The sequence below is a fragment of the Quercus lobata genome, chromosome 1 (assembly GCF_001633185.2).
Source record: "Quercus lobata isolate SW786 chromosome 1, ValleyOak3.0 Primary Assembly, whole genome shotgun sequence".
NCBI classification, from domain to species: Eukaryota; Viridiplantae; Streptophyta; class Magnoliopsida; order Fagales; family Fagaceae; genus Quercus; species Quercus lobata.
This window is the reverse complement of record NC_044904.1, coordinates 7,567,539-7,639,184: the sequence shown is the minus strand read 5'-3', so window position 1 is coordinate 7,639,184 and position 71,646 is coordinate 7,567,539. Positions and strand designations below refer to the sequence as shown.

The window sequence follows — 71,646 nt, the reverse complement described above, 5'->3', positions numbered from 1 at the left end:
AGTGTGATCACCACCATTAAAGAAGAAATGACTTGTTGAAGGAGAAGTCACAATTTTTTACTACTCCTTTTAAACCTATTTTTGGGCAAATTTAAGAAGTCATTTTTTATTGATAAAAGATCCAAATTCCTTGCTTTAGATGCCAAAAAAATTTTGATTTTTTTTCTTTTAAGACAAAAGTTAAAAAGCTACTTAAAAAAATCTTGACATCAAGCCAGTTTTAAATTTAGAAATTGGGAATTGAACTTATGATTTCATAACTACTAGAATGCCACATTGTTTGGAAAGGATGACCGTTCTAGGAATAATAATTTTTATTTATCCACAGCCCTGGTTACAGTGGTTGTGCAAAAGTATTACATGGCATTTTTATATATCTCATTCTTGATTCTTATATGAGCATCAATTTAGTCCGTGTATTTTCAATATGAATAATTGACTCCTTGGAAATTATGATGTGAGTCAAATTAGTCCCTGCAATAACGATTTGAACACTTGACCCCTTAGACACCATTTTTGCATCGGTTTAGCTCCAACATCTTACCATGACTAATGTTATTTTTTAGATTATTTCTGTAGGTGAGATCAGATCATTTTTTGAATCCTGTTTTTTGTAAATGATTTATGGAAATAAGTCCTACTTACTAACTGAGACAAAGTCACTACCTAACTATGAATTTTTTTGAGAAGTCACTACCTAACTATGAATTCTATTGGAAACATAAATTTTTTTCTTTTATGCATGTATCTGTATCTAAATCATGCAAGTGCATTCTGTAGCTAGATTGAAGTACTTTCTCCCCAGTGGAAAACAAGATGGAGAGATCTCTAATACACACCACTCATTTGTGTTAATTATAAAGCCAACCAAGAAGAAAGAAATGAATGCATTGGAAGATCATCAATTGAGTAGAAAAAAAATAAAATTCATGCTTACAGGTTTATAACATAAAGTGCATATCTTGCACTTGGATGCATTGCAAGGAACTCCCAGCCATTTATTTCTTCTTTCAATTTATTGGACACAAAATCCATGGCAGCAGCTCCAGCAACTTTCACTGTAATTTCTTAAATAAAGCTAAAATTACCTACAATAATAAGAGATTCCTGTATTATAGTTAAGATTTTTAACCGAAGACCAAAGCTCAAGTTGATCTCAACCTGGAGGACATTAGAGCATGAGAAGGAAAACTGGCCATGAAATAAGAACATATGATAATGAACAAATTCAGAGACATGAATCTAAAGAGACATAACAGCCCAAAGCATCGGAACATATTTAACAAATTCTTACAACATAATGTCTATAGAGACATAACAGACCACAACATAAGAACATGTTTGAACAAATACAGAGACAAAAGTGAAGGACCATTATTCAGGAATCTAGACGCACAACTACCACAAATGAGACTTCAAATAGCCTCACTTACTGTGATTCTTCTTCTTCTTCTCTCTCCCCTCTCTCTCTCTTTCTCTCTCTCTCTCACAAACACACTGATACATACATGCATACATGTGTGTGTGTGTGTGTGTGTGTGTGTGTGTGCGCACCTTTGCTCAGCAGAACTTCAGCCAGAACTTCAGCCAGAACCAGCTACTACACAAGCCTAATCTCAAATTTAAAATCCTTAACACTTCTAATTATTATGGTAGTACAACACCAGATGCCATTTAAGATCAACTCACACACTTTTCTTCTAAAACTATATTCACTATTATGAGATCCAAAATTCATTGGGAAAGGCCTGTAAATCTTTAACGCAACACAAAACTAAGAAGATCTTTTAAGTTTTAGAACTCTAAGGATCATAGAAAAGGAGCCAACTTTGGACGGAGTCTAAAAGGCACTAAAACCTTGATTTTGTCCTGTATATACTCCATTGTTCATTACTTCTATAATTTCAACTCTTTGAACCAAGCTATGATTGTAAGCCATAAACCTTAATTTCCCCATGCTTCAACAGCTGGCTTGTTGCACAATTACAGAGCCCTAAAGTTTTGAATATGCACCAACTATGACGGAGAGGTTCATTCCCTCCAAACTTTAGGTGAGCAATTTTTACTAATCGTCCCCTGTTTCCTACTGGCACCCTTTCAAAGTTTGCTTTGTGCTTCGAAATATTTCTGCATATTTTAATTTGAAAATAAATTGTCCAAAACATCAGCAGAAAAATAAATACCATGCAGATGTAATTGCCATTTATGTAAGCAAGACATGGATAACTAAGAATTTTTTGTGGTTGCACTCAACTGACAATAAGATTCTTGTAATTATTTTGTAGTTGAAACTCCAAAAAGGCATTCTTGTAATTCCAATAAGTGAGAATGTATTATTTAAATAAAAGAGGGTGTAGAATAGACAAACTGATGTGGTTGTTTTGTAAAAGTGGGTGTGTAAAATAGAAAAAGTAAGATTTTTTTGCAAAATAGATAAAAATTTTACATCCATTGATGCGGATGCTCTTATTATCCTTTTTGCATTTGCTCTACAGAGTTTCTAAGTGCATTTAGTTATTCCTTAAGCCTAATCTCAACCTTTAAATACTTAAACCTAATCATTAGTGCAGTAAGATTCCTGATGTCATTAATGACCAACTCGCAATCTCTTCTTTAAACAGTACAATCAGGTTAATGATACCACAAAAATCATAGGAAAAGGTCTATGGACTTATAGTATGACACCTAAGCAAGAAGAAATAAGCAAGTTTAGAACACTAAATAGTGGTTCTAGCACACTGAAGGTGTCAAATGCAATGGTGTGATCCTAATGATGCTAAAGCTAATCAAGATAATACACTGCCAACTAGTGCAAAATTATGCCATTGAACTCAAGTGGAAAATAAGAAAGAATAACACAGGAAAGGAGAAGGTTTGTATGTGAGCTAATTCTCCACCCCTCTTCGAATTAGTAAGTAAAGTTTTATTACAATAATCAAAAACTTCATGTCTTCATAAAATATACTGTAAACCAGAATAACTTTGGGAAACATAGAATATGTGAGCTAATTCTCCACACTTCTATGAATTAATAAGTAAAGCTTTATTACAATAATCAAAAACGTCACGTCTTCATTAAATATACTGTAAACCAGAATAATTTTGGGAAACACAAAAGTACTCGAATCATGAACATATGCTTAGCCAAAGAAAAGGAGAAAAAGAAAAAGAACCAAAAAGATCAAGAAATTTTTGAAGAGAAAAACCACACCAGTGCTATTCTTTTTTTCTTCATCATCATCCATGTATGAATTGTCTGGAAGAATCTTACGTAACAACTTGTCAAACATAAAAAATAGCTGCAAACATACCACAGACAAATCTAATATTAACTAAAAATGGAACACAAGAAGTAAAATAACACCAAGATCACTCAATGACAAACAACTAATGAGTTGATTGGTTGTTCCGCATCAACCATCAATTTCCCTCTTCTCTGTCCTTCTGTGTGGAAGAGAGTGCCTCAATCTTGGCTTAAATCTCTGTGATTCTCTCAAGCATTTGTTGCTGACTTAGTCATGAGAGAATAGACATTTTGTTAAACTGCACTCTTTTGTCCATCCTCATGCTCTGATACCACTTTTGTACACATAGGACCATGTTCTTGCCAATGATGGCTAGTTTTGGATAGATTACAAAGAACAAAATAAGATGAGATAAGATTAATTTATGACAATCCTGATCTCCAACTACTAAAAAACTAACTATTTATCTACCTAACAATTATTAAAGAGTAATACTACTGGTTTCTATATTAGATGCTACAATGTTCAAATTCAAAAAATATGCTCATAAGTCAGAACAACCACATTACATTTTAAGATGTTTAGGATTGGATGTATGGTGTATGATGGATGGATCAGAAATTGTTAGAAAAAGCTAGAACTGTTTAAAATAAGTTAAAAAAATTTCCTGGTAAATTTATAACTGAACTGCAATGGGTTTGCTATTTTGATTCCTTAAATTTTGCTATTTCGCTGGCCATGGGTTCATATCACCAAATCTTAATGTCCATGATACATAGGATTTCATGTGTTCTTTTATCAATCCATCAGTTATTAAACTAACGAATGTAAAAAATAAATCTCTCTCTAACCCCACCTCTTTTTGCTGCAGCTTCTCTCTCAAACTCCCTGCAATCTCTCTCCATTATGCATCTCTCTCTCTCTCTCTCTCTCTCTCGCCCACACACACACACATATATATTTTGCTTCGCTCTGCAGAATTTCAACCACAACCAGCTATTCCTTAAGTCTAATTTCAAACTTAAAATTCCCACCACTTATGATTATTACTACAGTACAATGCCTGAAGCCATTCTAGACAAACTCACATACCTTTCTTCTAAAAGTGTAATCACTATTACGAGACCCAAATTCATTGGAAAAGACTGCTTATAAATCTTTAACACAACATCAAACCAAAAAGAAATCCCGAAAGTTTAGAACTAAGGATGATGGAAAAGGTCAACCTTTTGATGGAGCCTAAAAGACTTTATAAATGTACTTTTGTCCTGTGTAAACTTCATTGCTCATTACTTCTATAATTTTAACTCTTTTTCTTTTACACCTTATGAACCAAGCTATGATTGTAAGCGATAAAACCTTGATTTCCCTATGCTTCATTAGCTGACAGGTTGCACATCTACAGTGCCCTAAATTTTGAATAGGCACCAATTCTGACCCCTAGGTTTTCCTATGCATCAATTGGTTTCGCATATGAGATCAACTGAGATGTTTCTCATCATAAAAAAAAAACCTGCATAGAATAAACAATAAGCACATACCTAGAATGTGAGAAGTTTTTACCAATCGTCCCCTGTTTCCTTCTGGCACCCTTTCAAAAGTTTGCTTTGCCCTTCAAAATATCTCTGCATATAGAAATAGTAAATAAATTTTCCAAAGCATCAGCAGCAAAAATAAAACTATGCAGATTCCATCTCCAATTAAGCAATACATGGATAAACAACTAAAAACATCAATAACTAAAAGAATTTTAAGTGGTTGCACCCAACTGACAATAAAGATTCTAGTTTATTGCTGAAAACTCCAAAAAGGCCCTCTTCTGATTCTGAGGCAATCTTGTCTCATCTCTCTCTCCCTTTTTTTTTCTTTTCCTTTCCTCTTCTTCATTACTATCCTTTTTGCATTTGTTCTGCAGAGTTTACGACCTTAAACCTAATTATTAGTGCAGTAAGATGCCTGACGTCAGTAATGACCAACTCAGCAATCTCTTCTTCAAACAGTACAATCAAGTTATGATACCCAGAAGTCATTGGAAACAGAATGTGGATTTATAGTGCAATACAAAAGCAAGAAGAAACAAGCAAGTTTAAAACAATAGAAAAGACACTGTAACATTAATCTTGCCTTAGATGGTATGCCCCTCCTTAATCCATTAGTTCAATAATTCAACATATTTTCTTATACCCATATGAACCAAGCTAATATTGTAAACTATAAAGTTTTAGTTTTGCCAATAGACACAATAGCTCAATATTTTTCTTCACATGCCAACTCTTGTTTACCAAGAGAAGGTTGAAACAGGGGTTTCAACATGGGTTCTAGTACACTCAAGGAATCAAAAGACATAGTTGTAATCCCAATAATGCTACAGCTAATCACAATCAAAGACATTTATACTACCGTACCAACCAGTTCAAAAACTTTGGGAAACACATAGAAGTACTCGGATCATAAAAATATTCTTAGCCAAAAAAAAAAAAAAAAAAAACCATGAACATATTTTAGAGAAGAAAAACCGCACCGGCGCTACTATATTTTATTTAAAAAGTATATTTTAAAAGAAAACCAGAAAAGATTTATATAAAATTTCAAAATTTTACATAAAAACAACTAAAATAGAAAAAAAAAATTAAATCAAATCCCAATTTCAAAGAAAATTAAACATATATATTGAAAATACTTACGCTTTCATCATCCCCTTTGAAATTCTCTTGTTTTTTCTGCAATTTCAGCATCAATCACGCATTCAGAAACCCAGATAATGAGCCAAACAAACTGGGAAAAAGAACTTAAAGTTCTGTTTTTTTAATTTGGGGGTTTTAGCTCTGTCTCAATCTATTTTGGGCCTAAAGGCAACAACTTTGGAGTTCCCCCCCACCCCCCACCCAAATTTAAATAATAATAATTTTTTTTTTTTTTTTTTTTTTTTGTTCCTCTCTTCTTCTGAGACTCGAACATTATTTATAAAATGTATTTATTTGCATTATCCGGTACATTTTATACTTAAACGCTAGAACTAGCAGATTGATTTTTTTTTCACAAAAATTTTTTTTTTTTTTAAATCACAAAAATAGTTTTATTTGTTAACAACGAGTGTTAATGTGTCCGATAAAATTGTTTAAAAAAAATAGTGTTAATATGGACCCATACAAAAGTATTCAGTAAATTTTTTTCTTATAAAGAATTAAAGAAATTACCAGGAAGAGAAGGTTTATTTCTGGTAAATCCAAAAAGAAAAGGTGAAATTTATTTAAAAAATTAGAACCATAACAGATAAGTATAAATGTAATCCAAATATTTTGGCCATAAAAAAAAAAGTATAAATATATTCTCCTGATTACTAAAAATAATAAAATAAATCTATGGTCCTATGCTACTCCACGTTCCCACCCAATTTGTTAAATGAATGAATGAAAATGAGTTTGGTCCGAATGTAAAATAATTACCAAAATTAAATATAAGAAGTGTTACGTCTATAACATTTTCCATAAAAAATCATAAGTGGTTAGTTGTTATTGGTTCAAATTTGAACCTAACACTAAAATTACTTTTTTGCCCCAACAATAACAACCAGTAACAACCTGCCATGCAGGATTTGTTTTGAAAATGTTGTAAATATAGCATTTTTCATTAAGAGAGATATAACGAAAGTAATTCTCATATAAAGAACTTCCTAAAATAAGTTTTCTAAAGTGGATTATTAATATATGTCCTAAGGATACACAATAACCAAACCCAAACAAAATAGCTTGATTAATAAGAAAGTTCAAGAAAGAAAAAAAGGTTCCAAATAAGTAACAAACCTAAGGGTTAGACTCAAATGGAGAAGAAAGTTTGAAGCATAGTAGCTACTGCTTAAAAAAAAAAAAAAAAAAAAAAAACTCTTTTTTATGCTTTAAATCGAGAGTGGGGAAAATTTTCCATCAATTTGTACAAGAAAAATTGAGATTTGAGATTGAATATGTATATATTTTTTGTCTTTTGATTTCAGTTGTTTGGTTAAGAAAGAGAGTGTGTTTTTTCAGCTTCTTTGGATTTACACATCAAAAGAAAATTTTCTTTGTTCTAGTTTTTTCTATGATAAAAAAAAGTACTTTTTATTTATTGGTTAAATTATGGGTCTTAATTAATATTCTCAGGAAAGAGATATTCTATTGGCTCAAAGTAATATTACAGTACATAACATTTTTCATAACAATTGAATTAGTAGGTTTTTATTTGGTTCACTACTAATATTATTTTATCATCTATCATTCACAATTTGTTAAATATTTTGTAAAAAAAATTTGAACTTCAAAATTTTTGATAGGTTAAAATTTGGAGTTTTTTTTTTTTTTTTAATAAATAATTTGGGAGCCTTAAGTGATCACCTCACTCTACAATAAATTACAGAGTATTAACGTTGGGAAATAGTGGGAATTTTGGTGTTGCTTGTACTTCAAAAACCCTGCATCTGTAATTACAGATAAATTGCCTAAAATATCATAATTGAAGAAGATAAAGAAGTTCAAAAAACAAAATCCAAGAAAAGACAGATTGAAGAACATACCAGGAGAGCGTATGCAGTTGTTGAACTTTTCTCAAATTAAGAGATTCTAAGAGCTCTAATTGGGGACAATTTTAGATATCCAAGGTTCGTAAAGAGGTGAGGTGAATCATCCTTTCAGGAAGCGACGTCAAATTAGGACATGACCAAATCACTAATTCCTCAAGAGAAGTTAGGTAACCTTACAGAAAATTATATTTTTGGTTTTGTTTCATTTTATTTTTTCTTTTTTGGATTTTCTGATTTTTAATGTTTGTTTCCAAGAACCCAAAAAGAAACGTTAAAAAAAAAAAAAACAAAAAAAACAAAACAAAACAAAACAAAACAAAACAAAAACTAAGCACAGATATGCAATTTGGATTGCCCCAAGGACAAGTTCTATGACACACTAAGGGTGAATTTGTATAAGTTGTAGCAAATTATGTTTTGAGTTTAAAATGAGTTTTTGTTAAAAAAAAAAAAAAGAGGAGTTGTTTAAATAAAGAAATGACAAAGTTTAGCTATAAAACTTTGTACCCTAAGGCTACAAACTGCTCTAATAAATTGACATGTGTAAAAAATGGCATGTGCATAACACATGATTACTTAACTAAACTTAACCCAACAAACCCTAGTTAACCACACTATCTATTAAAATATTATAATAAAAAAAACCTACAAATATTCTCTCTCTCTCTCTCTCTCTCTCTTGTTGACATCTCTATAACCCAGATCCCCACTGATCACCCAAGCCCTCTTCTCCCTCTACCGGTCACCCCTAAATCTCCTCTATCTCCACCATTGGTCAACCTCAAACCCTCCTTTGTCTCTACCGTTAGACCACTCAACCTCCACTGCTCCACCGGTCAAAACTAAATTTCCTTTTGTTTTATTCCTTGATAACTAAATTTACATATTTTTAATTCTATTTTTTTTCCTAAATGAATTGTGTTTGATTATTAGTGTGAGTTTTGGATTTGCTGGCTTTGTTTGATTATTAATGTGCGTGTTTTAGTTTGATTGTTTATTGATAACCATGATTCCTTCAAGAACTGAAGAGGATTTGTTAGCTGTTGTTTATAAGTTACCAAATCATTTTTAATTTACTTATAAAAAAATAAATTTATGTGTATTTCTTCATCTCTGATATGTAATAGTACTGCCATTTGTACTGTTTAATTTGTGCAGTGTAGAAGAGGGTTTTGCTGTCCCTTATTGTGGTTTTGGTGTTGGTTTTGTGATGCTAAATTTTGCTGGGTTGTAGAACTTGTATGCCTTTTTCTTTAGTATTGAGTTTATCTTTGATTTATCTAAAAAAAATTTGTTGTTCTTGTTCATATTGACTGATTCAAAGCATGGACACAAAGAAATAGTATATTTGAGTTTTATATTAGCTCAATGGCTGTTTGTGAGAGTCGTTTAATAGTTGTTCCGCGTGAAGAATTAAAGAAGATTAATTGATTTTTACAAATGACCAATTGCGTGTGAACATATGACTGTTGATTCATTAAAATTCGAATATAAAATTTTAAAGGTTAAATTGTAAATTGCAAATAATAATGCTCCAAGCATAGACAAAGACATTAATAATTCTTATATGAGGATATTTTAATTTTCAGATTAAATAAATATTTGTTTCTCAAAAAAAAATTAAATAAATATTTGCAATGCACGACCATAACGGTTCCAGTTGTACTGTACATTTTAGTTTTAGTTTTAGTCTTTTTTTTTCTTTTTTTTTTTGGTTGCGAAAACACCATTTTGTCCCTACATTTTGGTGTCACATTCTATTTGATCCCTACATTTTGGTTTCACATTCAATTTGATCCTTATATTTTGGTATCACATTCAATTTGATCCCTCCATTTTGGTCGTAATTATTTGGTTTTGTTATCTTCAATTTGTAGTCAATTTGGGAAAATTATTAGGTACTTCCGGAGTATCATAAATGCGTAATCTCTTCTCACACACAAATGATGGGTCTCACCATGAATTTAATTAGTGGGACCTACCATTCATGTGAGAGAAGGAAGTACGCATTTATGGTACTTCGGGAGTACATAATAATTTCCCGTCAATTTGATCTCTACTGTTAATTCACTGACAGAAAATGTCTAATTGCTAAACTACTTGGACAGTTGGCAAAGTTGATGTTGACATGGCTACTAAAATAATAACTAAAATACCACATCAGCATCTAAATTTTTTTTTTTTAAATCTCTATTTTTTTTAAGATAGAAAATAGTGCTTGGAAATCAAAACCAAGAACACTCGGAATTCCTTCTCTACATTGAAGCTCTCTTCGCTGATAATTTCATTTGTAAACCCACAACAAAGAAATAAGAAAACCCACTGAAATAGTCATTCAAACCAGAAACCCAAACCATTTATATGTTCAAAGAATACCATGCGGACCCAAGAGCTCAACGTCTCCAACAAAATAGATTTCTCACAACTAAAACAAAACCCAACCATTATATCAACCAAAATTAAGCAAATCAGATTAAAATGGTAAATGAAATACAAAATGGGTTTCAGTCATAGATGAGAAAAACAAGAGGAAAAAATTTGGGCAAACTACAACTTACCCACTTGTGGCTAACTATCTGAAGTTTGAATTTTGACATTTTACCCACTTGAGCTCTATTTCGTTAAGCTTCCATAACCCACCTCCACATTTGCGTTAGAAAAACAAATTTTATTTTGAAATTTTATCATAAAATAGATAAAAAAAGCTAGGGTATAAAATTTTGCAAAAGATGGATGAACATTGCATAAAAAATTCAAACAAATACAAATCATCTTTTCCATGTCTCAAAAAGTACAATTCCTAGTGTAATATCTTTCTAACACTTGCAATATTGTAAATTTGGGTTCCCATTTTTGAAGGGGATCTAAGACTCATGCAATATGTGTATTTAAGATTTTCATAGTAGGGAAAAAAAAATCATTGCATCATATCATCAAAGATCGATATTGTGTAATCTAATAGTTCTTGTATTTTATTTTCTAGAAATTGCATGTTAATTCAGTGGCTTTTTTTTTTTTTACAAAATAGAATTCTACTCTAACCTAATTTAAGTGTATATGTGTGTGAAACTCCCTCTTGGAGACTTGAACCCCGATCCTTACTCCCCGTACCCCACAAACACTTATATTTGTAGAGTGACCATCGCAACAAAGGTGTGCGGTTGTAATTCAGTGGCTTTATCATGCCGTATGATGTTTGAATGTACCAATAAAATGCTGGCCAAAAAGGCTGAAGCCAACACCATAACTAAGTGTAATTTTGGTTGCATTTATAATGATGGCATTTCCCAACGCATGTTACCATTTATTTCACTGGCTGCAGAATGATACTCATTGTGCAGTTGAATGAATAGGTTTCTCCCTGGGACATCAATTTATCTTGAATGTCATTAGAGTTATGATAAATTGCAATTTGATTGTATATTTCATTCAATATTACTGTATAAAGTTCTTTTATATTCTGTTCCGCAACTTAATGTTCAATTCCTCATTGGTACTAAATGCTTTACATCGGGAAAGTCTGCAAAAAAATGGATGTACTGGGGAAGGAGTTACTAGATTGTTGGGCCCGTTTGTTATTGTTGTTTAAACAACAGTTTTCAGTATTTAAACAATATTATACGTATTTTCACAAACTTTTTCACCCACACATATTTCCAAAAAATACAAATAATGTTACTAAAAATCTCTTAACAAACGGACCCTGATTTTTGACATGATTTCTTCTCCTGGTGTTCCTCAATCCGTTTGAGATGTTATGGAATCCGCAATTCTCAAGAATTAGCAAGCAATAGTATTTTCTACAAAACAAATACAAGGACACCATTTAAAAAATATAAAAAAAAATTAATAGTCCATATGTGTGTATCTTACATGAAAAAGTGAAATCATTTGCTTTGCTACAAGCAAAAGGCTACAATGTTTTTATATTGTTGATTTTTTAATGTCTTAGATATGTGACTCGTACGTTGCTTTAGATTGAATTCTCTCTTTGAGTTTCAAGTTGGTTAGTGATATGAATCAGTAACCCCTTTGCTGAATGGTAGTCATGGGTAAAAAATAAAACTGGAATGCTAATGCTGGTGCAATGCATGAATGATGAATGTCACTTTTCTTATTCTAACGTGCATACAGGCATTGGCAAATGAAATAGCCCTTAAGTGAAGGTGTGATGGTTTGATAGCTGGTGATTGTGAATTCTAATCGTGAACTTCAATAATATTTTCATCACCTATTTTCCTTCATTTTATATACGAGTATCAATTAAAAAAATCCTTTAGCTGGTGCGTGTTGCACTTTCCATTAATAAGTCGCAAGGTAAAACAGTTAGAAAAATGCTATTGATGTAACAATTTTTATAATAGTTGAGTTTGTAGTTTTTTATTTGTTTTTATCTACATTCGCCATTAATATCATTTTATCGTCTATCATTTAGAAATTATCACCTTTGACTGTTGTAAAATATTTTGTAAAAATTTTTACTCGTAGTTATTTAAACATTAAAGTCCCTTTGGAATTAGTATTTTAAAAACAAATAAAATCATAAACTACATAACTTCAAGCCTTCAGCACAAGACAGCTTATAACACAAGAAGGTATAAAGTGTATTGGATAAGTAACCACTCTCTTACATTGGGGTGGGTCTGAAGTGGCTCACCCCTATGTGAGTGAGTGATCATGTACACAATGCACAATGGATATTGATCCAAATGACAATATACCTACCTAATATACAATGGATATGGATTCATATGAATCATAGTTCTAGCGTGTTTGGAAAATATTTAAGAAGTTTCAAATCCAACTATCCTTAAATTCCCTTTTCAGCCCTATGGCATCGGTTTTTTTATTTATTTTTATTTTAATTATAATAAACGACAAAAATAAAATTGAATAATTGATTATTCTCTGTACTTCCAATTTGAAGAATTTTGCTCAAGCTATATTAGCAGATGGTAGAATTTACGGATGAAAAACTCGGTCAATAATTTGATTCCTCGTGTGGTGGCTTCCATTTTTCAACGCTTCTGTGGTTTACTTGCTTCCTTTACTGCTCTACATTTTCAAAACTCCTCCAACAGAGACACAGAAGTATGGATCACATTCTTGGCATTCCATCTTTTATCCTCGTGATCATGAATCTTTCACATTTCTGCCTTTCCAAATTCTCCAGGACATACCAGAAAATTTTAGAATGTCTCCAATCCTAGCTCTTCCCATACATCCCACGCCCAGTCAAACGCTTCTCATTCGACGAGAAGAAAGAAGAGGAGCAATAATGGAATTTGAGTATCTACAAAGAATTTAGATTAATAATTAAATTTACACCGGGAAAATTTTATGGACCAGTAGCTATATTATTAAAAATTTTGGGCAGTCTTTAAATTTCTACAATTCTGCATATGAAATTGCAAATAAATTTCATAAAAAATCTGGATTGAAGAAGATAAAGAAGTTTAAAAAAATAATAAATAAATAAAATTCTATGATTGCTGAAAAAAAATATGCAGAAGAGCATACCCAAGGAAGTGGAACTATGGAAGCATATCACTGTAAAACCAGCACCAATTTAATTCATATTTTGGGACATTAGTAATCGTAGGCTAGTCCAAGCCAATTTGAAATGATCTTCCAACACAATGATACTTCAATATTAGCAAGTCCCACAGCAAGAGCTCGTTTGCCTAGTCTAAACTCCCACTTTATCATCAATGGCAACTCTTATTGATTCTAGCAAACCCTTTTAAATTAATAAACCAAGTAAATCATCTTTTCAATAATTAAAATGTGAAGAAAAGAAATCATATGTAGAATAATTTATTTTTTTAAAAGAAGAAAATAAAAGAAAAAGAAGGGAATCACCAAAAAAAAAAAAAAACCGTTAGGTTCAGTTTATTATTATTATTATTATTATTATTTTGCTTGGAAAATTCATACCTTTGAGAAATTACTAAGTTTTAAAGTTGGGAATTGGTGGAAATTTTGGTTTTGCTTGAATTGGGAAAGGTCATACCTCTGATGCCACTTTGGTACATATGGGACCGTGTCCTTATTATCAATGATCGCTAGCTTTGGATAAATTACAAAGACCAAAATAAGATAAGATTAATATAGGAAATCATAACCTCCAGCTACACAGAAATTAATTATTTATCTGATAAATTTTGAAGTGTTACACTACTGGTTTTTATATTAGAGGCTACAATGTTCAAATTTGAAAAATTATTCTCATAACAAGCACATTAAAGGTTTTTTTTTTTTTTTTTTTGAGAACAAGCACATTACAGTTTAAGATAGAGTTTACATGGATGTATAGTGTAAGAAGAAGGATCAGAAATTGTTGGAAACAATTTAGGACTTTGAAAGAAGTATTCAGTTTTTACTGGTAAATTTATGGCCGAACTGAAATGGAGTTGCTATTTTGAGACCTTAAAATTTCGCTATTTTGCTGGCATGGGTTCTTATCACCAATTTTTAGTGTGCGTGATACATAAAATGTCATCCATTCTTTTACCAATCCAACAGTTATTAAACTATGAATGTCAAAAATAAACCTCTCCAAACCCAAGTTACCAACACATGGTGCAACATTCTCTTATCTTATGAGGAAGAGGGAAGAGTTTTTTTTTTTTTTTTTTTTTTTTAATGAAAAAAGAAAATGAATTTGTTAAAATTATAATTTATATGTAGCCAACCATCGCACTTCTGTTAACCATGCATGTCCAAAATGAATGATTATAGAAATAAACATCCACCCCGAATACATGTTCTATTACACAATATTACACAAAGACAATTACTATTATAAGACAGAAAAAACAGGAATAAAATGAACAAGGTGTACTGTACATAGTCAACAGTATGCAACAATATACAAAATGAAGTGCAGAAGCATCAAGCAAGAGCTTAACAACCTCAGTTGAAATAGCAAAGTCCACAACAGCAACAACTGGTTTCCAGTATATAATTTAACACAACCTCACTTACAAGCATGGTAGCAGTCATGAGGGCTGTCTTCTCTTCAAACCCATCATCTTTGAACCCAATTCTCCTCCCATACCACAAGCTTGCCTCACCAATATCATGACATTCTTTTCTCCGCATCACTTTTGAAACCAATTAAATCATCGAAGTCTGATAATTCAAGAAAAATTGAAAAGATTTTTGCAAACTGCTTGTTTGTCAAATTCACTGCCCATGATGAAACCTTGTTTCAAAAGGTTTCTGCGCGTAATCACTGCACATAGAAATCACACTCTTCTCAGACATTCACACAGTCTCTCTCTACAAAGATTGAACCAAGTATAATATTCACAAATGCTATTACTGTCTACTAAAAAAAAAGAAGAGCAAGTGCAAATTAGAAACAAAAAATGCACTCATGTTATTTTTAGATTAATTTCCTTAGGTGAGAACAGATGATTTTAAAAAAAAAAAAATGATTTATGGAAATAAGTCCTACTTATTAATTGAGACAAAGGCAATACCTAACTACGAACTCAAATGGAAATATAAAAATTTTATCATGCAAGTGCATTCTGTAGCTAAATTGAAGTACTTTCTCCCCACTGGAGAACAAGATGGAAAGATCTCTAATACACACCACTCATTTGTGTTAATTATAAAGCCAACCAAGACGAAAGAATTGAATGCATTGCAAGATCATCAATTGAGTAGGGAAAATTGTAATTCATGCTTACATGTTTGTAACATAATGTGCATATCTTGCACTTGAATGCATAGGAAGGAACTCCCATCCATTTATAGAATCTGCCCATGTATAAGCAGCTTCATGCTGGTGATGTTATATTTCTTCTTCAATTTCTTGGACACAAAATCCATGCCGGTAGCTCCAGCAGATTTCGCTGTAATTTCTTATGTAAAGCTAAAATTACCTACAATAATAAGAGATACCTGTATTAGAGTTAAGATTTTTAATCGAAGACCAAAGCTCAAGTTGATCTCAAGATGGAGGACATTAGAGCATAAGAATAAATACTGGTGACAAAATAAGAACATATAATAATGAACAAATCTAGGGACATGAGTCATAGACATAACAGCCCAAAGCATTGGAACATAATTACCAAATCCTTACAACATAATGTCTAGAGTGATATAACAGGCCACAGCATAAGAACATATTTGAACAAATGCAGAGACAAAAGTGAAGGACCATTATTCAGGAATCTAGACGCACTACAACTACCCCACACAAACATATATATGTCTTTGCTCAGCAGAACTTTAGCCAGAACCAGCTACTCCTCAAGCCCAATCTCAAATTTAAAATCCTTAACACTTCCGATTATTATGGTAGAACAAAGCCAGATGCCGTTTAATACCAACTCACATTCTTTTCTTCTAAAACTATAATCACTGTTATGAGATCCAAATTCATTGGGAAAGGCCTATAAATCTTTAACGCAACACAAAATCAAGAAGAAATCTTAAATTTTAGAACTCTTAAGGATGACAGGAAAGGAGTCACCTCTGGATGGAACCTAGAAGACAATATAACCTTGATTTTGTCATATATATACTCCTTTGTTCATTACTTTTATAATTTCGACTCTTTGAACCAAGCTACGATTGTAAGCTATAAAACCTTGATTTCCCCATGCTTCAATAGCTAGCTTGTTGCACAATTACAGAGTCCTAAAGTTTTGAAAAAGCACCAAGTCTGATGGACAGGTTCATTCCCTCCAAACTCTAGGTGAGAAATTTTTACTGATTGTCCTCTCTTTCCTGCTGGCACCCTTTCAAAAATTTTTTTTTTTTTTTGAGTGTTTCAAAATATTTATGCATATCAAGTATGAAATAGTAAATAAATCGTCCAAAACATCAGCAGAAAAATAAACACTATGCAGATGTAATCGCCATTTATGTAAGCAAGATATGGATAATTAAGAGTTTTTAGTGGTTGCACCCAACTGAAAAAAGATTCTTGCAATTATTTTGTAGTCAAAACTTCAAAAAGGCCTTCTTGTAACTCCAAGGCAATATTCTCTCTCTCTATCTTCTTCTTCTTCTGTGTTATCCTTTTTGCATTTGTTCTACAATGTTTCTAAGCACATTTAGCTATTTCTTAAGCCTAATCTCAACCTTTAAATGCTTAAACCTAATCATTACTGCAGTAAGATTCCTGATGTCATTAATGACCAACTTGCAATCTCTTCTTCAAACAGTACAATCAAGTTAGTGATACCCCAAAATCATAAGAAAAGGTCTGTGGATTCGTAGTGCAACACCTAAGCAAGAAGAAATAAGCAAGTTTAGAACACTAAACAGTGGTTCTAGCACACTGAAGGTGTCAAATGCTATAGTGTAATCCTAATGATGCTAAAGCTTATCAAGATGGTACCATGCCAACTCATGCAAAATATGCCATTGAACTCAAGTGGAAAATAAGAAAGAAAAACACAGGAAAGGAGCAGGTTTGTATGTGAGCTAATTCTCCCCCCTTCTATAAATTAATAAGTAATGCTTTATTACAATAATAAAAAACTTCACGTCTTCATCAAATATACTGTAAATAATAATAATTTTGGCAAACACAGAAGTACTCGAATTATGAACATATGCTTAGCCAAAGAGAGGACGAAAAAAAAACCCAACTTGGAGAAGAAAAACCACACCAGTGCTAATTTTTTTTTTTTTTTCTCTCTTCATCGTCATCCATGTATGAAATGGATCCGTTGTCTGGAAGAATCTTACGTACCAACTTGTCAGATGTCAAAAATAGTTGCAAACATACTACATACAAATCTAATATTAACTTAAAATGGAACACAAGAAGTAAAAAAAATTCCAAGATCACTCAATGACAAACACCTTGATTGGTTGTTCCTCATTGACCATCAATTTACCTCATCTTATATTCAGAACACATGATTTCTCTCACTAATTGGGTTGACCTCCATAACTTTTTGTGGTATTCATAGTTGTTGAAAAAGATTGATATGACAAGAAAATATTACCAACTTGACAGAACAACACAATAAAATGGACACTACAAATTCTTTCCTTTCTTTTCCTTCCCAATGGACTGATCGTATCCTTCCACTCCTTTAATGTAAAACTCACAAACTCAGTAATGTAAGTAGTCTGATCAATGGCACATTCCCCTGTGAGGAGGAAAAAGCTGAAGCTTTCTCCAATGCTCTAGTTAATCAACGGATACCAATTTCAAAATTCTAGAGGAAAAGGGAAATATCACCACCTTCAATTTGAACCAAAGTTGGATTTTTTTTTTCCTGGGTTCTGAATAACTTCTTCTAGAGAACATTGGAGAAAGAAAGTTTTGGTGTTCATTTTTAACTTGCAAAATTTTTTTCTCAAGGCAATAATTTTTTCCACAAGGGGCACTCCACATTTCATGACACTGATGGACATAAAAACAAGAAGTTCATAGAAAACAAGGGACTTGTTTACGATCTAATTAAAGCCGGTAACACATTTCTTTAGTACCATTTGTTTTCCCCCAACTGCAAGCTATTGTTATCTTCATTGCTTTTACGAGGCATTCAATTATAAAAATTTTTAATCAGAAAAATGAATTCTTGTACTTGTGAATAAAAAGCTCCAAAATTAATTTATTTTTTCAACAGATATAAAACGTTTGATTGTCCAGGGAGGCATTATGATTTAATGATATGCTAACTATCCTTAAGAGGTCAAGACTACATCAAAGACAAAAAAAATCCATGTTATGTAAGTGCCACATTCCAAACAAGACTTATTAATTAATTCAACCAGATACCTTCATCGCCTTGGGTGCATTGGTCACCACTAATGGCATGCAGTGAGATACCTGGTGTCTCTTGCTCATCGTTTGCTCTAAATCCATAATGAGTTCTCCATCTTCTTCTACAATACATGCCATGATCACAGTGATTTCCCTCTTGCTGTCCTCTTCCCTGAGTGCTTCCTAGAAGCAGCATAGTGTGCTTCTCCATCCTTTCCTGTGGAAGAGAAAGCCTCAAGCTTAAATCTCTGTGATTCTCTCCAGCATTTATTACTGACTTAGACATGAGAGAACTGACATTTTGTTAAACTACACTCTTCTGTCCATCCTCACACTCTAATACCACTTTTGTACATATAGGACTGCGTCCTTGACAGTGTTGGCTGGCTTTGGATAGATTACAAAGATTAAAATAAGATAAGATAAGGTTAATTTGAGAAAATCCTGACCTCCAACTACTCAAAAACTAATTATTTATCTATCTGACAATTATTAAAGAGTTACACAACTGGTTTTTATATTAGAAAAAAGTTAGGACTGTTTGAAAGAAGTTAAAGTTTTTGCCTCGTAAATTTTTAGCCAAACTGAAATGGGGTTGCTATTTTGATTCCTTAAACTTTGCTATTTTGGCAGCCATGGGTTCATATCACCAATTCTTATTGTCCATGAAACATAAGATGCCACATGTTCTTCTATGAATCCATCAGTTATTAAACTAATGAATGTAAAAAATAAATCTATCTCTAACTCTCTAACTCCAAGTTACCATCACATGGTGGACCTAATGTATGAGTGTATGACCTCTACCCCCCCCCCCCCCCCCTCTCTTCCCCACCTCTTTTTTCTGCAGCTTCTCTTATCTTATGAGGAAGAGGGAAAGAGATTATTTTTTATTAAAACAAAAGAAGGAATTTATTAAAAATATAATTTTATGTTACCAACCATTGCACTCCTGTCATGCATATCCAAAATGCATGACTATAGAAATCAAATCCACACCAATACATGTTCTATTACACAATATTATTTAAATACATTTACTATAGAGAAAAGAAATAGCAAGATTAAAATGAACAAGGTGTGTACATAATCAACAGTATGCAACAAGACAAAATGAAGTGCAGAGAACTTCAAGCAAGAGTTTAATAACCTCACCTTAAATAGCAAAGTCCACAGCAGCAACAAAATGAAGTGCAGAAACCCGTCCAAACCAGAAGCCTGGTTAACATCAATAAAACTGGTTTCCAGAATATAATTCAACATACCCTTGCTTTCAAACATGGTAGCAGTCATGAGGGGGCTGTCTTCTCTTTAAATCCCATCATCTCTGACCCAATTCTCCTCCTATACCACAAGCTTGCCTCATCAATACCTTGGCATTCTTCTTCCATAGAACTTTTGAAACCAATTAAATCATCAAAGCCCAATAATTCAAGAAAATTTGAAATGATGTCGCTGTCTTGTTTCTCAAATTCAATGCCCATGATGAAACCAGTTTTAGAAGGTTTCCGCTTGGAACCACTGCACTTGGAAATCACACTCTTCTCAAAACTTCACAGTTCATAGGCCTCTCTCTACAAAATTTGTAACAAATATAAGATTCACAAATGCTGCTCTTGAATTTAGAAAAAGAGCAAATAGCATATTAGAATGAAAAAATGCACTCATAGAAAATTACACAGAAACACGCAAACAAAGAAAGAGCTCCACTCTGATAAACATCAATAAAATATACTGACAGATAAACAAATATTCAAGTGTTAGCTATATATTCATAAAACTATCATCCAAATTCAAACCAATATTACTGGGATCATAAATGCTAACTAGTGCTCTGAAAACCTTAAGGTGTTAGGAAGAGGCACATCAAAGTCTTTATCCAATGGCAGCAGAGCAAAGCCCCACATCTATACGTGTTGCAAGTGGGCATGAGGGGCTTTGCAATGCATTGGTAGACTTGCATCAGTTGGCTGGGCTGTAAAGCACTGATGCCACGGGATCCCCCATAAGGCCACATTACAACAAACACAACCAAACACAACAATGCAACTTTCTTTCAAAAATCCCGCATGAAATAAATTGATAAGCTACATGAAGCCACTGCCATTGAGTGGTCAGGTTTTCAAGGTTATGGGAGACAGAGTGGAAAAGTGAGAGAGAACCAATAAAGTATGAACATTACCATTAAAGAAGAAATGACTTGTTGAAGGAGAAGTAACAATTTTTTACTTTTCCTTTTCAACCTTTTTTGGGCAAATTGAGAGGTAATTCTGGTAAATGACTTTTTATTTTTTGATTCATAGAGGATCCAAATTCCCTTCCTTAGATGCAACCAAAAAAAAAGTATTTTTCTTTTTTTTTTGCTATAAAACCATGATTTCCCTATGCTTCATTAGCTGACTTGTTGCACAATTATAGAGCCCTAAAGTTTGAATAAGCATCAATTGGTTCTGCATATGAGATCAACTGAGATGTTTCTCATCATAAGAAAACAGTATAGAATAAACAAATAATCATGTACCTAGGATGTGAGAAGTTTTTACCAATTGTCCCCTGTTCTTGCTGACACCCTTTCAAAAGTTTGCTTTGCGCTTCAAAATATCTCTGCATATAGAAATAGTAATTAAATTTTTCAAAACATCAGAAGAAAAAAATAAAAATAATAAAATAAAACATTATGCAGATGTTTTATGCTAGTTATGGATAAATAACTAAAAACATCAATACTTAAGAATTTGAAGTGGTTGCACCCTACTGACAATAGGGAATCTAGTAATTATTTTCTAGCTGAAACTCTAAAAAGGCCTTCTTTTCATTCTGAGGCAATCTTATCTCGTTTCTCTCTCTCTCTCTCTCTCTCTCTCTCTCTCTCTCTCTCTCTCTCTGTGTTTTATTTTATTTTTTTCTTCCTCTTCTTTTAAACTATCCTTTTTGCATTTGTTCTCTAGAGTTTATAACCATATCCGTGATTATTTAAGCCCAATCTCAACCTAGAAATCCTTAAACCTAATTATTAGTGCAGCAAGATGCCTGATGTCAGTAGTGACCAACTCGCGATCTCTTCTTCCAAAAGTACAATCAAGTTTATGATACACTGAAATCATTGGAAATGGTCTATGGATTTATATTGCAACACAAAAGCAAGAAGGTACAAGCAAGTTTAGAACTACAGGGACATTAAAAAAGGAAATACTACCTAAAACACACAGTAACATTAATCTTGCCGTAGATAGTATGCCCTTCCTTAATTCATTAGTTCAATAATTCAAAATATTTTCTTGTACCCATGTGAACCAAGCTATTATTGTAAACTATAAAATTTTAGTTTTGCCAGTAGACACAATAGGTCAATATTTTTCTTCACAAGGCAACTCTTGTTTACCAAGAGAAGGTTGAAACAGGAGTTCTAGCACACTGAAGAAGTAGAAAGCCACAGTTGTAATCCTAATAATCCTACAGCTGATCACACAGGGCAGGAGGAGGTTATTAACAGAAGTACACGGATCAAAAACATATTCTTAGCAACAACACCCCCAAAAAAAAAAAAAAAAGGCACCGGTGCTACTTTTTTGTCATTATCATCATCCATGTCTGAATCAGCCATTTTTGTCTGGAAGAATTTTGTGTACCAACTTCTGAAATGTCAAGAATAACTGCAAACATGTCCATAAAATGGAACCCAGCAAGAAAAGAAAATGCATATTTTAAATGAAACCCAGAAAAGATTTATATAAAATTTCATATTTTTACGTAAAAACAACTAAAATCAAAACAAATTAAAAAAATGTAGAGTTTTGCTTATATAATACATACGCTTTCTTCTTCCCATTTGAAATCCTGTTGTTCTTTCTGCAATTTCAGCATCAATCACACAATCAGAAACCCATATAATGAGGCCCAGGCTATATCTAGGCGAAGAAAAAGAAAAAGAAAAAGAAAAAGAAAACGTAAAGTTCTGTTATTTATTTATTTGTGTGTGGAAAAAGAAATTATAGAGTTTTTTTAATTTTGGTTTTGCTTGTGCTTTCAAAATCTTGCATCTGGAATTACTGAAATTATAAAAGAAGTTTTTAAAATTTAAAAAAAAAAAAAAAATCAGAGAAGAGTGAAGAACATACCAGGGAAGCGTATGCAGTAGTTCAACGTATGTCAAGATGTGGGATGTGAGAAATCTTATCCCAATCCTCTCCATTTTCCTCCTCGCATCTTTGCTTTAATTGGGGACAGCCCCAAATATGCAGGCCCCTTAAAGAGGTGAGGTGACTTATCCCTTCGGGAAGTGACGTCAGATTGGGACACCCCCAAATGTGTAATGTCTTAAGAGAAGTTAGGTTTTTAAACCACTCCTCTGGCAGAGACTCCAACTCCTGTATCTTCCGCAAACTCAATTCCTTTAATTTGGAGAGAGGAGGGGAGAAGGAGGGGGAAGAGGAAGAGGAAGAGGACGGAAATGAAGAAGCCCTTCCTCCCCTATTATTCATCTCTATTGTCTCTTCCAATGCCTTCAAACTGCTATTCTCCAAAATAAGCTTTTCTTCTAGATTTGGAAATAGCGGCATGCAAGTCATCTTAGGGCAATTATCCAACCATAAAAAAGAAAGACCCGGAAAGGAAGGTATGTGTTGGTGATAGTGATTAGTTGATGATGATGATGATATTGTTGATGTCGTTGTTGCCTCATTCCCCTTATCCACACTCCTCCACCATCCCTTTAGATTGAGGCATTTAATGAGTTCGAGTGTCTGAAGGGATGGGAAAAATGTTGATGGTGATGCCAGTGAAGCAGATATCTCATCATTCATATCCCCGTCTGTCATGTACTCCAGACCATCCATATTCATAAGACTTAGTTCTCGGAGAGATGGGAGTTGATACAACGGTGGCAAATATTGGCAATTCTCACAATCGTCTATATATAAATCAACGAGATTTGTTAAGAATGAAAGCCAACTTGAAACTCTCACACCCATGTACCCGTCCACTTTCAAATATTTTAAATGCACGTGTGGTTGGAGGCTATCCATGGAATTTTCATCATCACTGGCATCTACACCATCATCACCCTCCATGGAATTTTCATCATCACTGGCATCATCACCCTCCACGGAATGAAATTCATCATCACTGGCATCTACACCATCATCACCCTCCACGGAATTTTCATCATCACTAGCATCTACACCATCATCACCCTCCGGATTCCAAAATAATCTCAATCCACTGAGATGTTCCTTCTCCTTCAAATTTGCAACCTTGAATTCTGAGGTGGCATCTTTTACCCATGCCAAATTTATAATCTCTATATTTCCTCTCAGGTCGTTTAGCTTGTTTAATTCTACTAGTCCACTGGAAGAACCATTACCCACAACAAATAATTTTAATGTTTGAAGAGAAGTCAATTGCCCTAATCCATGTGGCATATGAGTCAAATTCTTACAATCTTCTAAGTCAAGATGCTTGAGGCTGACCAATTTTTGAATATCTACCGGTAACTCCCTAAGCTTTTTACACTTACAGAGTTTTAATGTTTGCAAATTCACCAATTTTGTAATAGAACTAGGGAGAACCTCAATATCATTAGAGGAAACGTCAAGGTGCTTGAGGCTGACCATTTTTTGAATATCTACCGGTAACTCCCTAAGCTTTTCACACTCACAGAGCTTTAATGTTTGCAAATTCACCAATTTTGTAATAGAACTAGGGAGAACCTCAATATCATTAGAGGAAACGTCAAGGTGCTTGAGGCTGACCATTTTTTGAATATCTACCGGTAACTCCCTAAGCTTTTCACACTCACAGAGCTTTAATGTTTGCAAATTCACCAATTTTGTAATAGAACTAGGGAGAACCTCAATATCATTAGAGGAAACGTCAAGGTGCTTGAGGCTGACCATTTTTTGAATATCTACCGGTAACTCCCTAAGCTTTTCACACTCACAGAGCTTTAATGTTTGCAAATTCACCAATTTTGTAATAGAACTAGGGAGAACCTCAATATCATTAGAGGAAAGGTCAAGGTACTTTAGATGCATCAAAGTACCTATGGTATCTGGCAACATCTTCATATTTAAACTATGTAGGTCTAATGCACGCAAGAATCTAAAACTAGAAATAAGTTTTTCGAGAGTTGATTCTTCAATTCTTCCCTGATCATAGGCCCGATTTTTGTACGCCAACATAAATGTTCGTATCTTGTTTGCTTTAACCAACTTGCTTAAATTTTCCTCAAAGAATGAAATATTGTAAAATGGAAACGATAGATGGTGTCCTTTTTCTTTCACATTTTTTGCATTGGAATCAACCAATGTACAATCAATCTCTGATACATATTGTGCAAGATCATGGATTAAATCATGCATTTTAAACCTTCTATTCTCGCCTCCATCTTCTTCTGCTTCTTGGAAGAAGGATCTCCAAAGTAGCTCCATGAAGTACTCATTGGCAACATGCTCTAGTTCATGGCCCTCCTCAGATGATTGGATAAAACCTTGTGATATCCATAATTGTATCAATGTCAACTTATCGATCAAATAATCTTTGGGAAACAATGAACAATATGCAAAACAACATTTTAAATGTGATGGGAGATAATCGTAACTCAATTTTAAAATCGGCATAATACCATTTTTTTAATTGAGTTACATCTGTGAGTTTAGTGTTCTTGATGTATAACCACTCATCTTCAGTTTTTTTGAAGAATAAGACTTTCCCCATCGTCCTTATAGCAAGAGGTACTCCTTGACATTTTTCTATTATATCCATCCCTATTGCTTCGAGTTTAGAATTGATGGTCTCCTGGCCTTTTTTAAATGCCATTTTCTTCAATAATGACCAGGATTGATCCCTTGACAAGCCTTTTAGAAAATACGATGAGATAGTACTAGTAATCTCCGCAACCATGTTGGTTCGTGTAGTTATCACTACCTTACTTCCCTTTGCACCACCGATCAAAAGTCTTTTCAAATTATGCCAATTTTCACTATCCTCATTCCAGACATCATCCAATATAAGTAAGTACTTCTTTTGGTTGAGAGTTCTACGAAGTTCATTTTGCAATGGATCCATGTCTAGGTTTACGGGTTTTCTACCAGTTGTAGATCCAATTATCATTTCAACAATTGTTTTAATGTCAAAGACATCAGAGACACACACCCATATCTTCAATTCAAAATTAGTTTGGACCTTCTTATCATTGAATACATATTGGGCCAGTGTGGTTTTTCCTAGCCCACCAATTCCCACTATCGATATGAATGAAACATTATCTTCCACATCAAAGTCCAACAACAGATCTATGATGGCTTGCTTATCCGTTTCTCTCCCGATAACTTCTTCATCAGGTACAAAAGAGTGAGTTTGATCCCTCCCCCTACTCACAACTCGTGTCTCTAACTTCAACTGAAATTGGTCCTTATCATTTGATATATCATTAAACCTCTCCCTCATAGCCTTTAGTTTGCAAGACATCCCAAGACTAAAAACAACTGGGTTTGAACTAGAAAAGAAAGTGCGTACCTTCTTTACAATTTTATCGCCATCCATCACCTTTTGCTGCAACACATGAGTGGAGAACTCGCTCAACAAGTCATCCGCATCAAAAACTGCATCTCTGAGCTTCATGAGCCAATCCTTGACTTGGTGGTTATTGACCTGCTGCTCCTCTGCATCCTCAAGTACAGCTTGAATGGTGGAAATAGTTTTTTTCATTTTTTCGAGCTCAGCGTTGACACCCCAGATCGATCCAATCTGATTGAGAGTGGAAGAGCCCAAGCTTTCAATGATCGTCTGCACAACGCCATAGAGGATTGCATCGGCCATTTGTTCTTGTTGGATGAAAGAAAACGTAGCAAGCTTAGCTGATAGAGAGTAGTTTGAGATATGAGAGGAGGAAGATTTTTTTTTTTTTTTTGATAAGAGGAGGAAGATTTAAGTGGCTGTGAAGAAGGAAGACTTGGCTAGTTTTGTAAAGACAAAGCCCACTTAGAAATTAACACATAAATGTGAACAACGGCTCCACTGCTCAATAATGGTTTCTGTAAAGACAAAAGAAAAAGGCAAGAAGGCCCGAGTACTGCTCGATAATTGTGTACAGTCAATATTTTTGATCCAACGAAGGAAAATAAGGATGAAATACTAGGACATAAAAGCTAAGGAAAAGTCTTTCCACACCGAAATTTTCACAGACATGATGCCAATTTTACTTAATTCTAAGTATTTTGGTAGGAATTTGAGAAATTTCAACATCAAAGTTGAATTTATTTACCGGCAATACTCGAAATAAATAAATACATTTAGTGTGGGTTTGGATTCAGCAGAAAGGAATCCCGCGTCACTTTGTTTTTTTTTTTTTGCTTTCACGCGTTTAAGGGAGAGACAAATGTTACTGTTCATATACTGTTTCGTTACTGTTTACATACTGTTTATCACTATAGCAGCACTGTTCATTCATTAAAAAATATTAAAAATGGATCCCACGACACTATTCACACATTTAAAAATTATTTTGCTACAGTATTTTTAGTTTTCAGTTGGATTTCAGGGGGTAAGGTTCTAATAGCAAGTCTCGTTTTTTGCTGAATCTTAGGGTGGAGCTTTGAAAAGCTTGTTTCCATAAGATAGCTTTTTAGAGACTATAGTTCTGTCTTTGTGGAGCTTGAATCTCCATCCTCCTTGCCAGGGAGTTGACAACCAAGTGCTTCAATAAATGCCCCGGTGCTAACAAGATGTAATTCCAAAGCCTAAAGGGTCATTTGGAATAAGGGTTTCGGTCTAAGAGTGAATGCTGTCTGTAAATTATCAAGAAGTAGTTTAATATGAAGAGGAAGGTCTGTAAATTCTCCGTCTTGAAACATAAGATCACTGTCGGGCACTTTTTGCAAAATTACACTTTCATCACCACATGAATACATTGCCTCTGCTAGCAACATATCTTGAAGGGATATTGTCTCTATAGAGACGCCTTCATGCATATCCAAAATTTTTACTGAAGGTTTTCGGGTACCTTTGGGTTGCACCGCTGGTGCCTTGCCCTTGTCTTTCCGAGAAAATCTTTTACTCATGGTTGTCTGCAATTGGGTTTTTGGAAAAGGATTATATTTGGAACAAATAAAAACTTCTTTTGAAATTCTTCTGTCAATGTCTTTCTGTGAAATTCTTTTGAAATATTTTATAAGAAAAACAATAAAAACATTTATAAAACAAACAAAATTTATAAAACAAACTTTTCTTTGTACACTTTTGTGCTCTTGCTGAGTAGCAATAATATTAGAGTAGTCATAATAGGATCTATCAAGGTAAATGAGATTCTGAATATTTCTAAAATCTAGTATGATTCTATCTTCATAAATTCTTTCATTACTAGGACAATCTGTCAAGGAATTATAATTAATTCTTCTTGTTAGGAAATTAAATCTGTCATTATTTCAGCAACAATAAGTTCAATTCAAATAGACCCATAATTCACCTTTTTGTATAATCTTGGGCATGACTCATAAATCAACCTATCATCTGGTTGATAACTAAAGCATAAGCATGGTAGAACTTATATGTTCCATGATAATTAGACTATTCTGGCATTAATGAGATAATTTTCTCTTTTCTCACTTGCAAACATACAGACATTTTCTCATTTTTCTTGGAATTGATATATATATATATATATATTTGTCACTAACATTCATTTTGTATTTGTTAGTATGTAATTGGAATTTGAATTAATTTGAACCTTTGAATGTCTTTTCATAATCCTCACCTTCTATCATTTTTAAATTCTAATAATGTCTCAACAAAATCAAGGAGGTGAAAGTGAAATTAAATTGCGGTACTACTATAGCATTATCATATCACTAATCAACTTATTTGTCTGTTTTATAGCTGATAAAAATGAATTAATAAATTTTTTTATACTAAACTCATTATTATCTTAAAAAAGTGATGAACTCATGTGGTATACCGGAAGAAAATCAGGGAAAATTTGTGCCTTCATTACCATTGTCATGTAAGTGGATGTCATTTTCTTTTTTTGGATTCAATTTATGTGCATATTTCACTTTAGTATATTTCTTTACGATTAATGCACAAATATGTGTGTGCGTGCGTATTTTTTTTTTTAACCTTCATTCTCTGTCAGTTTTTGGCAAGCGACTAAAAAGCATGTGAGATTTCGCAGGGTAGTAGCAGTGTGTGCTACGGACTGATTTTTAGGTTTGAAATATTAGAAATAGGTAATAGGAGCTTTTTACCATAAAAAAGAAATAGTTAAGTGTTCTCTCTTATTATATTTTTCTTTAATGTATATATTTTTCTTTTTCTTTTCTTGCCTAAATAGGTAAGAGTTCTCATTCAATGAAAAATGAGTGTTTGTACATTTTATGGGTTCTTTTTTTTTCTTTTTTTTCTTTTTTTGAGAAACCAGACTAGGAACAGCATGGGGCTTTATTCATAAAACTCAATGAACATCAAATAATACCTAAGGGGCAATATCCTCAGGGCAGCCCCATACAATGTTTAATTGGCCTTTTTTGCTAGAGCATTAGCCACAATATTACAATTGTGTTTAACATGACAAAAATCTGAAAATTGAAAAGCAGAGACTGATATTGAATATCATCAATGATATTTCCAAATGGCAAAAAATTGGGATCCCCACAAGCAATAACTATAAGTCGCCTTCAAAAGTCACCCTCCTTAATCTAATTTTCCAAGCAAATTGAACTGTCAAGCAAGTGCCTTCAACTCAACTACTGATTGAGATCAGGATTGGAAGAGATAAAGCTCCAATTACTTTCCCAGTGCTATCTCTGATGATCACGCCAACACTTTCTGAGTTTGTTGCTTTAAAGACCGTTACATCAAAGTTGGTTTTGTAATTTTCAGGTAGTTGGTTTTGTAATTTTCAATTAATTTAATTAGTAAAGTTTTTTGTTGTTATACGATGAAATTTCAATATATTTATTAAAAATAAAAATAAAGATTTGTTAACAAAAATAAGAGGAAAGGGAGGACTTTGAAAAATTATCAGGGGTCATTAAAAATTGCTCCTAAATTGATTAGTTTTGTTAACAAAATAAAAAGGAAAGGTACAGTTTTGAAATACAGGTGCAATACTTTTTTTTTTTTTGAAATACAGGTGCAATACTGACATAAACATAAAGTCAATAACTCTATTCTACTATACTTGTTTTTTCTTTTTTTCTTTTTTTTAGCTGAATCTCTAATCTACTATACTTAAGGTCCCATTCATTTATCTTTTAAATTGAATGCATTATGATATCGGACAAGGTCCTCTTCTCATAAGGCCCCATTCATTTATCTTTTCAATTGAATGTGGTCCTCTTCTCGTACCTTTCTTCTGTATCTCTTTTACGATATGAGAGGAGGAAGATTAAAGTGGCTGTGAAGGAAGACTGGCTAGTTATGTAAAGACAAAGTCCACTTAGAAATTAACAGATAAATGTAAACAACGGCTCCACCAGTCAATAATGGTTTCTGTGAAGACAAAAGAAAAAGGCAAGATGGCCCCAATACTGCTCAATAATTTTTTTTTCTTTTTTGTTGGGTAAGTGTTTATACAGGGTTAGAACTTCTTAGGCTAAAGTCACTGACATGATTAGGTATCACTTGGACCAACAGGCTCGGTGGTAGTACTGCTCAATAATTGAGTGTATAGTTACTATCTTTGATCCAACGAAGGAAAATAAGGATGAAATACTGGAACATAAAAGCTAAGGAAAAGTCCTTTCACACCGAAATTTTCACAGAAACCATTATTTTTGTGAAAATTTCAACATAATGGTTGAATTTATTTCTGGGTCGCTATTTGATCACATAAATACAGGGAGTGGTTGGAACAATAATACATGATTTGTATTTGATAAAATGCCTCAAAAGTTTTGTATTGTATGGAATGTTGTGCTAAATGGTTTGTTTACTTATTGTAGGAATAATTTGGAATTGTTTTTCGAAATTAAATTAGTATAGAGAGGAGTAAATGTTTAGAGCATTAGCATTCTCTAATGTTAATGCCATATCTATGAGAAATTTGGCATTTGCAGCCTTAAAATCATCTGCATCAGAAAATTTAAAGGCAAGTATTGCAAATTTTTTTGCAATATTGCTACATTGCAATTCTAAAGATAGAATTGCACTATAGCAGTATTGTAAAAAAAAAAAAAAATGAATATTCTTTAGAATTGCACTGTAGCAATATTGCAAAAAAAAAAATTAATATTTTATCTCTGACTCTCTCTCCTCTGTCTCTCATCTCTCTCATTATTTCTGTTCTTTTCTCTCTCTTCCTTCTTTGTTTCTCCATCTGCTCTCTCGTCTCTGAAGCTTCATCACCATCCCCTGGGTTTTGGATTTTGGAGGTTGGATCAGCGTGGATCGGCGAGCTGGGTTTGGATTGGTGGGCTAGGATCGGTTAATGGTAGGTTTGAAACGATGGATCTGTTGATCGGTGGGTGGATTGGTTGGGTTGATCATCGGTAGCTCCGATGGTGGCTTCGTTGATGATTTTTGTTGAATGGGTTTGCTCCGGTGGCTCCAGTGATGATTTTTTTTTAATGAGTTTGCTCCGGTGATGATTTTTTTGATCGGTGGCCTGGGTTTCAAATCGGCGGCGTGGATTTCAAATCAGTGGCTTGGGTTTGCTGATCGGTGGCTTGGGTGGTGGGTGTGGTGGCCGTTGTTGGCTCCAACTGGTTTGACGGTTTGTGTGTATGGCTCTATTGATGGTTTAATGGTTTGTGTTTGTGTTTGTGTGTGTGGCTTTGTTACTGGTTTGATGGTTTGTGTTTGTGTGTGTGTGTGGGTGTGGTGATGGGTTTGGATAGGTTGATCGATGTATCATGGGTGTGTGTGTGTGTTGTGTGTTGAACCGGTGCTAGAGGTTGAGAGAGAGAGAGAGAGGAATAAAAATGGCTGTTGGAAAGCCCAGAAAAATGAACCTGAAAAACGGTTGGAAAGAAATAATAAAGAAAGGTTAAAAATAATATTTTAATAAAAATAGAGTTTTAGGATGCTGGAGGTATTATAAAATGATATAGTATAATGATAAAGTGACTTTTTAGAATGGTAAAATAGAGTAGCATTGGAATTTTCCAATGCTAATGCTCTTAAGTTGAAAACCCAAAATTGAAGTTTATGGTGTCAGATAAAACACTTTCAACCTATTTCTATTTTCTCCATTAAATCCTATAAATCTATCTTCACATATCTCTCATTCCTTACTAGCAATACTCGAAATGGATAAAAAATTCACCTTTTTGTATAATTTTGGCCATGACTCATAAACCAACCCATCATTTGGTTGATAAGTAAAGCATAAGCATGGTAGAACTTGTGTGTTCCATGATAATTAGGCTATTCTGGCATTGATGAGATAATTTTATATTTTCTCACTGGCATACACAGTCACACACGAACATATGACATATCTCATTTTTCTTGGAATTGATATTTGTTTTGTCGCTAACATTTAGTTTATTTTTGTTAGTATGTAATTGGAATTTGATGGTATTCTTTCTCTCTCTTTTATTTGACAGGCATCCTTGTCATGCCTTTGATTTTTTTGGGAGACAATTTAAATTAGGCAAAAACCATATTTTCGTCACTACATTTTCATCCGATTTCACTTTTATTTCCACCGCTTTTAGTTCCTATTCTGAAAAACACGTTTCGTTTTTGTCCCTGCCGTTACATCTAGGGGTGGCAATTTTTATCCATATCTATGTACCCGCCCATTACCCACCTTATTTGGATAAGTCTTAACCCAACCCATTTAAGTATTTGGGTTAAATAGATAAAGATCCATTTGGTTATTTAATTAGATGGGTCTAAATGGATAAATCCACTAATACCCACTAAACCAATCTAAAATTTAAAATTAAATAAACCCACTAATACCCAAACCCTTCTAAAATCTAAAACTTAAATAAAAAGCTCAGTCTCATTCTCCTTCGGATTTTCTTAGTAACCAAACACTTTAAACTCTAGATTTCTAATCCCAAACACTTTCCTTCAGATTTTCTCAGTAACCAAACAAAAGGAAATTCTAGAGAGAGAATGGGGATGGATTCGGAGTTCACCAGAGGTAGTGTATCAACTTCGTCTCCGGCGAAGCTGGTTATGTTTGCCGGCGTTCTCGTTTTCTTGTACGAATCCAGATGGGTCGTCGATATCGGCAGATGATGTTCTCGTTAACGGTCAGATCCGGCTAATATTTAACCGAGATCTTTTGTTCGGTGGCAATTATGACGGAGATTTGAAGTCCAAGGTTGATTCTTTGAGTCTCCGGTCACCGTTGAGGAAGCTGTTTGTGGAATCGGCGTCGGAATCCGACGAGCTTGAAGGAATCCCAACTGAAACGCACTATGAGTGGTACTTTTGTTTACAGCTATGAGGTGTGAGGACGTGGTGGAGCATGGTGGTGCTTCGCTTTCGGAGCTCCACCGAGATGGAGTCTCAACTCTCCGTGCCATAACGGTGGACGACACAAGCTAGCAGAAGCTCTTCCCTCGTACCCCATGTTTGTTTCTCGGGAAAGCTTTATTTTTCTTTTCTTTTCCTTTTTCTTTTTCTTTTTCTTTAGGTAATATTTTCTCAAACTCTTTCGTTGCCGAAAAAAAAAAAAAAAAGTCTTTTTTTTTTTCCTCTGTGTGTGGCTTTGTTTGGTTGCTGAGAAATGTATTTTGTGAAGGGAAAATGAAAGGAAAGAACAGTAAAAGTGATTTTTGAACTTTTTAATTTTTGTTTTTAAAGTTTTTAACAAGTTATTTATTTATTTGGATCATATTGGGTTAAATGGACAGGTTACTAATTAAATGGGTTGGACGGGTAATAGATAATTAATTAATATATAAACGGGTCATAAATGGATAAATGGATAATTACACACCCAATCCATTTATGACCCAACCCCCCCATTTGCCACCCCTAGTTACATCAAAGACGAAAAATGCACATGTGACAAATGAAGTACACTGTTAACACACTAAAAGCTGACGTAACCATTAAAATAAAAAAAAATTTATTTGGCATTAAAAAATACCACGTTGGCATCTAAATTTAAAAAAATTAATTTATTAATTTTAACTAAATAAAAAAAATCAAAACAGAAATAAAAATCAAAATTCACATGAATTAAGATCTAAAAGTATATTGAACAAGAACACTAAGAACACCAACCCAGACTTAAGATCTCAAAATTGAAAACCAAAAACCACAGATTGCACAAAAACCACCGCCACTGCCACAAAATCTCTGCTAAACATCCACCAAAACTTCTGCCAAACTCCATAGATTGCACAATTTCTCCAACCCACTCAAATTCTTCACACAAATTCAACCCTCATCAAAATCAAATTCCAGAAATCCATTAAACCCCATTCAATGAGAAACCCATAAATTCATTACAAAAAAAGAAAAAAGAAAAAGAAGGAACCCATAGACCAAAATCAAACCCCAAAAATCCATCAAAATGATCAAACCCCCATCAAAATCAAATCTCAAAAACCCAGTAAGCCCCATTCAATAACCCATTGGGGTCCGCCATTGATAGCAAAGTCGAAAAATAGTGCTCTTCAGGGAAACACTCGTCGTCTCGGTAACACAAAAGCTTGAATTTCCTCCACAGAGTCCGATCCTTGATCATGACCAATGCGTGCTAATGCGTCACCACGAAGAACTGTGACCCGACCCGAAACTTCTCTAACGGGACCTCCGGCATCATCGCGAACCAGCCTCTCGCAGTGTACCGCTTCCACAACGAGGCGCACCCCGCTGTACTGAGCCGACTCGGAGGGTGATTGATTCAGATCAAAGGTGGTGGAGGTGACGAGCGAGCTGTACACGTACCAGAAAGAGTGCAGAGGGACCCAATTCAATGTTTTTTTTTTCAATTTCTCTAAACATTGATGGGTTTTGTAAAATAATGAAATTTGTGTCTGATGTGTTTTGTAAAATAATCAACTTTGTCTATGATGAAATGTGGACTGAGAAACTTTGATTCGAGTATATGTTATGGGTTATTGTATGAATTTGTGTTTGGATTTGGGTTTTTTAGGTTTTCTGAAGATGGATTGCCGGGTTTGTGTATGTATTCTTACTGATGTTTGGGTTTGTGTTTGTTGTTTTTGTGTTTGGTTGACAAGAAAAATCAGTTGCTGGGTTTGTGTTTGTTGCTTTTGTGTTTGGTTTGGTTGATCTATTGCTGGGTTTGTGTTTGTGTTTCTGGGTTTGTGATTTTTGAATTTTAATTTTGTATTCTTAAATATGGGTTTGTGTTCCTATTGTTTTTGCTCAGGACACACTTAGATCTCAATTAATGTAATTTTTTGTTTTTATTTTTGTTTTTAATTTTTTTATTTAGTTAAAATTAATAAATTGATTTTTTTAAATTTAAATGCTGATGTGGCATTTTTTAATGTCAAATAACATTTTTTATTATTATTTTAATGGCCATGTCAGTTTCTAGTGTGCCAACAGTGCACTCCGTTTGTCACGTGTACATTTTTCATCTCTGATGTAACAGCATGGACAAAAATGAGATGCGTTTTCCAGGATAGGGACTAAAAGTGGTGGAAATAAAAGTTAGGAACCAAAATGAGAATCACGTGAAAATATAAGAACAAAAATGTGGTTTTCATCTTTAAACTAATCTAAACTTTTCAATGTCTTTTCATAATCCTCACCTTCTACCATTTTTAAATTCCAAAATTGTCTTGACAAAATCAAGGAGGTGAAAGTGAAATCAAATTGCAATACTATTATCCATGGTTGGACTTGCCCCAATTTTTTTTTAAAATGTTATTAAATATGTTGTACTAATTTTGGCAATTTTGTTTTATAAAATTACACTTTTACCTCCTTAACAATATCATTGATTCTTTTAAGAGTATTGTTATTGTGGGGCCCAATAATTTATGGGCCAGACACATTTGCTCGTGGAGAGTCCGAAGGCCCAAGCCGAGGAGAGCTATGGTCTAAGCCCGATAACACAGAGTACAAGACAGTTTTGGAATACAGCCGAGGACAGTTCAGTCCTCGGCAGATCCAAAATCTCATCGGAAAAAAGGGGTAAAACTGGTATAGGACTAAACTTGAAAAGAGACCTAAAATATCTTGGGAAAGTTACCCTTATGACCCTTCCCAGATAAGACTCTGCACCTAGCAGAGCCGTATTCTTCAACTTTATCAATCATCCCCAACAATTCTGGGATTAGACTGATGGGACAAATATCAGTCTTGTAAAGATTGACCCTACACGTGGACGAAGGACAGCTAACGCAGGTGAGTATAAAGGAAAAAAGTAAGTAAATCGAGAGGGGAGCCCATTCCACCTCCAAAAAAAGGGACTCCATGGGGGAAAACATCAGGAGAACACCTGCACATCACAGAAAAACCCACCGTCGGGTAATCGGGGTAAGACCTTAATGATCCTCGGATCAAGTCCGAGGAGTCCAACCCCATAGGATGCGACACTGTAGGGCTTAAATGTTCAAACCCAACTCCTCTTTCTATATGAATTCCTCTAAAATCAAGACCGGAACGTCGCCCCGTGCCCAACGGCTAGCTTTTCAAGCCCACTCTCTACAAATCATATTGTGAGGGATCTTTCATGTGCGAGCCCAACATCATTATTGGGCCGCAAAAGAATCGTGTCCTTACAATTGGCGCCGTCTGTGGGAAAGCTTGCGCGTTGGCGCAGGTGGCGTTGGAGTCAACTCTCTAGCAAGCAGAAATTCTTGGGGTTTCCTCCGTCTCCGGCGACATACAGTTGCTGCTCCGGCGTAAACTTCTGCTAGGGGCTACGCCCTGCAGTGCCAAGGGCGTGGGCATCTCTAGGGGCTTCCGGCCTTAACTTTCCCCGCCCTGGTATAGGGGCTTATGGTCGAAAAATAAACCAAATAAAAAAAAAGGAAATCTTACAAGTTTTGGACAGAACCAAGGCCTTGCATGGTCCTCGGACTCAAGCCTATGGGGAAACCAAGTACAAAAAAGAAAAATTACAAGTTTTGGACAGAACCAAGGCCTTGCATGGTCCTCGGACTCAAGCCTATGGGGAAACCAAGTACAAAAAAGAAAAATTACAAGTTTTGGACAGAACCAAGGCCTTGCATGGTCCTCGGACTCAAGCCTATGGGGAAACCAAGTACAAAAAAGAAAAATACAAGTTTTGGACAGAACCAAGGCCTTGCATGGTCCTCGGACTCAAGCCTATGGGGAAACCAAGTACAAAAAAGAAAAATTACAAGTTTTGGACAGAACCAAGGCCTTGCATGGTCCTCGGACCCAAGCCTATGGGGAAACCAACTATTTAAAAAAAAAAAAAAAAAAAAAACTATGGCACATAAACCTCAAAATCCATCCGAAGAGAACTCCTCGTTAACAGTTGGGTTAATCCCTTAATCGCACGGATTCCCCGGTCTACCCTCGGATCCCCAGTACCAAAGGGGTTGATGCGATACGGTGCAAGATATTACCCAAAAGCACAATCAAAGTCCCTCGCTACTCGGCTACCCTCTCGGACGAATTATTTAGAGTTTATCGTTCTCGGACATTGGTCTAGCATGCATCGCGCAGCACTCAGCGGTTATCCCGGTTAGTTCCAAGAGTTTAATTTATTGAGGATTACCCTTGTTATACTTGATAATATTTGTGAGTTTAAACCAGTAGGAATCTGTGTTAAGGCATTTTTCTGCCCGGAATATCATTAAGGGCAAGCTTACATTTAATATTCATGCACAAAGTAGTTGTTGCAGAGAAGAAAAGTATGTATAAAGAAATAAACACATCTTTTATTAAGACAAAGGAACAGTACAGTGTACAATGAAAAGCTGAAACAAGCTTACATTAAAGCTAACTACGTAAGTAAAGAAAAATACAAGAGAGTGAAGATAAAGCCGAGGAGGTAGCACAGAGGAAGAGGTTGGCTACTGCTTCAAGACCTTATTCTTCCTCAATGCTTTTGCATGCCCATAACTCAGGCAACCAAAGAACCCAACTTGAGCCTCACACCGCTGAAGGAAAGGTGCAGGGAGCCGGAAGTTGAGTAGCCTTCACCAAAAATTTGCCTGCAACAAGGCAGAGGTGCTGGTGGCGGAGAATCTTTCTTCTGACACACCAAAATTCTGGCATGAACAGAACCTGCTTCGGATTTTGACTAAAAGAGGGAGAAACGCCCTTTCCCCTCTGTCGAAACGGAATATTCCCTTGGATTTATGCCTCATTTGCCCGTACCTCACTATCTTGAGTCTCAGGAGGACACGGCGCCTTTGTGGCGGAGAGAGTTCCTTTTCCCCAACCCTCGCCTCAAACATGATGTACTAAGGGAGGAAACTGAAGGATTTGTGCGTAGGTAAAGCAACTTTCTCTCCTATTTATTTAAAAAGATAAGGTGGTGGCATTTAATTCACGCAGCGTCCCAAGGAACGCTACAGACAAAATGTCTCCGGCTCGATTTCCAACACCGTCTGCAACCCTGGGATTAAAGGAGTCTCGTGAAGGCGCACCTCGAACACTGGGACGCCAAAAAGTACCGCGTGACCTAAGACTACGGAAATACCTCTTAATTTGTGGGCCCAGTAAATTCGCGGCCCAGGCCCGTTCTGCATGGGGGCCCAGGGACAGAACCAAGGCCTTGCATGGTCCTCGGACTCGAGCCTATGGGGAAACCAAGTAAAAAAAAAAAGAAGAAAAATTACAAGTTTTGGACAGAACCAAGGCCTTGCATGGTCCTCGGACTCAAGCCTATGGGGAAACCAAGTAAAAAAAAAAGAAATCTTACAAGTTTTGGACAGAACCAAGGCCTTGCATGGTCCTCGGACTCAAGCCTATGGGGAAACCAAGTAAAAAAAAAAGAAAAAAATTACAAGTTTTGGACAGAACCAAGGCCTTGCATGGTCCTCGGACTCAAGCCTATGGGGAAACCAAGTACAAAAAAGAAATCTTACAAGTTTTGGACAGAACCAAGGCCTTGCATGGTCCTCGGACTCAAGCCTATGGGGAAACCAAGTAAAAAAAAAAAAGAGGAGAAAAATTACAAGTTTTATAACTGCTCGGATGGGGAAAGTTCCCGGCTCAAATACTGTAAAATGTTAAGGCCAATAAAAGTGTTAGGATGATGGTGGGGCACTCCACTATTCGGTAGCCTAAGGGGGCTGTTCATTTTTGCGGGTGATATGTCTTCGAATGATTACTTCCTACACCGAATAGAGCATCCAATTCTAATCTCGGCATTGTTTCGGGCAAGTATCGTTATTCATAGGTACGCACTGCTATGTCAAATAATTCTGTTAAAGTTGTGGTGACATCTTTTTATTAGCAAGTATTTTGGCCTTAGTTGTCATCGATTCAAATGCTATATTATTGTGCCGAGCAGCGTTTGCAAATTTGTAAAAACATAGAGACAGAACATGCGAAGTAAAATAACAACAATTTTTATTAATATGAAAAATTATTACAACGTACAAAGAGGGGCTCAAACAAGCCTATACAAAAGGTGAGCTGCCGAAACAACACTAACATCCGCAATACAGATAAGTAAACAGTCAGATGTCTTTTAAACCCGTCTTCAAAGTCTCTGCAATCTCTACCTCAGTATTGCTCATATCGAAAGAAGAACCTTCTTTGGAAAAAGATGAAGGAGAAGGGAGAAGAATTTGAAGGAGAAGGAAGAAGAATTTGAAGGAGAAGGAAGAAGAGGATGGAGGAGATGAATGAGGAAGATGGAGGACATGAGTAAAGAAGGAGGAGAAAATGAGAGAAGAGATGAAAAGAAAGAAAAAGGAGCAAAAGAGGGAGAAGTGAAAGCACCAGGAGGGATCTGGTGCTGGGAAGACTAAGAAAGGGAGGCGGAGGGGGCCACCAGTGAACGAAGAGAGGAAGAAGCAGAGACACTTAGTCCCTGCCTCGGTCCTGACTCTTAACACGCTGGGGCCATATTAGGTGAGCTCATAAGAGAGCAGTTGGTTATGATGATGGGAGTTCTCGACTCTGTCACGCCGAAAGTTGGACGTGATGAGCCCCTGCTTCGGATTTTGGCTGAAGGGAAGGTGAGGCAAATCTTAAGTCTCCGCTACCCTTACCCTAACCGAGCCATTTCGAGCTTTATTAGAACATGGTGCTTTGAGGAGGGGTATGGTTCCTTCATCACTCGTTGTGGTAAACGTATTCTTATTGGGTGTATAACAATTGGGTTAAGTAAACGCTAAGGAAGAGGGGCTGAGGATTTCGGATCTCGGAGAGACAAAAGGGTCTCTGTACGAAAGTGATGACCTCCTACTTGCCTTCTTATAGGGAGGGCAAAATGGAAGGTATTAAATTCGTTCTGGTTTCCAAAAGAATCTGAAAAACAAAAGGTGCGTCCGTTCCACTTCCCCACCTCATCAGATGGGCCGTCGGACGTAAATGAGTCTCGTAAAGGGAAGCCATTAAAGGCGCGTCTTGGACAGCCAAACGGCAGGAGCGGGTCACGAGCAAATTAAAGGGAGCGCCTTGTAAGCCGATATATTTTCTGGGCAGGTGGAGAAACCGTCAGCATTAATGGAGGGCTAAATTAAAGGAGCTGTAATAAAGGCTCGGCATTGCCAAAACCCCCCTTTCCAACCGGGAGGTTGGACAGCCGGGTTTTGAGGGGCTATTGTGGGGCCCAATAATTTATGGGTCAGGCACATTTGCTCGTGGAGAGTCCGAAGGCCCAAGCCAAGGAGAGCTATGGCCCAAGCCCGATAACACAGAGCACAAGACAGTTTTGGAATACAGCCGAGGACAGTTCAGTCCTCGGCAGATCCAAAATCCCACCGGAAAAAAGGGGTAAAACTGGTATAGGACTAAACTTGAAAAGAGATCTAAAATATCTTGGGAAAGTTACCCTTATGACCCTTTCCAGATAAGACTTTGCACCTAGCAGAGCCGTATTCATCAGCTTTATCAATCATCCCCAACAATTCTAGGATTAGACTGATGGGACAAATATCAGTCTTGTAAAGATTGACCCTACACGTGGACGAAGGACAGCTAACGCAGGCGAGTATAAAGGAAAAAAGTAAGTAAATCAAGAGGGGAGCCCATTCCACCTCCAAAAAAAGGGACTCCATGGGGGAAAACATCAGGAGAACACCTGCACATCACAGAAAAACCCACCGTCGGGTAATCGGGGTAAGACCTTAATGATCCTCGGATCAAGTCCGAGGAGTCCAACCCCATAGGATGCGACACTGTAGGGCTTAAATGTTCAAACCCAACTCCTCTTTCTATATGAATTCCTCTAAAATCAAGACTGGAACGTCGCCCCGTGCCCAACGGCTAGCTTTTCAAGCCCACTCTCTACAAATCATATTGTGAGGGATCTTTCATGTGCGAGCCCAACATCATTATTGGGCCGCAAAAGAATCGTGTCCTTATAGTTATAGTCACAAATTTTTCTACAATAATTTTACAAATTGTTAAAGTAACAAATTTTTATTGGTTCACATTTGGGCCCACCACTTATATTATTTTTTCACTTACTAATAACCACTCATTACATTAGCAATTTGTAAAAAAAATTTGTAACACTAGCATTTTTCTCATTTTAAAGACAATTAAAAAATTTATAGATCCAAAATCTAAAACAAAATATACAAGTCTAAAAAAAAATTCCAACAACCAAAATTAAAAAAAAAAAAAAAAAAAAAAAACTAATCAACCAATTTTACCCAAAGACAAACAACCTAACCTTTTAAAAAATTTTAAGAAAAATATTATTTTTCTTATGCAACATTGCACACATCAAAGACAAAAAAAAACAAAAAAACCGTCAACGGCTAAATAGCAGCAGAGTTGGAGGCCAAAGTCACTACACTCAACCAGCTGTAAAGCCACCTCCCTAACTCTAAGTTACAGCTCCATCCCTACTATTATTATATCAATAATCAAAGTATTAGTGTTTGTTTTATGACCGATCAAAATGAATTCACAAATTGTTGATACTAAACTCATTATTAATTTATTATCAACGAAAATGCACTTTTGGTCCTTACATTTTAGGCCGATTCACAATTTGGTCTCTAAATTGATTTCACTCCTAGGTCAGTCCCTAATTTTAGAAAATCGTTTTTATTTTGGTTCTTGCCGTCAACCCAGTAACAAAAAAATCTGAGGTGACAGACGGAATGCATTATGTGCACAGTAAATGCTGACGTGGCTAATAAAATATTTTATTTGGCATTTTCTAAATGCCATGTCAGCATTTTAATTTTTTTAAAAGTCACATCAGAAATTTTAAAAAAATTAAATTTAAAGAAAAACCTTAAATCTAATTAATTTAAAATTTTGATTAAAATTTTCTAATCTTAATATTCATGTTCTTCAACTTGTTCTTCGTGTTCTTCACAGACCAAATCCAACAACCTATAACTCAAACCCATATCAGAAGAACACAAACGAAAACAAGAAGAAAAAAATTAAATTAAATACTAACAGGAAATTTTCTTCATGTTCTTCCCAAATCCAAGAAGCAACCAAACCAATCTCTAGCAAAACCCCAAATCCAAATCCAGCAACCAAACCCAATCTCCATCAAATCCAGAAAAACAAAAAATAAATCCAAGAAACAAACCCATAAACACAGTAAATAACCCAATCTCTAGCAAACCCACAAACCCAAAAATTTTCTTGGGAAACAAACACAAAAAACCCATAAAATCAAACAACTCCACATCCTCTCGTAAGAACAAAAACAAAAAAACCCAGAACAAGAGGAACAAAGTTTTGTAATATGAGAAAGAAGAGGAAAATTGGACCACAGACGAAGCCGTAGGCGGAGGAGATAAGGCTTGGGGTGGCTCGTCCATGGCAGATAGGGAATAGGTGTGCTGCCATGGCCGAATCTCCATATCTTTCTTGTTCTTCCCTAAGACCCATGGCTGAAAACCCATCTTCCCTACCGACCCATGGCTAAACAGTGAAGACCCATGGCCACACCCCACCGATCTGAGCCCATATTAAACCCACAACCACCGATCTCCACCTCAACAACTTGAAGAGGATACTTCTTTCTCAAGTTAAAAACCACCTTGGTTCGATTTCTTCAGAGTTGGCATTCTCAATTTTCAAAAGTGCAAAGATGAGCAAAGCGGAAGAGCCAACACGACGCTGTAATGCGGTGGTGGAGTACCGCAAGAAACTCCTCTAGCACAAGGAACTCGAATCCCGAGTCCGATCTGGTCCATCTCTCTCTCCCCCCTCTCCCGCTCCAAACCCTAATTCCTTTCAATCTAAGAATTCGAACTATAGCTACGGTTTCAGTTTTTCTATTATTTTCATTTTTATTTTTTTGAATTAAACTAAATTTGAAAAATAAAAATTATTTTATTTTTTTAATTTAGAAAATGCTGACAAGGCATTTAGAAAATGTCAAATAAAATATTTTATTAGCCACGTCAGCATTTACTGTGCACATAGTGCATTCCGTCTGCCACCTCAGATTTTTCTGTTACTGGGTTGACGGCAAGGACCAAAATAAAAACGATTTTTTGAAATTAGGGACTGATCTAAGAGTGAAATCAATTTAGGAGCCAAATTGTGAATAGACCCAAAATATAGGGACCAAAAATGTATTTTCGCCTTTATTATCTTAAGAAAGTGAGGAATTGGTGGCATACTGGAAGAAAATCAGGGAATATATGTGCCTTCATGACCTTTGTCATGTAAGTAGATGCCCTTTTTTTCCTGTTCAATTTATGTGCATAGTTGACTTTAATGCATTTTTTTTTTTTTGCTTAGTTCTTTATGATTAATGCATAAAATATATTCTACTAAAAAAAAGCACAAATCTGTGTGCGTGTGTTTTCTTAACCTTCATTCTCTATCTTATTTTTTTGGCAATGACTAAAAAGCATGTAAGATTTCGCAAAAGCTTACTCCGGACTAATTATTAGGTTTGGATATTAGAAATAGGTAAAAGCTTTTTATTATAAAAAAGGAAAGCATGTGAGATTTCGCAGAAGCATGCCATGGACTGATTATTAGGTTTGGAATACTAGAAATAGGTAAAAGCTTTTTATTATCAAAAAGAAGTAGGGAAGACTGTAAGAGTTCTCTTTCATTATATCTTTCCTTCATGTATATTAGTGAGTTCTAGTTAATTCAATTCGTAAATTTTTTTATAGTTGAATAAAAGATCTAATAATAGCTCTTTATCATCAGAGGGATGTCATAGGTTGAAACTCCCTATTAAAAAAAAAAAAAAATTCTTTCATGGATATTACTTTTTTTTTTCTTTTCTTTTCTTTCCTTTCTTAAATAGGGCAAAGTTCTTAGTCAATGAAAAATGATTATTTGTACATTTTTAATATATATATTAAATAAAATTTAGATTAATTTTAAAAAGTTTTTATCAGTTCTAGTTAACTTAATTGATAAAATCTCTTGTCATTATAGGTTGAAATTATATCATATCTATTAAAAAAATGTTTTGTTAATTAAAAAAAAAAAAAAAAAGGAGAGTTGGGGGATTTTGAAAAATTATGAGGGGCCATTTAAGTAAAATTTGCTCCTAACTTGATTAATTTGTTAATAAAATAAAAGGAAATGAAGGGTTTTGAATAATCCAAGGCATGGGCCATTCCGCAATCCTCCCATCTAATAAAAATAAAACTATTTATTTAAAAAAGAAATTGTTTATGCCAAATAAATTCAAAGCCTTTTTTTTTTTTTTTTTGGAGATTGTAATTATTCTTTGTGGCTAAGATAAAGAGTTAAGAACAACAAATCATAGATAGTTAGTTGTTATTGGTTCTAATTTGAACCTACCACTGAAATCATTTTCCTACCCCACCAATAACAATCCGTAACAACCTAACATATAGGATTGATTATGAAAATGTTATGAATATAGCATTTCTCATACTGTGGGGCCCAGCAATTCGTGGACCAGGCCCATTTGCCCTTAGAAAGTCCGAGGGCCCAATCCGAGGAGAACTGTGGCCCAAGCTCCATGACGCCGAGCACGGACCAATTTTTGGGAGGCAGCCGAGGACAGTCTAGTCCTCGGCAGGCCCATAATCCGCCCAGAATAAAGGGATAAATTCGTAAGGAAATCCAAAATACCTTGGGGCGATTACCCTAAATACCCTTCTGGATAAGGCCCAATGCCTGGCAGAACCGTACTCTACAGCTTTATCAAGTCATCCCCAACAATTCCGGGATTAGACTGATGGGACCAATGTCAGTATTTGTAAAGACTGACCCTACACGTGGACGAAGGACATCGAACGCACACTAGTATAAAAGGAGAAGTAAGTGAATCTAGCAGGGGGAGGAAAAGGAAGGGAGACTTCATGAGGAAGATCGCCGGAACGATCCATGCACAGAATAGAGAAAGTCCTCCGTTGGACAGCCGGAAAGGACCACAAGGGCCCTCGGATCAAGTCCGAGGATCCCATTCTCAGAGGTGGCAGTATGGCGGGGCTTTAAACGTTTAGGCCCAGTCCATTTTCCACAGGGATCTTTCTGAAATCCAGACCGGACCATCCCCCCGTGACCAAGCCCAAGCTTTTCAAGCCCACTCTCTACAAATCGTATTGTGAGGGATCTCTCCCGCGTGAACCCTAAGATGTCACTGGGCCGCGCAGGAATTGTGTCCCTACAATTGGCGCCGTCTGTGGGAAGCATGCGCGCTTGGCGCAGGTGGCGGTGGAGTCAACTCTCTACTAAGCAAAAATCCACGGAGCTTCCTCCGTCTCCTTTGACGTGCAGCTGTTGTTCCGACATAAACTTCTGCTAGGGGCTACTTCTGGCAGCGCCCATGGCGTGGGCAGCCCTAGGGGCTCTTGGCCTCAAGCCGGCTCTCCCCGCCCTGATCTAGGGGCTTACATCCGAAAAACAAACCAAAAGTTTTGGACAGAACCAAGGCCTTGCATGGTCCACGGACTCAAGCCTGTGGGGAAACCAAACAAAAAAAAAATAAGTCTCGAAAGTTTTGGACAGAACCAAGGTCTTGCATGGTCCTCGGACTCAAACCTATGGGGAAACCAAGTACAAGAGATGAAAATCAAAAGTTTTGGACAGAACCAAGGCCTTGCATGGTCCACGGACTCAAGCCTGTGGGGAAACCAAACACAAAAAAAATAAGTCTCGAAAGTTTTGGACAGAACCAAGGTCTTGCATGGTCCTCGGACTCAAACCTATGGGGAAACCAAGTACAAGAGATGAAAATCAAAAGTTTTGGACAGAACCAAGGCCTTGCATGGTCCACGGACTCAAGCCTGTGGGGAAACCAAACACAAAAAAAAAATAAGTCTCGAAAGTTTTGGACAGAACCAAGGTCTTGCATGGTCCTCGGACTCAAACCTATGGGGAAACCAAGTACAAGAGATGAAAATCAAAAGTTTTGGACAGAACCAAGGCCTTGCATGGTCCACGGACTCAAGCCTGTGGGGAAACCAAACACAAAAAAAAATAAGTCTCGAAAGTTTTGGACAGAACCAAGGTCTTGCATGGTCCTCGGACTCAAACCTATGGGGAAACCAAGTACAAGAGATGAAAATCAAAAGTTTTGGACAGGAACCAAGCCTTGCATGTCCACGGACTCAAGCCTGGGGGGAAACCAAACCACAAAAAAAATAAGTCTCGAAAGTTTTGGACAGAACCAAGGTCTTGCATGGTCCTCGGACTCAAACCTATGGGGAAACCAAGTACAAGAGATGAAAATCAAAAGTTTTGGACAGAACCAAGGCCTTGCATGGTCCACGGACTCAAGCCTGTGGGGAAACCAAACACAAAAAAATAATAAATCTCGTAAGTTTTGGACAGAACCAAGGTCTTGCATGGTCCTCGGACTCAAACCTATGGGGAAACCAAGTACAAGAGATGAAAATCAAAAGTTTTGGACAGAGGCCTTGCATGGTCCACGGACTCAAGCCTGTGGGGAAACCAAACACAAAAAAAATAAGTCTCTTGGACAGCAATGGACTCAAACCTATGGGGAAACCCACAAGGACTGGACAGAACCAAGGCCTTGCATGGCCACGGACTCAAGCCTGTGGGGGAAACAAACACAAAAAAAATAAATCTCGAAAGTTTTGGACAGAACCAAGGTCTTGCATGGTCCTCGGACTCAAACCTATGGGGAAACCAAGTACAAGAGATGAAAATCAAAAGTTTTGGACAGAACCAAGGCCTTGCATGGTCCACGGACTCAAGCCTGTGGGGAAACCAAACACAAAAAAAAATAAGTCTCGAAAGTTTTGGACAGAACCAAGGTCTTGCATGGTCCTCGGACTCAAACCTATGGGGAAACCAAGTACAAGAGATGAAAATCAAAAGTTTTGGACAGAACCAAGGTCTTGTATGGTCCTCGGACTCAAACCTATGATAAAACCAACTACTCGTAAGGAAAAACTACATTACGTAGAATTTGGATTCATCTGAGGAAAGCTCCCCACTCGCCATTGGGTCAGTTCCCAAACTGCGGGGATTCGCAAGTCTGCTCTTAGATCTGCAGCACCAGGGGAATCGATGCGACGTAGGGCAATACGTCACCTGAGAAACAATTTGAGTTCTTTACCCTCCGTCAACTCCTTGGACGGTACTCTCATACTTATCACAGAATATTCAATTGTTATTTTTGCTAGTTTCCTGAGCTAAACCTGCTATGAGTTATCGCCGTAAGGTTTGGTAGTGTTGGTACATTAGAACTGATTGGATTATGTTTCAAAACTTCTTGCTCTAAGTATCATTGAAGAAACAGACACAGGGAGCACACCCTTCCACAAAATAATGTTGCAAAAAGAGTAGTATTCAAAATAAGTAGGCAAAATTTCCTTTCTTATTAGAACAAAGAAACAGTACAGCATACAACAAAAAGCTGAAATCAACTTGTGATAAAACTTGCTACATGATAGAAAGGAAGGTTACAAGGAAGCAAGAGAAGGCCGAGGAGGTAGCACAGACGAGACGTGGGCTACTGCTTCGAGGCCTTGTCCCTTCCCCCATGCTTTCGCATGCCCATAGCTCCGGCAGCAAAGGAGCCCAACTTGAGCCTCACACCGCAGTGGGGAGGACGCAGGTAGCACAGAGGAGAGGTTGGCTACTGCCTCAAGACCTCGTTTCATCCTCAACGCTTTCACATGCCCGAAACTCAGGCAGCAAAAGAACCTGACCTCAGGCTAACACCATCTACAAAGAAGATGCAGGGAGCCGAAAGTTGGGAAGCCCCCGCAGAAATTTGCCGGCTGCAAGGTAGACAGTGCTGATGGTGGAAATTCCTTCTTCGGACATACCAAAAATCTGGCATGACCAGAACCTGCTTCGGATTTTGACTAAAAGCGTGGGAAACATCCTCTCCCCTCTGTCATAAGGGAATATTTCTTTGAATCTATGCCTTCGTTGCCCGTATATCACTCTTCTGAGCTTGAGGAGAACGTGGCGCCCTTGCGGCGGAGAGAGTTTTTCTTCCCCGACCCTTGTCTCAAACATGACTTGCTGCGGGAGGAAGCTGAAGGAGGAGACTAAGGAGCTGGTGCCTAGGCAAAGAAACTTGCTCTCTTATTTATTTGAGGAGATAGGGTGGTAGCATTTAATTAGCGCAGCTTCCCGAGGAACGCTACAGACAAAACGTCTCCAGCTCGACTTCCAACAAACCTCTGCAACGACAAGACTAAAGGAGCCTCGTCGAGGTGCACCTCGAACATCGGGACACCTAGAAGTACCGCGTGGCCAAAGATTATGGAAATATCTCATGACCCGTGGGCCTAGTAAATCCGCGGCCCATGCCCTTGCTACATGATGGCCCACGGACTACGGGCCCCGCCGGGTAATAACTAATGCCGAGGACAACCTCCTGCCCGGCCGCGTACGGGATACCTGAGGAGAGGGAATAAAACAGAACCAAGGCCTTGCATGGTCCTCGGATTCAAGCCTATGGGGAAACCAAGTATAAAAATTATTATTATTACAAGTCATGGACTGAACCAAGGCCTTGCATGGTCCTCGGACTCAAGCCTATGGGGAAACCAAGTATAAAAATTATTATTATTACGAGTTTTGTATAGAATCAAGGCCTTGTATGGTCCTCGGACCCAAACACGGCATCAAGCCTCCAGTTCTCTCCTCGGCCAGCATGGGTAATCATTACTTTTCACTGGTCGGCCTTAGTGGGCCAAACACTTATATTAGAGTTATGGCAACATCTTTTTATTATCAAGTATTTTGGTCTTAGTTGTCATCGGTTTAGAGACTTTCTCATTGAGCCGAGCAGCATTTACCAATATACAAAAACATAAACGGAATATGCAAAATGAAATAATAAACACTTTTATTAATATAAGAGATTATTACAATGTACGAAAAAGGGCTCAAACAAGCCTATACAAAAGGAGAACTGCTGAAGCAACGATAACACTCGCAGTACAGAGAAGTAAACAGTCAGGCTTCTTCTAAAACTCATCTTCAAGGTCTCTTCAGTCTCTGCCTCAACATTGCTCATATCATGACAAGAACCTTCTTCGGAAAAGGATGAAGGAGAAGGAAGAAGAATTGAAGGAGAAGGAAATAGTAAGGAAGAAATCAATGAAGAAGATGGAGGAGATGAAGGAGGAAGATGGAGGACATGAATAAAGAAGGAGGAGAAGAAGAGAGAAGGGACGAAAAGAAAGAAAAGGAGCAAAAGAGGGAAAAGGGAAGGCACCAGGACGGAACTGGTGCTGGGAAGACTATAAGAGGAAAGCGGAGGAGGGCACCAAGGAGCAAAAGAGGGAGAAGCAGAAGCACTTAGCCCTTGCCTCAGCCCTGACTCCTAACACGTTGGTGCCATATTAGGTATGCACATGAGGAGCCGGGTGGTGCTGGTCTTGGTTGTTCTCGACTCAGTCGCGCCGAGAGTTCGACACGACGAGTCCCTGTTTCGGATTTTGGCTGAAAGAAAGGCGAGACAGATCTTAAGTCTGCGCCACCCTTGCCCTGATCGAGCCATTTCAAGTTTTATCAGAATATGGTGTCTAGAAGAGGGGCATGATTTCTTCATCATTTGGTGCGATCTCAGAAGAATAGAAGGGAGTTAGTACGAAAATGATGGCCTCCTGCTTGCCTTCTTATAGGAAGAGCAGAACGAATGGCATTAAATGCATTCAACCTTCCCAAAGAATCTGAAGAAAAAAGAGGCGTCTGTTCCACTTCTCCACCTTATCAAATGAGCCGCTGGATATAAATGAGCCTCATTAAGGGGAATTCATTAAGGGCGCGTCTGGGACATCCAAGCGGAAGGAGCAGATCCCGAGCGGATTAAAAGGAATCCCTCAAAAACCGCCTGACTTCCTGAGAAACCGCTCACATAAATGCGGGATCAAGATAAATGGGCCATATTAAGGGCCCGGGTTTGCCAAAACCCTCCTTTCCAATCCGGAATTCGGATAGAAGGGTTTTGAGGGGCTATTGTGGGGCCCAGCAATTCGTGGACCAGGCCCATTTGCCCTTAGAAAGTCCGAGGGCCCAATCCGAGGAGAACTGTGGCCCAAGCTCCATGACGCCGAGTACGGACCAATTTTTGGGAGGCAGCCGAGGACAGTCTAGTCCTCGGCAGGCCCATAATCCGCCCAGAATAAAGGGATAAATTCGTAAGGAAATCCAAAATACCTTGGGGCGATTACCCTAAATACCCTTCTGGATAAGGCCCAATGCCTGGCAGAACCGTACTCTACAGCTTTATCAAGTCATCCCCAACAATTCCGGGATTAGACTGATGGGACCAATGTCAGTATTTGTAAAGACTGACCCTACACGTGGACGAAGGACATCGAACGCACACTAGTATAAAAGGAGAAGTAAGTGAATCTAGCAGAGGGAGGCAAAAAGGGAGACTTCATGAGGAAGATCGCCGGAACGATCCATGCACAGAACAGAGAAAGTCCTCCGTTGGACAGCCGGAAAGGACCACAAGGGCCCTCGGATCAAGTCCGAGGATCCCATTCTCAGAGGTGGCAGTATGGCGGGGCTTTAAACGTTTAGGCCCAGTCCATTTTCCACAGGGATCTTTCTGAAATCCAGATCGGACCATCCCCCCGTGACCAAGCCCAAGCTTTTCAAGCCCACTCTCTACAAATCGTATTGTGAGGGATCTCTCCCGCGTGAACCCTAAGATGTCACTGGGCCGCGCAGGAATCGTGTCCCTACAGTTACTATCTAACTGTTTTTTTCCCCTTTTGTAGTTCTTATTTTATAGTTAAGTTTTTCTAATATAGTTATTAACAATGTGTTTACTTAAAAAAAATTTGTTCATTTTGACGTTCTTTCTTATGTTGTTAGAGCATTAGCATCAGATGTTATAAAAAATGCTATTTTTTGACACACTTAAAACTATTTTTTTTTTTACACATCACTTTACACTATACCCTACATCACATGTTCTATTCTACAATTCAATATATTAAAATAATATTTACAGCACATTAAAATAATATTAAGTAAAAACTAGTCAAACCTAGTGGTGGCCACCACCCAAAACTACCAAAATAAAACCCCAAAAACAAAAGCAAAAAAGAAAAAAAGAAAAAGAAAAGAGAGATGAATCTAATCAACCAACCAAAAATCAACACAAACCCTCAAAGCCAAACCAAAGAACCCAAATCCACAAACCTAAATAATAAACCCCCCAAAATCCATTCCTTTCAAACCCTAAACAACTACCAATCCAACAAATCCCCTAACCCACACAAAATCAAAATGGGAAAAGAAGGCAATTTTCGGCCAAAAACAAAACAAAAAAAAAAAAATAAGGGAAAAATGAGAGAGAGAGAGAGAGGGGGGGATGATGACCACCTCAATAATGGTGTTGGCCGTATGGCTTAGGCCATGGTTGCGCTTGTGCGAGAAGAGATACAAGCCAATGAGGGAGAATCTCAAAGGGTGGCTTACGGTGGTCTATGTGATGGAGCGGTGGAGGTTCAGTGTAGAGAGAGATGAAGAGCCATTAAAGTAGTGAGTTTTGAGAGAAGAGAGAGAACACCGAGAAAAAAGAGAGAGTTAGTGGAAAGGAGAAAGACTCGAATAAAAAATAAATAAAACTTTGACAAATTTTTCCGTACCCTCTCAAATTTAGAATGTCACTGTAGCTAAATGCCAATTTTTTTTTTTTTTAATTTGAGACATTTGATATAGGTGGGTTTTTGGTGTTTAATGTGCCACACCTAATGCTAATACTCTTATATCCTATTGGCTTCCATGGTAATTGGTAACTTAATCTCCAGTTTGAATTTACGGGCCATGACTAAAAAAAATCATTTATTTATTCATCCAAAAAGTTAGTTTTATTGTACAATTTTGTTTCAAGTTTATGATCATGATTGCAAGCCAAAAAAAAAAAAAAGTTTATGATCATGACTACAACTGTTTCTTGCTCGATTGAGAAAATGATGGGATGCTTATGATGAATAGATGACACTTATAATCATTAGCAGTTTTAAATCTTTAAAGCCACTACAAAACCTAACATTTCATTTAAATTTTGTTTTTTATAGTTCTATTTTTGGCTTATTTCCAATATTGATTAATAAAAATATGATGGTGTTAATGTAATTGACAAAGAAGGATTTTAACTTTGAATATAAACGTGTAACTTTTTATCGGTAAATAATAGGTTAGATATATTGTTTTCCAATCTTTTGGTAACATGTGATATATCGATAGAGGGGAAAAAAACAGTCATTAATTAGCAGTATAAGGAGCAATGACATCCATGTCATTATAGAGAATGACAATCATCTACATAATAGGAAATCTTTCCTTAGATCTATTTTATTTTTTAGCCTTCAGGTTCCAAAGTTTGTATTGGTAGAAAGTTTCAGTTTTTTAACTCATCAGCTATTGCAGATTATGAAGTATATTTATATGACTGACCATCAAACCATTATAAAGTTTATTTTTGCCTTTAGTTAGAACTAATTCATTTTTCCATAACCATACGAACCTAACAATGAACGAGTTACATTCACATGAAAACCACTAATAAAAGGAGTTACCCAAATAACCTCCTTTGGGCATCTCCGCATGCCCACATACCTTTTGCCAAGAATGGATTCACCATTCACTAGCAAAAGAAACTAACATTCTTAAGTGAGTGAAAATATAAAGTAAAGACAAGTAGTAATTTTAAATTTCTAAGAAATGATTGTATTAATCATTGGATATGCTCAAATTGAGAGCTAATCATAATGTTTACTCCATGTATAAATTTGAGATCCATGGTATGGATTTGTTTTTTTTAATCTGCCCATTTATTGACCGAGTCACCTCTAATTTCTTTGCAAGATGTTTGCCAACCAACCTAGCATAAATTTTTGAAGGAATTGTACCAAGAGGATCTTTACTCTTTGCAGGGATGGTAAGTCATTGAAGAGGTCTTATCATGATTTCTTATTACAAGATAGCCATATCGATTCATAGGTAACCACTTATATGTTTCACAATGCTCTTTGAGGGATGCCATGGCAATATTTTTTTTTAATTAAAAAAAATATAAAAAAGAGTTTAGGCTCTAAGGAGAAGGGAATGGGAAGATTTTTGAACTAATACATTTTTTTAGGAGTGGTGGCCTCCAACGGATTGTGCTTGGAGTTCAAATTGGACCATAGCCATTTTTATAATTTGGCAGAAAATTAAAAGCAGCAGCAAAGAAAAATTATACAGAAGCAAAATAATTTACAAACTTTTACTCAAAAGAACAAGAACTATAAAAGATAGTTATATTAAAATGAATGGTACAAAAATTTAATGTCGTGTTTAAAATGTTATATATAACAGTAACTCTATGTGTTTTTTCAATCATTGTTATTCTTTGCGATCTTCTACACTCTTTGCATAAAAAATGCATACAATTACATAATTGTCTCTCATCTATTACACAAACGATGTATATCTGGTTCTCTCCCTTCCTTCTCTCTCTCCCCCTCATTGTATGAAGTGGCGACATGGCAAAGAGGTATGTGGATCATCTTTAGATTTCGTATGGTGGGGGCTTGGGCAAACCTTTGACTATGCCACAGAGCAAGGAGTTGTCAGGCATGTTGTACTCGTCCCTGAGGGATCGTGCAGGAGAGAGAACGCTAGAATAGAGCTCTTGCCCAAGGTAGCGTCTCTCTGTCAACTCAGACCTTATGTTCCACATGCCAGCATTGTCAAATGTCAAGAGGATAGCTGCAAAGGATTTGGGAAACACCTGGATTGTGTGCCTGCTTACAGCGTCAAGAAGATTGTAGTTCCTTCTGCGATCTGGAGTCCACCTCCCAGGCTCAACACTGTTAACAACAAACACATAAAATAGTCAATTTCCGCGTCAAGAATCTCACATTTTTTTTTATAGGATTCGAAATCAGGACTACTTGCTTTGATAGGAAATGGTAAATTTAATAGAACTTACGAGACTGCGAAGAAGGAGTATCCATCCACATGCCATGACTGGATGCTCTTCTCGTGGTTCTCAAAGATGATCTCTATGAAGTTGCGGAATGTCATGTTCATGACATTGGGTGCCAAGGTGACTTTATCTACAGCGTCAGCTGGTGGGTCATCAGATATGATGTCGTATTTGAAGACCTTGTCTGGGACTCCATAATACTCAGCGAGCTTCAAAGGTGTAGGAGGGTCAACATGGGATACACCATTGATAGCATATCGAAGCTTGCCATCTACCTTGGTTGCTGAGTTGACGAGCTTGATGGTACGGGTAATGTTAATAGAACCATAGTGATAGGAGCCCTGAGGGTTAGGCCTAGCAGCACTAGCAGTGAGGTTCCAACGGAAGGTACGGAATTGATTAAGTGACCAAGCCCAACCAACAGGAGCCTCAGGGATCTCAGGTGAGGCTGGACCTTTTCCATTGGTGTAGCGGACGATTCCCTTGGTAGTGAGGACGGTCTTGGTGAATCGTGTGGAGGCCACAATGTAGTAGTCCTTGGGCTCTTTATCAGCTGTGACAAGAACCCCAAAGCATTGCCCTACATGAACATCAAGGGACTCATATGTGTTTTGCACAGTGTGGGATCCCTCCATCTCCACAAGCGTCATTGGGTGGCCTTGGATCCTAAAGTTCAAGGAATTCTTAATCCCAACATTGCAGATTCTGTATTTGTAGGTTTTGCCAGGCTTCATGGTGAACAAAGGCTCTTCCTTGCCGTCACCCTTAGGGGATTTTCCATTGATGAGGACACCATCTGGCCTACCAAGGGAGCGGCCGCTGTCCAAGAACTTCTTGAGAGTTGAGTGACTCTTGCTGTACCAGTCACCAATGAGTACAGTGTAATCATCCTCAGGATCGGCATATGGGACGGGAATGAGCAACCGGCTGTTCACGCGGAGGCCACCAAAGCCACCAGCTGCACGATGCATGGCAGTTGTGGGATAGTAGATGTAGCTCCCAATCTGGTCCTTAACTTGGAAGTGATATGTGTAGTTCGTGCCAGGGGGAATGGGGCACATGGTTCCCAACACTCCATCTTGCCACGAGTTCTTCCTATGTTGGATGCCGTGCCTAGATGCCAAATTAACCCAGTCGAAAACATTAACATATATGATTGACAACATAATCTTTACAAATTAATGTGTCACCAATCATTAAAAAAAAAAAAAAAAAAAAACATTTAGGACATTCATTTATTATTATGTTTTTGAAATCCAACTATCCAATTCATTTCCATGTTAGAAAAAGAGAAAGCATGAATACCATGTCACCAGGAATGGCTCATCAAGGTTGTTGTGGACGTTGATGACAATGTTGTTGTTGGTGGTGGAGTTGATATTGGGTCCTGGAAATTCACCGTTGATGAAAATGGCTTGTTGGGGGACTCCAAATGGAGAAATGGTGCCATAGGTGACATTCCACGTGAAGAAGAGATAAGGGTCTTCACTCCGGACCATAGACATCGCTGCAGCCGAGAGGCACAGCAGAAACATAAACCTCAAGGGTCCCATGTCTCTCTCTCTCTCTCTCTCTGTCTGTGTCTTTCTCTCTCTCTCTCTCTCTCTTTGAAATTAATCTTTTTCCTTCTAGGGCAATACTTTACATGTCCTTAAAAGTGGAAGAAGAGAGTTCTTCTACCGTCCTCATGGCACTCCAATCCATTCTCTTTTTATATTTGTCAGTGGCTATTTTTTAACCATTGGAACATACCGTTATTGTCTCATAGCTCTCCCTCTTTCTTGCCCCTTACATTGCGCCCTTCCTCTTATTGTTTCATTTAATTTTTTTGACTATGTCTATGTCACAGGGGACGAAAGTGTACCTTATGTAATTCACGCGCAATTCTTTAACTATAAACTTAGTGTTGTTTTAATCCTGACCATTAATTGTTTCTGTTTTAAAACAGATTGTTTCTTCTCATATGCCTGTCAATCTCATTTCAGTTTCACCACCGCTGTAGGTTTCTTAACGGATCAAAGTCGTTTTGATTATTGTTTAAGGTAAGGATCAAACGGACAAAACCTTAATTTCACTGAAAAGTGAGCATAGTACATTCTGTATTTCCACAACAAGCTGATTCAAGTTACTCTCTCTTCCTTTTTCTTGTTCTACAATGTTGACATTATGTTTTATAGATTACTTTGTTGGTATTAACCCCTCCCCCACAAAGAAAAATTATATATCATTAAGTTGTGTCCCTGTACCTGCGATTTGTTGCTCAAAATAATCATTTTTCTTGACCCAATTTCACATCTGTCAGCTATGTTTTTTCAAGGTACTCTATTTATTCTAACATGCTGAGGTTCAGAACTTTGATCTACATCTTACTCACTTCTCAGATTTTCAATTATCTGTTTGGTCTGTTTGGTAGTTGGGGAAACAGTTTGAATTATTAAAGAACAAAATTTTCACTTCATTTGTGTGTTTTGTGTTGCTTTTGTTCCTTGCTGGTTTCTTAAGTTCCTTTTGGAGTTATGGTTTTTGTCCACTGAATGTAAAATGTTCACGGCCCCTGCTGGCAAAATAAATTACTCTCTGTTTATAGTTGACAAGTTATTATGTGGTTCCCCTTTTAATATAAGTTGCAAGCTTTAGTACTGTTATTTAATTTGGATACAAGTAGGGTAGACTGAAAGGTAATCAAATGTATTGGCTAGCTTATAATTCTGATCACATTCTACTTATAATAGTTTTTATTTTGATTACTTCTTGGAATCGAAGATGTGGTATTTTTTCTAGTCATAACTCATCAGCAATGTGGCCTTTTGGGTCTGCTAGGTAAAAAGTAAGAGCTCTATTGTTGTTGGAAAATCATCACTAGGAGAACTGATGCCTCTCCTATTTTTCCAGTTAAAGTATTACATTCAGGTTATATTAAAATTGTTTCACAAAAAAAAAAAAAAAGGTTATATTAAAATTGGCTTAGAATTGTATCTAGACATAGCAGCAAGTTGTTACTTAGAATTAAATTGCCATACTCTAATTATCTAGAGTGTGTGTGCTTTGTGGTTAAGGAGTTACAATCCACTTCAGTTATGCAGCTGACAAAGTCCAAAGTGAATGATCTATCAGCTATTCTTAAGGATGTAGACACTTCTCAAATTGATATTAGTTGGCTGCAAGGGATAATCAAATCTTCACCATTAAATGAGACTATGTTGTCTCTCAGCTCCAAGGCTGAAAATTTACAGGGAAGATCCTTGTTAAGTGAATTCTAGCAGTCTAATCATTTTATTTTCTCATGGTGTACAGGTGAAGCAATAAAAACCAATTGATAGCTTATCAAATTTTAGCACGTTGAACAAGCAATGAGAAATAGTTGGGTTTGAGGCTGTACTTATTTTGCTAAATCTAGAGCGTTGGTTTGGTATTCATAATTGAAACATTTCACAAGCTGTTGAAGATATATGTATATTCTCTATACTTTATATGGGGCCTCCTTTATGGTTAAGAGGTGAATCATTAAAATTCAAAAGCACTTTGTAATGTTTCACAATGTATTCATCAATTAGTATCATAATTACAGTTAGATTAACTGAATGACATCCAATTTGAAGATTTTCTGAATATCTCTCTTACAGCTATATAACGAGCTTGACGAATTAGTTGATGAAACAAATGAAGTAAATTGAGTAAGGTAGCCTTTTCTCCACAGATAAGTTCACTATACCAGATGTCTCATCTGTGCTCCCGATCAATTGTGATTTTTTAGCTGAAAGCTGATGGAACTTTTCACCAGACAAAACAAATGTTCTGTTTATGTGCACTCTTTTGTACTGGATTGATAAATTATTTTCTCTCCTAGAATTCTGATAAGTTGACAATTGTAAACACTGTTGTTGCATGTACTTTAAAAGGGAAATTATCATAGTTTTTTAGCATACTGGTTAATTGTGATATACTTGTTGCTTGCTCAAGGCAGAGTCAGAGTAAATGCCATCATATACAGTTTCTCCCAGGCATGCTACATATTAAGAGGTTTAATGCCATTATATGTTTTGGCTTTTCTGGATGTTTCACCAGCTTTACCTTTCAGTGTTAGAATATGTTGTTAATTATAGCTAGTCCACACCGACAAGGGTTATGCATAATGACTATTCTAATCGAACTCGATTTCACATTACTTAAAGGTTGGTCCATGTTCGTGTGGTGTATTATTCAGAATTATTTATTGATTGATGACATGTTTAGTGAACAGAGAAAACTTGAAAGACTCTGAAGGCTTAAAAGAGTCGTCAGTTTTTGTTTGCAATTACACATCCTCTCTTAGCTGTGGATCTAGAACAGTTTTTTTTTTTTGGCAGAGGTATTTAGTTAGTAGGTGTATATGGTGGAAATGAAATCAAGTTTTAGGCTTTGTTATCTTGTTATCTGGTATCATTTTCCTGTGGACATATGCATTGCAGCCTTACATCATATCTTTCAAGGAAAAGAATAATATTGGCAAGACCAAGCATAAGTTGATATAGCCCTTCTCCTTCTAGTGGATTAAGATTTAGGAATGAAACTTGCAAATTTGCAATACATAAGATTGTGAAAATGGTGCTGAAGTCAATTCTAAATTTACACTCCCTTCAAGCATAATGAAAGAAGAAAGTCAGCAGAGTTGATTTGCCTAGGTAATGGATTAATGTTGTTAACTAGGAAGGGCTGCATAAAGCTCCTAAAGTCATCAAAATGGAGCCTGAACCCTGAACTATATCGTGGCTGTATGTCTCTTGTTTCTCAGAATGCATCAAAGAGAGGGTGTTCAAAATGGGTGGTCAGATGTTATCACATCAAGCTAATTTGTACCTGCATGTTTCTGACATTTTGCTTCTTTATGATGGGGTATGAGAATTAGTCAATTAGCAGCAAGGCAAACTGTACAGATTGAACCATATTCATACATTTTCTTAGGCCTGTGGAAAACAGACTTAATTGTATTCAAATCAAGCCTTTTGGTTTCAAAATTTCCTAGTTTATACTTTATTATTAGGTTTGGCTGATTGTAAAGGGCAGTTGTGTCGATAATCCGTACGTATTTGTCTGTTTGGGAACAACTTATTTTTATTAGCTTAGTTGCATAGGGTGCGTTTGGGAAGCGCATTTTGTGCTTCCCACGTCTGCATCTATGTTTCTTTCCTTTTTTTTTTTTTTTTTTTTTTTTTAAGACCAGCACCTGGTGCACTGTTCATGGGACATGAACAGTGCACCAAGCATATGAACAGTAAAAAAAGAGTGAACAATAAATTTTTTATTATTATTTTTATTGTTTTCAGTTTTCAGCAAAATAAGTGGTATATAAACAGATCCATAATGTAAGACAAAAAGTTAAAAGTGAGATTATCTTAAATAAAGCTGAGACAAAAAGCAAAAAGTTGTCAAACTCACCTATATGTATATTTTATTTTATTAGAGATTGTGTCGTAAATTTCCACCTTTAAGTTTGGTGTCACGTTCAATATCTGTTTTTGGGACTAGTATTTTTCTTCCATAGGTAATTTGTTTACATTTCTTTCTTTGGATCCAAAGTTGTAACTGAGCTGTCATGTTCTTCTTGCCTTCCTATTTTTGTAGATTGTGCCCTCTTTCTTGGAAGGTTTGAAGCAATAAAAGTGTGAATGAGAGACTTTTCTTGTTACTCAATTATTATTATTGTTGTTCAATCTTTTTAACTCCTTAACAGCAATAGTTAATCCTACCCTTTCATATAGTTAATCATAGTTCGTTTTATCATATTGGAAAGCTTACTCTATGTGGACTTTGAAAAATGTTATGTGATTTTATAAGTAACCCAGTTTGCATCTTCTAGAATAGCGATAAGAATCTCAATAGTAGTAGTTTCATAAATTCATTTTTCTCATCTGTTAAACTAGAAACAAACAAATTATTAAAAAAAGGAAAAAAAGACTTAAAACAAACACACACAAAATTCATTATAGGGAAAACACATAAAATAGTTATTTTTGTCCCCTAAAATTAAAAATTGTTATTTTAGTCCACTAACTTTGATTCTAGTGGCTCAAAAGATGGTCTAAGCCCACTTAGAATAGTGGTACCCAGTATTTTGAGCCCAACACAATTAATTTGTAAGAGAGTGGGCTTTCCGAGTCAATTGCAATGTTAAGTAAGATCCAAGCTTGATGTTAAAAGAATAAGACTTTTAATATGAACAGATGAAGCACAAATTTAGTATAAACTCTTCCTTGGGCTTGTCTGAAGATGGATCATAAAAAGTCAATGTTTGTCTCTACACTTTTACACTTAGTATGTGTTTGGATTGGGCTTATTTCACGTCTGGCATTTTGCGTTTTTTTTTTTTTTTTTTTTTTTTTTTTTTTTTTTTTTTCACGCGTTTCAGAGGGGACAATTAGCATTGTTCATGCATTGTTGAGTACTGTTCACGCACTATTCATGTACTGTTCACGAGACCCACAACCACTTTATTAAAAAAGTATATTAAAAATGGGTCCTACAACACTATTTACACATTTAAAAATAATTTTGCTACAGTGTTTTCAATTTTTAGCAAAATAAGCTGTATTCAAACAGACCCTTAATTCTCACTTCTCAAGTTTCTACTTGCTAATCATTTTTTCTAGAGGGGTTCATTTCCTTATATAATCTTTTCTATTGCATCTCAGCTCTCCACCTGTACATTTCAAGGGAATAATTTGGATGTTTGTCCCATCAAGACCCTTTTGGAGGTGGTAGAGAGTGTTGTGAGCTGTGAAATCATTGTTTAGGTGTCTTTTCCTCATAAATGCGGCCAACTCAGTAACTCAGTAGGTGTAGAGCATTGAATGTGGAGGTGATGGTTACTTTCTACAAATATTTCCTCTCTTCTCTCTTTGCACGTTTCTGATGTCTTCCATGGTGTCTTGCTTGTGGGTTCAGGTGGACAATTGGGGCATCCCCAGGTGCTATCGTTTTTCGAGCTCCTCAGACAATGGGTCCGCCCGTATCCCGTCCTTAGACCTTTGCTCACGTATTTAGCCTGAACTAACGTCGTCTTCATGTTTGACTTCCTCGGACTCCGTCTACATATCAAGCTTTGATTGGCACTTGAATGGGCCTTTGCCTTTCCTTGGACTGGACCTATGAGCTTCATTTTTTGTTTGGGTCCCTCCCTCCCACGTTGATAATGAGATCATTTTAGTCATTCCATTCATTGCTATTTAAATAAATTTGGTTAGCACCCTTAAAATGACGTTATTTAACTTTTATAAGAAAAAAAATTCATCAAGTTAATGGGCTAAAATGATAATTTTTTCAACTTAGCAGGCAAAAATGACAATTGTTTAAAGTTAATAGGCTAAAATGATAATTTTTAAACTTACTGGATTAAGATGATAATTGATCAAAGTTAATGGACTAAAATAATAATTTTTAAACTTAATGAACTAAAATGACAATTGAAAAAAGTTATAAGGTGTAAAGTAAATCTGATGGGGGCTAGATTTCAGGGCCGGTGGCTTGGCCGAGCTGTGGGCCTTGAAGGATGGTCTTAATTTAGCATCCCATCTTGGAATTAATTCTATTTATGTGGAATTAGACGCTGAGATTATTGTTTTATTGTTTAACAACCCTTCCTTGAATAATCTTATGATGGAGCCTTTACTTAATGATTGCAAGACCCTATTGAGCAACTTCCGCAAATCTAAAGTTTAGCATGCTTATAGGGAGGCCAACCAAAATACCAGATACACTTGTTAAGTTAGGAGCTAACCAATCTTCTGACTTTGTTCTTTTTGATAACCCACCGTAAGTGGTGGAGAGAGAACTTACTGCCTTCAAATAAAATTGAATTTTTTTTGTAATAGACTTATTTGCACCGTTGTTTTACCCCCCTCCAAAAAAAAAAAAAGAAGAAGAAGAGAGAGAGAGAGAGAGAGAAACAATCATAATCTTCTCTCTTTGGAAATTTCCGTACTTGTTGAGCACTATAAAAAGCACTAAACTAGTGTAAACTTCACCCAGGCAAACACTCACCAAAGAAAATCAAACACCAAAATGATTTTGAAAAGAAAAAGAAAAAAAAAAACACATAAAATATACAATATACTAATATAATACTCTAAAAAGTAAGCAAGTGAAAAGTCACCAGACCATGTTTTACTCCAATTAGTCTTAGATATTCCCAAAGCCGATCCGCAATGTCCACACTTTTCTTTTAGAATCTTTGACTCCTTCTTTCCTTTCTTTGACAACAGTATCCACAAACATAGATAGTAGTAGTAGGCAAAACATAGTTAGACACACAAATATTATTGACATAACAATAACAATAGTAAAGTTTTTTTTTTGTTCAAGGAGTAGATACAAACCCTAGAGAGATTTGGTGAATCTGAATCCGAATCGAATCAAGAAACAGGCATAGGAGAAGGAGCAGATGAGGATGATGATGATGACGACGACGTGGAAGTGGGTAATTAGAGTTATAGCAGTGACAGTTATATTAAGTGTAGGAATAATTCCGTTAAAAGTGAAAGGAAACACAGAAGGGGACGCACTGTACACCCTGAGGCGGAGCTTATCAGATCCAGACAACGCTCTCCAGAGCTGGGATCCAACTCTCGTTAACCCCTGTACTTGGTTCCATATCACCTGTAACCAAGTTAACCGCGTCACCCGCGTGTCTGTTTATCATTCTCTCTCTCTCTCTCTCTCTTTGTTCCTTATAATTGATCTGATTGATTTTTCTTTTCTTTTTATATTTTAGTTCTTGAATTATGGATTTGCTTGCTTTGCTTAAAACATAATAAGTACTACTGTTAATTTAACTTTTTTTTATTAATATTTTATAGCTTGAGCTATTGGGCTATTTGATAGATTAGAACGGTAGAAATGAAAAAGAATACATGTGACCGATTCTAATTAATCTATTGAAGATTCATAGTTGACCCAATAATTTTGGAACTACGGCCTCTTTATTTAGGGGGTTGTATCAGCTGTTTCATGTTATAATTTTTCAAAAATTGCTCGTGTTACTATATTATACCCGTGTCCGTGCTTTCTAGATTATTGTTGTAGTTCGAGGTATTGGGGATGGAAGGTTGGATATTGAGCCACCTTAAGGGTGGCCTAAAAGGCCATTTGTGTCTCCATGGGTGTACTTTCTTTATGGATGTTCCTAACATTATGGAAGTTGGGAAGGTTGCTTCATCGCCTTAGGTTTCTGTAGCTCGCGACTAAAGAACATTCTAGGGGTTTTATTTTTTTATCTAACTTTAATTATTAGTTTAAGAAGCTCTTTTTTAAAGCTTTAGGTATAGGAACTTGGCTCTATATATGTAAAGGGTATTTGAGATTTAGTATTAGAGATAGTGGGAAACTTAGTTTTTGGCATGACACATTGTGTGCATGTGGATGAGGCTTTGTGGTTTTTACACTTGGAATTTTTCCAGATTGGAGCTAACAAAGCTCCAGAATTGTGCACCTACATGGAGGTTACGGGGGAGTAGTGCAGAGGAATCCAATATTCATGGGGCGAGTTTAGGATTGGGATGTGGATTCATTTAGTGCTCTTTTTGATCTACTATCTCATGCTAAAAGCTCAATTTGGGATGGAAGACAGGGTTTTGTTAGAAGTTAAAGTGGAACGTACAATTTATTGTTCCTACCCATTATGGGCTTTGAAAAGGACTAATACATCTGCCTTTCATAGGAAAGCTATTTGGAGACTGAAGACACCATCAAATATTACATTTATGGTGGAGTGGTATTGTATGTGTAAACATAGTGGTGATACCGTGGACCATCTATTAATACATTACTCTAGTGCTATGGACTACTGGGCTTTTGTATTTTTGCTGCTTGGAGTTAAATGGGTGGTGTCTAATTCGGTCCAAGAGTTGCTTCAATGTTGGAGAAGGAGACCTAAATCTTTCAGATTTAGAGGGGGAAGAGCTTTTCAGTTGAGAAAATTAAGTTGATGTTTGTCAACCCCTTATCTTATTGAGTGTCTTTAGATGGGTGTAGACCTTCTAGTATTTTAAACTTCTTGGATTCTTTGAATTAGTTATCTATAGCAGCTACTGAGCTATTTTAGTATACAGCCTGTATACTAACACTGTCTCCACAGTCCTTTATAGTCATCACAGTTTTGTAGTACAACTCATTAGCTTTGTTCTATGGCTTTGTAACGGAAGGTCCATTTATTATGAGCAAATGAAGGGGAATGGACCTGTACATGATGGATTCATAGTCCACTGTTTTGATCTGACTTTTAAAAGTAGCCTGAGAGGTTTAAAACCAATATGATGATTGTCTCTAGAATTGTATTTTTGGTTTAATCTGAAAAATATGCATTCCACAATGTCCACTATATATTTAAAGCTTGGTGATGAATCTCCAAATTAAAGAACTCCATGTAGATTTAAGGACATAACCTTAATGCTATTTGATGCTCAAAAAAATGAATTTTTGCAGTTGGGGAGACCGCTGTCTCTTGAACATTGTATCTATCCAATCTGTCTGCAGTTTTCTGCTAATTAGTGGGTGGGGAAGCTGGCTTTTTAGTTAACTGTGATCTCATTAGTTGAAAACTATGATCTCTTTGATTTGGAATTGTTGCCTAATAATCTGTTTTTGGACTATATTTGTATCTGTTAAAAATAAGTAACATATTACATACTGTTCTTTCATTCATCTTGCATAATGGGAACCTCATTTTCCCTCCTAGTGCCAAAACAAAAGAAGAAGAAAAATTATAGTATAGATCTAAAGTGGAAAAATAATAAAGCATTCTGTTTCATTTTATATGGTTTACAAAATAGATGACTTTCCATAAAATCATTGAAGTCGACTATGCTATTCTGATGGTATTGGTGCTTTGGGAACCTAGTGCTTTGTCTTGTGATGACTTGTTGTTTCAACTATTGACTGAAATGTCTCTGTGCTCTCATACATGATGTACAGTTGTAATTTTCTATCATGCATGGGTGGCAACTGCATGTCTTATTATGTGGTTGTTATATTACACAGATGTAGATTTTAAGTTATAAAAACACTTAATGTTCTTTGTCTCTCAAGAAGATTATTAATTTTATGTTCTCATACTGCAGGGATCTTGGTAATTCAAATTTATCTGGGCATCTAGTACCTGAACTTGGAAAGCTAGAGCATCTACAGTATTTGTATGCATATTATTTGTTTATTTTTTTGGGTTAATTTTATTTTGATAGTAGGCACGAACACAAAGTAGTTGCCCGTTTGAGTTATTGTTGAGTGCAAAATGATCATGTATTTGATATCTAAAGGCAATTGTGTACAGTTTTGATTGCCATGCAATAAAGTTCAGCATGCTATTATATCTGGGTATTATCTTAATTTCTTCAAACACTTTTCACTTTGTTTGCATTAGGGAGCTATATAAAAACAACATCCAAGGAACTATCCCTGCTGAGCTTGGTAACCTGAAAAGCCTCATCAGCTTGGACTTATACAATAACAACATCTCTGGAACAATTCCTCCTTCATTAGGGAAATTGAAGTTTCTTGTTTTTTTGTAAGTTTGATTGAACTTAGTACTCATCTTGTCATGCATGACTAGAGTTTTCTTTCTGATGTCTTAATTTTGATTTCTCTCAATTATCTTCTTGGATTAGAGCTGAGTAATTTATTTGCACCTATATTTTTCTCTCAATATGATCTGTAAATAATAAGTGAGGCAGATAGTTGAATCAACCAAGAGCAAAAATTTAGGATGCCAAGTGAACATGTTATCAATGTTGCTGGTTAGCTAATATTTACCAATATTATTATCTAATGGGCCCTGGCCAAATTATTAATGGTTCTAATTATGATTCTATAACATGGAAACATCCATTAAATATTCTTTCTCATTAATATTTGGTTTGGCAGACGGCTTAATGATAACAGATTAACTGGGCCAGTCCCCAGGGAACTCACTGGTATTTCAAGCCTTAAAGTTGTGTAAGTCATTTCAACTCCTTTTTGGGTGGATGGTAGTATTTTGTAGAGTAGCACACATACTGAAAGTTCTAAAAACTTTGCCTGTCTTTTCAGGGATGTCTCAAACAATGATTTGTGTGGAACTATTCCTACCAGCGGACCATTTGAGCACATTCCTTTGAACAAGTAGGTTTTTTTTTGTTCATTATCCATCTTAGTGTGTTTTCTATTATCTTCAAGAATAGGTACTAAATTTTTTGGAAAATTGTTTTACTTCTACCACTGACACCCTTTTATGCATCCTGTCAGAATTTATGTTGGTTTGACCTGTGTGACACTGCCCATAGACCTTAAGGTGTATTTAGTTCCTCTTCTTATTGTAGATGTGAATTAATCATGTTTCTCTCTTTCTGAGTCCTTTTCTCTGCTATGCCATACAAGAGTTTATATTGAATTCTGATGTATGATGTGTAATGTCTATAATATAAAAGTGTTTGTAGTCATTTATTTTCTGCCTTGAGCCTAGGAATTGGAGATGTATAATATGAATAGCATTTCCCAGCTGTTGGAAAATGATAACCGCTGGGGTTTTGTACATGGCAATAGGCGAGTATACTTTTCATGCTATTTTGTAACATATGTTTTCAAGTGGTTTCAAACATATGATTTGGAGTGGCTACAATAATCTCTTTATTATAAAAGTATTTATTGGCAATCAGTCCCAGAACAAATCTGAATTACCTAGGAGGGGGAACGGAAAATGATTAACCCAAACATTGTTTGAATGTGGATCTTTTGGATGCTGAATAACTTGTTTTGTGAAAGTTCCTATATGTTGCTGTTACACTGAGACTTGACTTCTGTATGAAAATTTGAGAGTTAAGAAAGTATCTTACTTTTATACAGTTTGTATGGCTAAGTATGGTGGTTTAAGTACTTTTCGCATATTTCTATTTGCTGAAAATTCATATATGGTGTATCACAACAAGGTTTCAGCAATGATCTCTAGCTCAAATGACAATTTTTTCCTTGTAAGAGCAAGGTGGGGGGTGAAGTTGTGGTTCAAGATCCATTGGGTGCATGTGTAACTTGTTAGAGAAAAAAAGATTTCACATATGTTGTTAGATTGGTGAAAAATGTTACATACAATGAACTAGGTTCCTTTCCACCCATGCTGAATGGGGAACCCTTTGAATCTCTTCTTGCCTTCTCTATGTGCCTTTTTGAGACATTGAACTGTATCCTTTCAACCAATTCTGATGATGCTTTTGTGGGAATCCTGTTGAATCTCTTCTTGCCTTCTCTATGTGCCTTTTTGAGACATTGAACTGTATCCTTTCACCCGTTCTGATGATGCTTTTGTGGGAATCCTGTTGAATCTCTTCTTACCTTTTCTGTGTGTCTTTTTGAGAATGAGAAATTGGCTGTATGTTTGGTATCTACAATTGTTTTCCCCTTTTAGTTGAAAAGATTCTAATGCTCCATTTCTTAAAGCCAGGTCTCGAACTAATCATATTCCAGATTGTAGGATTGTACTATGATAAATTTAAGGATCAATCCAGATTGTCCTATAGTTCACTTTTGTGCAATCAGATCAGTTACTAGGATTGTAGTGGCAAATTTACTGGTTTAGTAGTCATTTGTTCAGTATCCATGTGGTTGCTGCTTCTGCACTGCAGGGCTTGCACCATAACCAAAGCTTTGCCATATATTTTATGTCATTGCTACCAATTGTTCTTTTTTTTTTGAGGTCTGTTTAAACCAGTGGCCAAAGGAATTTATCTTTATTTTGTTCCAATGGTGTAGCTTTGAGAATAATCCCCGGCTAGAAGGTCCAGAGTTGCTAGGACTTGCAAGTTATGACACTAACTGCTCATGAAGATGAATGATGCCGCAAAACTCAACTTTGCACTGAATAGATATGTATTTCAGAAATTGGAAGTGTGTTACCTACAGAGTAGTGGGATTGGTGGTAAATTCAATCCCTCATATATAACTATTTGTAAATTTTACTATATTGTTGTGCTCTTTCGAAGATGTTCAGTACATTAATATGTATTGATGAAATACTAGAAAAGGGTTTACCTACCATGCGAATGGTTGATTTGGTTCTGTTTTGCTCATAATATGTTCAAGACATTAATATGTATTAATTTAATACTAGAAAAGGGTTTACCTATCGAGCAAATGGTTGATTTGGTCTGACTTCATCTCTCTTACTTTGTCCTAATTATTACTCTCCCGTCCCACTTTTTTTGTCCTCTATTCCATTTTAAGATGTACCAAAATATTATCTTGTTTCTTAAAATAAAAGTTATTAATTTACTAATGTTCCTATTATACCTCTATTAATTTACTAATTCAATTTTTTGATAAATTTTTTTAAGGGTAGTTTTGGAAACTTATACATTTTTAAAAGGTAAACAAGACAATAAATGATGTTTCCTTAAAAAGTTTGACTTTTCAAACAGGACAAAAAAAGTGGGACAGAGAGAGTACTAATGATTTTTATACAAGCTCATATACTTCTGTTAGTTCTGTTTCCAGCTTCAAAATATTCGGGAATACTGATTGAAAATAAGTTTGATGTGTGCTATTTCTGGACTGCAAGGTATTAAACATTAGTTTACTCGGGTGGTTCCTAACAGGAACTAGTGTGCATGCGTGCAATGGTTATGGTTCTTTTCTCTAGTTCATATATGTAAGCCTTCATTTTGGTTGGGAGAATCAAGTAGAATGAACTTCATCCTTCATCCTAAGGCACATAAGCTCACTTTTTTTTTTCTTTATTGGCTACAAGAGGGGAGACCTTGCCCCCCAACAGGTTTTGAAACCCAAGCTCATCCCATGGGATGGGAAGCTGGACACACTGACTGACACCTCGCGAGCTTTTTCACATTCCCAAATCAGATGCCCACTACATTCTATACCCAATCCACAAGCTTCACAAACATTATTGTTAATGAACCCCTGATGGCACTGATTTGCTTTTATATTTCGGCACTCTCCAGGCAAAAGACTTGAACTTATTTGGCATATTCAAACCCAAAATTGTTCTCCAAAAATTTGTGTTTTTATCACCATTTGAAGGTTCTCCCACACAGCTATTCATGGACTCAGCCAAAGCAATTTCATAGGCACTGCCAACTGTGAATTTTCCCTTCATACACATCGAGGAAGAATAATTTCTAATCATTAAGTGAACGTTTGGATAGTAGTAAGTGTCCAATGTTTTGTGTGTGGGTCCTGTGCACTGTTCACAAGACCTACAAACCTCCTTTTCAGCAAAATTTTCATTAAAAATGAGTCTCACATCACTATTTACACATTTAAAATTTATTTTGTTACAGTATTTTTAGTTTTCATTTTTCAATTTTCAGCAATAAATAGTTTCTTGAATAAAAACTCAAATTATGGTATCTTATGTTACAGTGCATGTGGGCAATGAATTAAGCCCTTTTCTTTATATTTATCGTTAGATTGGTTTCAAACTTTCAATGCAAATTGCAAACCAAACAAAAAATTGGTTTTCTTATCTTACATAGGTTTTGAACTTTCAATGCAATATTTCTCCAAAAAAAAAAAAAAAAAACTTTCAATGCAATAAACCAAACAGAACATGTTACATAGCCCCCATAGTGATCATAACAAATTGGTTTTCTTTCCCTGGTCATTGCCAGTAGCAGGTGAACATGACAGATTGACAGTGACTAAAACTACAATTATTGTCTACTGAGTCAGCAACAAATAATGCTTTCTAGCTCATTTTTGAGATAAAAATACAGGGTTTTTACACACACCCAACAGATATCTCAGAACGGGATTAGAAAGTAAAAAGGAATTAACATTAAAAAAATCATTAGAAGCAAGAATAAATGAGGGAATAAATTGCTTAAGGCTTGAAGAAGAATCTTGCGCTGAGGTGTATGTCTTCGAATGACATTTGATTATATTTCTGGTCTAAACCAACTGGGGTATCTCCAATCAAAATCAGGGAGAGGAAAAAGAGGCTGAGACACAGTCTGATTTCCCATGTCATATATTGCAACTAGGTGTCTCAAATCCCAATCCATGAAATAGATGCAATTCTGTTTGTATTTTGTAGAGGCACTAGCTTGTATGCATATAGAATCTTCTTCCAAGAAAATTGCTTGATCCCCTAAACTTGTGATCTTCTCCCATTCACTCTTTTCCCAATCCAATTTGAACACCTCGAACCTCCAGATGCTATCAATATGTATCCTAGTTTTACAAACCAACAACAAGCTCCCACACAATGATTCCACCAGAAACTGAGAGGCATGGTTTGTTGACATATACTGTGGTCTATTGATTTTAGTGGGAATTCTTTTGACACCAGGGGAGGAACCCATGAACTCCAATTGTACAAAGAATTGTTCTATTTCTCCATTGACATAGCTATGGTGAGGGAAAGGGTCAATTCCATAAAATTCATCCTTGTAGTGTATGATACTATTAATACAGAAGCCGGAACGAAGGATGGGTATCCGCTTCTTGTCTCCTGGTCTCCAAAACTTCCTCTCCCACGCAGCATAAATTCCAGGACCAAGATTGAAAATAATGCAACTTATACTTGTTGGTTTTTTAGATGATAAATATAACTTGATTGGTGGAAAAACCACATTTTCTGGCTGGATTGGTAAGCTATATGGATTGTTAGAATTGTCACCTAGGAAAATTGAGAGCCAAAACCCCATTCCTGACAATGGGTTATAGAGATAGATACATTGATTTGGAGAGCTGGATGATTTGGTGTAATGTATTACTAGCCAACCACGCGAGGAGTGGACATGGTTGGGGACATATGTACAGCCATCATGACTCTTGAACTTGGGAGTTTCAAAAAAAGTGGAATTGCCGGTGAAATAGTCCAATAACTTTATACGGTTATGGTTTTTATTATTGTAGAGGTCTCTTGTACCAAGTAGCCGTGGAGGTGACAATGCTAATAGTTTCTTTGCAAGAGACCGCCATAAATGACAAGTGTTGCGACATTGGTAAAGATCAGCAATGTCCATTACTTGCTTGAGGATTAGCTCCAGCAGGTCTTCTGGGAGGTCAGACCAGCAGACTGGAGGTGGAGCCATTGGTGGACACACAAGTATGAAAGTTAATTATGTAATCCTGCCCAAAAGCAGAATGTTAATTTACACATCAAGGAAGAATAATTTCTAATCATTATGAACTATTTTCCTGATGAATTTAAAACTCAAATTATGGTATCTTATGTTACAGAGCACATGAGCAATGAATTAAGTCCTTTTCTTTTACTTAGATGGGTTTCAAACATTCAATGCAAACCAAACAAAAAAGTTGGTTTTCTAATCATAAATAGGTTTTGAACTTTCAATGGAATAAAGTCAATAAACCAAACAGAACATGCATGTTATATTAGGGCCCATATTCTAGCTAGCTCAATTATGACAGTGACTAAACTACAATTAGTTATTTAAAACAACAAATAATTAATGTTTTCTAGCTCATTTATGAGATAAATACAGGGTTAAACACACACACACACACCAACAGATAATTCAAATTGGGAATAGAAAGTACAAAAGGAATTAACATTCATAAAAAAAAATCATTAGACGAAGCCAGAATAAATTGCTTAGGGCTTGAAGAAGAGTCTTGCGAGAGAGAGAACCACGGACATGATTTTAATTAGTACTACTCAATATACATACATTATATATACGTTGCATGGAAAAAATAAAAATAAAAATAAAATTTTAATGCATCCACTACC

At 36.1% G+C, this 71,646-nt stretch overlaps 5 protein-coding genes and 1 long non-coding RNA gene across 23 annotated transcripts in view; 1 reads left to right on the top strand and 5 right to left on the bottom strand.

The window, feature by feature from the left end:
• Positions 1-6,117, bottom strand: part of LOC115976859 — a 7,821-nt gene extending 1,704 nt beyond the window's left edge. For both annotated transcript variants that reach the window (XR_004088410.1, XR_004088408.1), the window contains exons 1-3: positions 5,930-6,117; positions 4,787-4,870; positions 938-1,088 (exon numbers count right to left, since the gene is read on the bottom strand). This is a non-coding gene — a long non-coding RNA (uncharacterized LOC115976859). The remainder of the gene's footprint in view (positions 1-937; positions 1,089-4,786; positions 4,871-5,929) is intronic.
• An 8,402-nt stretch (positions 6,118-14,519) lies between these two features.
• On the bottom strand, positions 14,520-26,535 carry LOC115976764 (putative disease resistance protein RGA3). Of its 17 annotated transcripts, none has more exons than XM_031098270.1 (9): positions 22,666-26,534; positions 22,361-22,396; positions 22,104-22,200; positions 21,069-21,151; positions 19,703-20,121; positions 18,563-18,764; positions 16,735-17,051; positions 15,501-15,695; positions 14,520-15,037 (listed from the first exon to the last, which is right to left on the bottom strand). In XM_031098270.1, the coding sequence occupies exon 1, from the start codon at positions 25,162-25,164 to the stop codon at positions 22,687-22,689; it is 2,478 nt and encodes an 825-aa protein (XP_030954130.1). In that variant the 5' UTR covers positions 25,165-26,534; the 3' UTR covers positions 14,520-15,037; positions 15,501-15,695; positions 16,735-17,051; positions 18,563-18,764; positions 19,703-20,121; positions 21,069-21,151; positions 22,104-22,200; positions 22,361-22,396; positions 22,666-22,686. The 17 variants fall into 17 exon arrangements, with proteins under 17 accessions (XP_030954130.1, XP_030954153.1, XP_030954209.1 ...); XM_031098293.1 differs by lacking the exon at positions 16,735-17,051 and adding an exon at positions 21,930-22,006 and having other exon boundaries at positions 22,113-22,200; XM_031098349.1 differs by lacking the exon at positions 16,735-17,051 and adding an exon at positions 21,930-22,006 and having other exon boundaries at positions 21,091-21,151; positions 22,113-22,200.
• LOC115994500 (putative disease resistance protein RGA3) lies at positions 25,369-26,365 on the bottom strand. Its single transcript, XM_031118674.1, has 2 exons — positions 25,477-26,365; positions 25,369-25,391 (listed from the first exon to the last, which is right to left on the bottom strand). Exons 1-2 carry the CDS (start codon positions 26,363-26,365, stop codon positions 25,369-25,371), a joined length of 912 nt encoding a protein of 303 aa, XP_030974534.1.
• Positions 26,536-53,317: 26,782 nt separating the features above from the next.
• Positions 53,318-55,615, bottom strand: LOC115974362 (L-ascorbate oxidase homolog). Its single transcript, XM_031094725.1, has 3 exons — positions 55,242-55,615; positions 53,940-55,049; positions 53,318-53,817 (listed from the first exon to the last, which is right to left on the bottom strand). Exons 1-3 carry the CDS (start codon positions 55,487-55,489, stop codon positions 53,517-53,519), a joined length of 1,659 nt encoding a protein of 552 aa, XP_030950585.1. The 5' UTR covers positions 55,490-55,615; the 3' UTR covers positions 53,318-53,516.
• Positions 55,616-62,062: 6,447 nt separating this feature from the next.
• Positions 62,063-68,081, top strand: LOC115976757 (leucine-rich repeat protein 1). The gene is made up of 6 exons (XM_031098238.1): positions 62,063-62,597; positions 65,027-65,098; positions 65,326-65,469; positions 65,826-65,897; positions 65,991-66,062; positions 67,683-68,081. The coding sequence occupies exons 1-6, from the start codon at positions 62,353-62,355 to the stop codon at positions 67,753-67,755; spliced, it is 678 nt and encodes a 225-aa protein (XP_030954098.1). The 5' UTR covers positions 62,063-62,352; the 3' UTR covers positions 67,756-68,081.
• Positions 68,082-69,823: 1,742 nt separating this feature from the next.
• LOC115994492 (putative F-box protein At3g25750) lies at positions 69,824-70,984 on the bottom strand. The gene has a single exon (XM_031118663.1). The coding sequence runs from the start codon at positions 70,982-70,984 to the stop codon at positions 69,824-69,826; it is 1,161 nt and encodes a 386-aa protein (XP_030974523.1).
• Between the last annotated feature and the right edge of the window lie 662 nt (positions 70,985-71,646).

Bases quoted from the DNA above. Each gene is read 5' to 3' on its own strand.
- LOC115974362 (XM_031094725.1), bottom strand. From the start codon at position 55,489: ATGGGACCCTTGAGGTTTATGTTTCTGCTGTGCCTCTCGGCTGCAGCG. The intron at 55,050-55,241 runs GTATTCATGCTT...TTTGGCATCTAG, and splicing joins GAGCCATTCCTGGTGACATG to GCACGGCATCCAACATAGGA. The intron at 53,818-53,939 runs GTAAGTTCTATT...TGTTGTTAACAG, and splicing joins TACTCCTTCTTCGCAGTCTC to TGTTGAGCCTGGGAGGTGGA.
- LOC115976764 (XM_031098277.1), bottom strand. From the start codon at position 25,164: ATGCCGATTTTAAAATTGAGTTACGATTATCTCCCATCACATTTAAAA.
- LOC115976757 (XM_031098238.1), top strand. From the start codon at position 62,353: ATGAGGATGATGATGATGACGACGACGTGGAAGTGGGTAATTAGAGTT. The intron at 65,470-65,825 runs GTAAGTTTGATT...TTGGTTTGGCAG, and splicing joins TTGAAGTTTCTTGTTTTTTT to ACGGCTTAATGATAACAGAT. The intron at 65,898-65,990 runs GTAAGTCATTTC...CTGTCTTTTCAG, and splicing joins ATTTCAAGCCTTAAAGTTGT to GGATGTCTCAAACAATGATT.
- LOC115994500 (XM_031118674.1), bottom strand. From the start codon at position 26,365: ATGGCCGATGCAATCCTCTATGGCGTTGTGCAGACGATCATTGAAAGC. The intron at 25,392-25,476 runs GTAAGGTAGTGA...AGGCTTGTCAAG, and splicing joins GATCGGTGGTGCAAAGGGAA to GGATCAATCCTGGTCATTAT.
- LOC115994492 (XM_031118663.1), bottom strand. From the start codon at position 70,984: ATGGCTCCACCTCCAGTCTGCTGGTCTGACCTCCCAGAAGACCTGCTG.